Source organism: Aquarana catesbeiana, linkage group LG03 (assembly GCF_042186555.1).
Source record: "Aquarana catesbeiana isolate 2022-GZ linkage group LG03, ASM4218655v1, whole genome shotgun sequence".
In the NCBI taxonomy this organism is placed as follows: domain Eukaryota; kingdom Metazoa; phylum Chordata; class Amphibia; order Anura; family Ranidae; genus Aquarana; species Aquarana catesbeiana.
The window spans coordinates 648126088-648188947 of record NC_133326.1 but is presented as its reverse complement, the minus strand read 5'-3'; the positions used below and the strand labels follow the sequence as shown (position 1 = coordinate 648188947).

General features: G+C 43.9%; 1 protein-coding gene across 1 annotated transcript; it reads left to right on the top strand.

The window, feature by feature from the left end:
• Positions 1–4337: 4337 nt before the first annotated feature.
• On the top strand, positions 4338–31206 carry LOC141134049 (beta-1,3-galactosyltransferase 1-like). Its single transcript, XM_073623638.1, has 4 exons — positions 4338–4461; positions 16809–17021; positions 22460–22519; positions 29735–31206. The coding sequence occupies exons 1-4, from the start codon at positions 4338–4340 to the stop codon at positions 30772–30774; spliced, it is 1437 nt and encodes a 478-aa protein (XP_073479739.1). The 3' UTR covers positions 30775–31206.
• Positions 31207–62860: the final 31654 nt, after the last annotated feature.

The following is a 62860-nucleotide window of genomic DNA, read 5'->3' as shown; positions in this document are numbered from 1 at the left end:
AGAGAGGGGAGAGAGAGAGAGAGAGAGAGAGAGAGAGAGAGAGAGAGAGAGGGAGGGGGGAGAGAGAGGGGAGGAGAGAGAGAGAGATTTTTAATACCTTAGTTCTTGTGCTGCAGCAGCTGCACGGCCGGCCATTCACTTCTATTCTCTCCTCGTGCAGATAGTGGGCGGTGCTTGCTGGCGCCGCACGGGACGAGTCATGAAGGCAAAAATGAAGCAGCACGGCGTTCTCCTGCTCCTCCCCTCAGGCACACAGGCACACAGACAGAGGCATGATGAGTGTGGTGGGCGGCGCGCCGGTGCCCGAACGGAGGAGACACAGACAGCAGTGAGTGACCCAGTGACACAGCCATTGCATAGTGCAGCAGCGGCGGCCGCCGCTGCTGCTCTTTAGATTGCTGACAGTGACACAGGCAGTGAGCGGCCCCGGAGACACAGACAGTGAGTGACCCAGTGACACAGCCATTGCATAGTGCGGCAGCCGCTGCTGCTCTTTAGATTGCTGACACAGGCAGTGAGCGGCCCCAGCGGTACTTTGTGCAGCCAGCCTACCGGGATATTTCCCGGTATCCCGGTAGGCCAGTCCGGCCCTGCCCACACAGCACCCCCAAAAAAATTGTCTGGAGCCGCCCCTGTAGAGGACTCATACTGCAGCTTGCAGTACACTGCGCCCAAAGGCGATATCCTCATGATCTTTTACATCTACTTGACAGAATATGGTAAATGTATGGACTGAAGACCAAGTTGCGGCCTTGCAGATCTGAGCCATGGAGGCATGGTGATGCACTGCCCAAGAAGCACTAACAGCCCTGGAGAAGTGCGCTTTAATATTAACAATCACTTGACGAATCTATTTAGAAATAGTAGATTTCTACGCTGCCTGTCCTCTTTTAGGACCGTCTGGCAACCCAAACAAAATATCTGTTTTATGAATCTGAGCGGACACTTTCAATAGACTTTGACTGCTCTCACCACATCAAGAGAATGTAGTGATCTTTCTTCCACAGAACGAGTTTCTGGAAAAAAATTAAGGCAGAACAACATCCTGGTTTAAATAAAAAACTGATACTACCTTCGGTAGGAATTCAGGATGAGGCCGCAATACAACCTCATCCTTATGAAGAAACCAATATAGCTCTTTACAAGAAAGAGCAGCCAACTCTGATACTGCAGAAGATATGGCAACCAAGAAAATACGTTTTCCTCGTCAAGAGGACCAAGGGAATATCTCGTATTGGCTCAAAAGGCTGCTTCTGTAAAGCCGACAGGACTAAATTTAAGTTCCAAGGGTTCAGGGGTGACCTGATTAGAGGATTAATCCGCATTACCCCCTGAATAAAGTTATGAACCAGAGTGTGAAGCAAGTGGCCATTGAAAAAACACAGATAAAGCCAACATCTGGCCTTGAAATACTCAAGGCCAGCTTAATTTCTAATCCTATCCGTAGGAAGGATTCAAGGATCCTACTATGACATATTTCCTGGGGTTTCCAACCCTGGATTCACACCAGGAGACATATCCCTTCCAGACTCTATAGTATATGGCTCTGGAGGCCGGCTTTCTAGCATTAACCAACTAGAAACTACTGAAGCCAACAGCCCACGATCATTTAGAATGTGGGTCTCAATAGCCAAACCGCTAAATTTATCGCTTGTAAGGTAGGATGGAATACCAAACCTTGCGAGAGAAGGTCTGGCCACAGCAATAGGGTCCAAGGGTCCCTACCGCCATTTTTACGATCTCTGCAAACCAAGATCTCCTGGACCACGCTTGGGCCACAAGAATCCCCTCCTTCCCTTCTTGTTGATCCTGCGAGAAGGTATCTGTTCCCTATGCCATCGGATCCCTTGTCCTTGACACAAAGTTGTTGATCTTGTTGTTGAACCTGGATGCAAACAGATCCACGTCCGGAACTCCCCATTTTTGGCATATTGACAGAAAGATGTCGAGGTGAAGGGACCATTCTCCTGGGAACATTTGTTGGCGACTCAAGTAGTCCGCCTGCCAATTCTCTCTTCCTGGAATGAAAATTGCTGATAGGCAAGGAATGTTGTTTTCCCAAGATAGAATATGATCCACCTCTCTCTGGGCTGCACGACTTCTCGTGCCCCCTTGGTGATTGATATGGGCCACAGCTGTGGCATTGTCAGATTGGATCCTGACCGGACAGTTCCGTAGTCTGAGCGTCCAGGTCTCCAGGGCCAGGCGTACTGCCTGAATCTCTAGAATGTTGATGGGCAAGGTCATCTCTGACTTGGACCATTTCCCTTGGACAGACACTTCTTCCAGGACTGCTCCCTAGCCCAGAAGGCTGGCATCTGTTACTACCTGCCAGGTAACTGGTAAAAGGACTTTCCTTTTTGAAGATTCTTGGATATTAACCACCAATTGAGGCTCTGACGCACCTTGGGGGATAAACGCATTGGGAATTCCAGAGCTTGGACCTTCTTGTTCCAAGTTGACAGGAACTCTGAATGAATGAAACTGCGCATAAGGAACGGCCTTGAAAGAAGCCACCATCTTTCCCAACAATTTCATGCAAAGTCTAATAGGAGGATTCTTCTTTGTTTTGATCAACTGAATCAGTTCCCTTATGGAACTGATCCTTTCCTGGGGCTCTTCTGAGCTGTATCTATGATCAGCCCCAAGTACTGCAATCTCCTTGATGGTTTTAAGGTTGAGAATCCAACCTAGGTATTCCAGGTATCTGACTGTGGTGACCAAACTTTGGTTTTAAGCGGGCTACCGATTGATCTATCAAGAGTAGATTGTCTAAGTAGGCTAGTATCGTGAATCGTATACCTTGAACTCCTAACTGGTTAAAGGAGGAGCCAGGACCTTTGTAAACACTCAAGATGCAGTAGCTAGACTGAAGGCAGAGCTACAAACTAGAATGAAGATTTTCTACCTCGAAGCATAGAAATTTCTGGTGATCGGGGCAAAATGGCACATGGAGAAAAGCATCCTTGATGTCGATTGAGGCCAGAAGTTCTCCCCCTTGTAGGATGAAGACTACTGATCGGATTGACTCCATGCGAAAAGAATGGATATTCAAAAACTGGTTTAGATCTTTGAGATCAAACAGGGATGTCAGACCCATTTTAGGTTTTGGAACCGTGAAAAGGTTTGAATAAAAACCCTAATCCTTGCTCTTCCAAGGGGACCACCGATATCACTCTTTGAGACGAGATGATCCAACGCTAGAAAGAGAGACTTCTTTTTTCACTGGATCTCTGGGAATGAGAAAACGAGAAGACAGGAAACCTCAGAACTCTGGTTTGTAACCTAGAGAAATTGAGGAAGCCACCCATCTGTCTTGACATTGTTCCTGCCAGACCCTTAAACTATAGAAGCCTTCCCCCCACTCGAGCGAGCGAGGGTGCCCCTTCATAAAGAGGCTTTAGTATTTTGTTTTGTGGGTTTGCTCCCCCAGGTCCTCTTTTGGCCCTGGGACTGACCCTGAGGTTTACCTCATGAACCTGAAGATGGAAGCTATCATGACTGCCTGGAGGCTAATGCCCCTGGCTCTGGAGAAGAAGCACAATTTAAAAGAAAAAATGCTTAAACTTCTTTTTAACCGGTAAAAGGGAACTTTCCCATTAGAAATTCTTTGGATATACCTATCCAGATCGTCTCCAAATAACTGTTCACCATGAAATGGGAAACTGGCCAAGAGCTTTTGCATGGCGCTTTGGCTGACCAATTTTTTCAACCATAGGATTCTACGCACATGTACCAGCCCTAGCATGAGCCGTGAGGGGTGGAGAATAGATCTCTCATAGCGTCTACTGTAAAACACAACACTTCTGATATCCTGGCTAAATCTTAGGCCTGCTGATCAGGAATAATCTTGAGTACCTCCATAAACTGGTCCTTTATGGACTGAGATAACCTGATTGCTGCCAGCGCAGGCTGAACCTGCAAGTGAAATATAGCTTTTAAAAAGGAATTCCAATTTCTTATCTGTTGGTAGCATATGAGCATACAAAGGGTGTATAGCAGCGTTAACTGCTAGAAATCCCCATTTCTTATAGAAATCTTCCTCCATAGCATAAATCTTCTTGCAATGTTTATGTGCAAAATGACTCATTTTTTGTTCTTGTTTGACTCCACAGTTTCCTTCAACACCACAGCAATGGCAGACTGTGGCATCCCAGTTTGCCCAGCATTGGGACTTTCCTAACTGAGGAGAGGCAATCGATGGGAAGCACATCCACATCGTCCCACCACCCCATTCGGGGTCATACTATTATAATTACAAGGGCTTTAATAATATTGTGTTGAGGTCGGCAACATGATTTTTTTTTTGTTATGTGGTCGTGGGGAGGAATGGCCGGATGTCGGATGGTAGAGTCTTTGCCCTGGCTGAGTTCTACCGACATCTCAAGAGTGGTGGCTTGGAATTGCCACCTCCGAACATGGAAGGACTGCCATTTGTCTTCGTCGCAGATGAGGTATTCGGTCTGAGTGACCACGTGATGAGGCCATTCCCCCAGAGGACCCTCACCCCGGAGAAGAGGGTTTTTAATTACCGGCTGGCCAGAGCCAGAAGAGTCGTGGAGAATGCCTTTGGGATCCTGGCCAGCTGGTTTTGCCTATTTCAAACAGCCATAAATATGGTGGAATACAAACTAAACCATATCATTTTATGTTGCTGCATCCTGCACAATTTTTTAAAGGGAAATAATGCAAGTTATGTTGCCTCCGTTGGACCTGAGGCTGGACTTTCAGAAACTCCAATGACGACCCGGGAAGCTGGCCTTCCTGGCTTGCCCCCCCAAAGCGCCTGTGAAGTGCGAAAAAAATATGTTGGATATTTTACGGGTAGGGGGCCATTGGTGTGCCAACACATTTTGAATAAATTTTCTTTTATCAGATCAAATCTTGATTTTCATTTACTGCTTGGGTTTATTTTTGTTTCCTAGGTTCTCCTAGTGCACTTGGAGTGCCAAGTGTTTTTTCCATTATTAAATAACACCCATTGTCACTGTAAACACCAACTTAACACAAAAAATGGTATTGATCATTGAGAGAAGAAGCCACACATTGTCGAGTATAAAACTTTTTACTCCGTGCACATTCACATGTGCGTTTTATAAAACATTTACCTTGAAATTTCTGAAAAAATACAGAAACAGGCATGTTTACATAACATAACATACACAACTCGGGAACTTACAAAGTTCAACATTGCAAAAAAGAAGGCAATATCAGACATTTTATAGTGTGAAAAAGGTCTTGATCTTGCCTTCATCAGATGGGGTGAAGTCACTCCTGTAAAAGCCAAATTTAGAAGATGCACACAAATTGTGAGTCAAAATGGGGATTTCCTTTCTGATTCCATACCTAATGACAACATGTGCTATCTCCCATCATGGGGGATCAATGGACATGTTTTGGGGGTGCAATCACTTCCTCTCACCTACTAGAGTTTTGGGAGGAAGGGGTTGCACCCACAAAATGCATACATTGAAATCCCCTGATGGCAGATAGCACATGTTGACACACTGGGGGTCATTTACTATAACTCCAGGAAGTACTGGGCACTATGGCAAATAATAGAGCCCATTTTAGCCAAATGGAAACAAAACGGTGAATTTGCGCATGAAAATCAGCGATATAAGCGGAGAACAAACGTTTGTAAATTCTAAATTGCTGCTAATTAGCGCTTCCGCGTATATACAAATGCCAATTCTTATCAAGTTGTTATATAGCACTGTACTGTAGCCATGATCCATGTATGTGAAAGAAACATTTTTTATCAGAGATGTGCTCTAGCTCCCGTGCATCTATTGATTTATATTGCAATTAGTATTCCTAGTTTTTTTTTCCTTCTTTTGCTAAGAAATGCAGTTCTGAATAATTATTACATAGTAATGTCTGCTATTCTGTAAAGTTACATGTATTAATCATTTAGGTTACCTATTTGTTGTATGTTGTTTTTTTCATGTTTTTGATTTATTATTTATTAATTTAGTTGACTATAAAGCAGTAATTATTTATGTTCATTCTTTAATAATACTACACTATTATGCAGGTCTTGTACTTAGCACAATGGCTTAGTGGTCTGCTTGGATATCTCCACACCACTCATGGTATGAGTTCAAACAACAGCCAACCTACCATCCACCAGCTGTGTTTATTTTTTCAGTGCACAAGTGAATTAAAATAAACAAACAAAGAAATGTAAACCGCCCTTTAGCTAGTGTGTGGTGTTTGGAATGTCACATCATAATATAATTGAATACTTACATACCATTGCATGCATTTAAAGAGTTAATACAATAAAAACTTTCACATTAAACTGCATTGGCTACTTGGCAATCACCTATTTTCAGTAAATATTTATACACGTATATTTGTGTTACTTTGGCTAACTGGCATTCTCCTCCTTTTCCCACCAATGCAATCTTTTAGGATTTTTCTGTGGGATTTGAACCCATGAATCTTTCAATACCTGAATGTTTGAAGGTAGAGGTGCTAACTGCTAGCCTATTGGGCTGAGCACAATTATACATACAAAATACTTTTACTAGTGTTTGATGTGTTATATACTATACAATAAAGTTTATCAAATGTAAACTGCTTGTTAGCTAGTGTGTGGTGTTTGGAGATTCACACCATAATATTAGTGAATACTTACATACCATTGCAAGCATTTGAAGAGTTAATACAATAATATCAACCACATTAAAGTTTATTGGCTACTTGGCATTCACTGTATGCTGCTTTGGCTAATTGGCTAACTGGCTAACAGTAATTCTCCTTTTCTCCACCAATAGCAATCTTTTAGGATTCTTCTGTGGGATTTGAACCCATGAGTCACACCATAATATTAGTGAAGACTTATTTATTTTTATTTAAGGTACTTCTATAGTGCCGTCAATTTACGCAGTGCTTTACATATACATTATACACTAATATGGGCCCCTACCCTTAAGGAGCTTACAATCTAAGGTCCCTAACTCACATTCATATACTAGGGCCAATTCAGACAGAAGCCAATTAACCTACCAGCATGTCTTTGGAGTGTGGGAGGAAACCGGAGTACCCGGAGGAAACCCACGCAGGCACAGGGAGAACATGCAAACTCCAGGCAGGTAGTCTTGTGGTGTGGTTGGGAATACGAACCAGCGACCCTTTTTACTGCTAGGTAGGGATGAGCAGACCCCCCCCCTGTTCGGTTCGCACCAGAACATGTGAACAGGAAAAAAGTTTGTTCGAGCATGCGAACACCGTTAAAGTCTATGGGGGTCATTTACTATAGCGCCAGGAAGTACTGGGCACTATGGCAAATAATAGCTCCCATTTTAGCCAAATAAAATTTCAACAGGCGAATGTGCGAATGAAAAACTAGCGCTATTAGTGAGAAACACATGTTAGTAAATTCTAAGCTGGCGCTAATTAGCGCTTCCGCGTATATGCAAATGCCAATTCCTACCAAGTTGTTATATAGTACTGCACTGTAATCATGATCCATGTATGTGAAAGAAACATTTTTATGTGAGATGTGCTCTACCTCGTGTGCATCTATTGATGTATGTTGCAATTAGTATTCCTAGTTTTTTCCTTCTTTTGCTAACTAATGCAGTTATGAATGATTATTATATAGTAATGTCTGCTCTTCTGTAAAGTTACATGTATTAAACATTTAGGTTATCTATTTGTTGTATGTTGTTTTTTATTTTTTAATTTAGGTGACTATAAAGCGGTAATTATTTATATTCATTCTTTAATCATAGTACACTATTATGCAGGTCTCATACTTAGCACAATGGCTTAGTAGTCTGCTCAGATGTCTCCACAGCACTCGTGGTACAAGTTCAAATACCAGCCAACCTACCATCCCCCAGCTGTGTTTATTTTTTCAGTGCACAAGCGAATTAAAATGAACAAACAAAAAAATGTAATCTGCCCATTAGTTAGTGTGTGGTGTTTGGAATTTCACACCATAATAGTATTGAATACTTACATATCATTGCATGCATTTGAAGAGTTAATATAATAGAGTCAGCCATATTTAAAGTGCATTGGCTAATTGGCATTCACCTATTTTCAGCATATGCTGCTTTGGCTGATTGGCATTTGCTTTTTTTTCACCAATTCAATCTTTTAGTATTTCTCTGTGGGATTTGAACCCATGAGTTCTTCAAGGTAGAAGTGTTGACCGCTAGCCTATTGGGTGTAGCACAGTTATACATAGAAAACACATAGAAAATACATTCACTAGTGTTTGATGTTTCTTCTCCCCGAGCTGTCTCTCCTGCTGCCACCATCTTCTCCCGCTGATGTGTTCTTCAGCGCAGCCGGTTACCCACTAATAAAAAAAAAGCCGCTCTTCTTGTGGCGGTCTTCTGTGGCCATCCGATAATGTCACCCGGAGAGTCTGCTCCATGGCTATGTAAGAGACACTACACAGCGGGTGACAACACAGCGGAGGAAGACCACCATGGAAGAAGAGCAGCTTTTTTTTATTAGTGGGTAACTAGCGGTGCGGAAGAACACAGCAGATGGCGGCGGCAGGAGAGACGGCTCTGGGAGAATACAGCTCGGGGAGAAGATGGAGGAGGGAGAGACAGCGTCTGGGAAAGATGGCTCAGGGAAGAAGCCAGCTCGGAACTATTCTACAATAAAGGACTTGTCAAAAACCGGCTATTAATTTTTTTACATTTCACTGCTTTTTTTGGTGAATGGGTAGGGGTAAAATGTACCCCATACCTATTCACATAGGGGGCAGGATCTGGGAGCCCCCTTGTTAAAGGGGGCTTCCAGATTCTGATAAACCCCCTGCCTGCAGACCGACAACCACCGACCAGTGTTGTCGGGAAGAGGCCCTTGTCCCCATCAACATGGGGAAAAGGTGCTTTGGGGCATGTGGCCTGGTAAGATTCAGAAGGGGAGGGTGCTCACTCGTCCCCCCCTATCCTGACCTCCAGGCTGCATGCTCAGGTAAGGGTCTGGTATGGATTTTGGGGGCCCCACATCAAATTTATTTTACATTTTGGTGTGGGGTTCCCCTTAAAGTCCATACCGAAGGGCCTGGTATGTACTGGGAGGACCCTACGACATTTTTTTCCTTGAATTTTGGAATTCCATACCATATTATTGAATAAGTACATACCATTGCATGGATTTGAAGAGTTAAAATATGGAATAAAGCAAGCTGATGTGCTTTGCCTAATTATGCTTCTGAGTACAATGCACACTTCTGGGAGGTGATGCTGTCAATGGGATTTGAATTCATGGCTTGAACTTTTGGGGGCAGCAGGGTATACCGCTATGCTACAGAGCTGAGCACTTACCTACAGAGAAAATACATTTACTAATGTTTGATTCAATACAATAATGTTTTGCATTTCAGGCATTAATATTATAGTAATAACAACCATGCTCATGCCAATGTGGCATTGGCTAATAGGCATTTGCCTCTTTTCAGCATATGCTGCTGAGTACAATGCAAGCTTTCAGTAGGTGATACCATCTGTGTGATTTTCAGCCATTTGAGCACAATTATATTGAGAACATATGTTTACTAGTGTTTGATGGTGGGACTACTTTATATTCTAGGTATAAAATAGTACTCAGTACAGTGACTTAGGCACCTTTCACACTTGTGCGACCTGAAAGTTGCGAGATTTTAATGCGACTTTAAGCAATGCCTGTGTAATCTTGAGGTCTATGGACACAGGAGTCGCAGGGAAAGACACGCAACTTTCCCATGATTTTGCATCAGCAATTTTGCCGCAATTCCAGGGAATGCCTGTGTAAACTTGAGGTCTATGGACCTCAACTCGCATCAAAGTCAGACCAAAGTAGTACAGGGACTACGTTGAAGTCAGTGTTACTTGAAGTCGCACAGATATGAATGGTACACATTAAAAATCATGGGGTATGACTTGTCATACGACTCTGATGTCCAAAGTCGCACAAGTGTGACTCAGCCCGACTTTGTCAGCGATTTCAGAGACATCAGTGCACTTTCCTGCACAGATATCTAGTGAAATCACATAGGTCCCAACTGTTCTCCTTTAAGAAGGTGTCCTATGCCTACCTACTTTTGCTAATAGGTGTCCCTTATACCCATCTCAAAAAGTTGGGAGGTAAGAAATCGCCCCCTGAAGTCGCCCAAAGTAGTGCAGGAACTACTTTTGGGAATCGTTGTGGCGTCGCACCAATTCGGACAGTTCCATTGCCATCAATAGGCGCCGATTTGGCCTACAATTTGACATGTCAATTCAGACCTATGTGAACATGGGTGAAGTTGCATAGATATTAGAGCTGCACGGTTCTGGCCAAAATGAGAATCACAATTTTTTTGCTTAGAATAAAAAGATCACGATTCTCGCGCCGTAAAATCTTTCACATTATCCCACAAAAAATTGGGCTAACTTTTCTTTTTTTTTTTTTTTTTAATTCATTAAAGTACTTTTTTCAAAAAAAAATTGCATTTGAAAGGCGCAAATACAGTGTGACATAAAATATTGTAACAACCACCATTTTATTCTCTAGGGTCTCTACTAAAAAAATATATATATAATGTTGGGGGGGTTTAAGTAATTTTCTAGCAAAAAAAAAATGATTTTAACCTGAAACCAACAAATGTCAGAAAAATGTTTAGTGTTTAAGTAGTTAAACTTTCCTCACTTACACAGAATTCTATTTCATTGACAAATTGTTACAAGGTTTCTAGTTAAGTTCACTGATAAAGAATGTTCTAATTCTTGGCAGACTTCCTGGTTTTTGGCTGTGGCTTCAGAAGAGCAGAGAGAGTTCTTTGCATAGCAAGAATCATGAAACTCTTTTTTCAAGATCGTAAAGGGGAAAAAAATCACGATGACGACTAAACGTGCAGCTTTAATAAATATGCATGGAAATCAAGGGGGACAACTTTTCATGTGACTCTGAGGTCCAAAGCTCCATGAAAAGTCACCCAAGTGTGAAAGTAACCTAATGCGATTAATTGATAACACCTTTGAATAAGGCCCCATTTGCACTTGTGCGACCTTAAAATTGCACAGCTTTGTCATGACTTGAAGCAATGTTTGTGTAATCTTGTGGTGTATGGACCTCAAATTGCATCAAAGTCAAACCAAGGTAGTGCAGGGACGAATTTGCTACACCTTCAGGATGCACAAGTGACAATAGGGCCAAATTCAAAGGTGTTATCCTTGAATCTCATTCACACTGCTGCGACCTGAAAGTCACACTATTTTGCTGCCACTTTGCCGCTGCAACTTGGCCCCAACTTCTGGGAATGCCTGTGTAATATTGTACCCGATATATCTCAAGTCACACCAAAGTAGTACAGGGACTACTTCGAAGTTGGTGCGACTTAAAGTAGCACAGATATGAATGGTTGTCATTGAGAATCATGGGGTACAACTTGTCATGCAACTCAGAGGTCCAAATTTGCTGGAAAATTCGCCCAGCTGTGAAACAAGTCATATATATTTTAAGAAAAGGAGCTCTCATTTATACTTGCATAGTCCTTACTGATTTACATCAGCAGAACAAATGCAGGAAGTGATGTTTGCACATGGGACGGAAGCAAATGTGTGGTGATGCCAAACAAATCAATGAACCCCACCCACACCAAATCTAACTATGACATCCACCCCCGCATTGATTAAGTACAAGTACATATCCTACACTTACCCGGCCAATAAGCAGCACCTCCTCTCTGCTAAAGAGACCTCGCCATGTCCACCTAGATGGAGATCCTGACCAGCACAGGAACTTCTGGGTGCATACAATGACTAATTTCTGGGTCAGAAGGTGAAACCACGCTTTTGATTGCAGCTGCGAATATTTGATCTCAACCATGATTAGTATTTTTTTATTTTCAGATATGCAAATCTGTATTTCTACATATATTTGAAGGTAAACTTAAGGGAGTTTGCTAAGAAATGGTGTCCCTGGGTTAGAAGCAGGTGAATTACAAAGGCAAAAGGCCCAGTTTGAGCCCTGGTTCACACTGACAGCGGGAGGAAAGCGTTTAGCTGAACTCCCACAATTTCATTCCTGCATGTCAGTCCCGACTGTGGGGGCAACATCAGAGACATCGGTGCAGGTTTCTGCACCAATATCAATACAAATCGCACCAATTAGAACAGTGCAATTGCCACAGATTTGACATGTCAAATCACACCAATGTGAACCAGAGCTGACACATTCAAACACTGCCTATCCACCAGCTGAATTCATTACCTGCAATTCTCCACAGCTGTTAATGATAAAGGTGGAATCTTTATATATAACTTGCAGTTGTGCAGAAGCCTAATGCCCCGTACACACAATCCGAAAATCGTACGTAAAATGCCGCATTCGAAACGATCGTACGATAATCGGATCGTTAGTACAGAGCTTTCGAGAGCCGATCAGGACAGTTCATCCGATATTATTCTATCGGACATGCACGGAAATTTTTTCCGTACGATGCCAGATCGTACGATTTTCGTTTAATCGGTACAGCTATCGTTCGAAAATGCAATACAAATGCATTGCAACACATGACATCGCTTCCGAATTTTTATTCTGTCGTACGGGAATTTTCGGGACTTTAGTAAACTCATCAGATTCAATGTGAGATTAGCATGCAAACAAAAACGGACGATCATTCGTCCGATATTCGGATCGTGTGTATGGGGCTTAGGTTTACATTGGAGCGATTGGTCATGCAATTTGAGAGATCAAATCACATGACTATTGGCAATGGCACTGTTCCAATCGATGCAACATTTTTTTTGTGGCACCGCATCAATTTGCTAAATTAGTTCCTGCACTACTTTTGCCGATTTCAGGTGCGACTTCAATAGACATTTGTGTATGAAGCCACCTGAAATCACGCTGACCTTGCTACTTTGAAATCATGCTACTTCAAGTGAAGTAGCACAATTTCAAAGTAGCATGTGAACCAGGGCAAAGAGATTAGTTGTTTTTGGTGCACAAATACATATTGAAATAAAATATAAAAGATATTGCACTTTCCCAAAACCACCACCCACAAAAACTAAAAAGAAAGAAAAGTAGAAGGAAAAAAAAAAAAAAACCCACACCACAACAAAAGCTTAATGTACTTTTATTTTACCAGCAGCAAAAAAATAAATTTACATTTACTAGCTTCAAAAAAATTTGGACAGGATATATGGTACTACATTTAGCAACGGAATTTTAAGGGCCCTGCTCATAGGAGCTTACAATCTAAAATTAGACAAAACCTTGGAGTGGATACAGCTTTAATTTAAGTGTATAACGGGCAACACATCACATTATTATCTGAAAGATTATAGAAACATACTTAACAGTCATCCTTACAAAGCATTCCAACATAATATTGCAAAAGACTTATTCAAAACACCCACCACCAGCCCACAATCCACACATACATACATTGGTGACCATGTTCTGCTGGAAGCTGCATTTTGGTGTACACGATTAAAAGAGATCAAAAAGAGTAGGTCAGCAGATGCTTCCAAACGATGTTTGCATGATCAGACAGGAACAATACACACACAACATTGACAGCATGGCCACATAAACCCACTTTTGATTGAAAAAATGCACAAGAATTTCATCAAATCTCCCAATATCATTCCTTTTCCATCACAACAAAAAACCTGACCTTCTCAGGCCAAACAAACCCCCCTACTGCAGGCCTTTATATAAGAGAGGTTGTATTGTTAGAACACTGACACACCCAATAGAAGTACACGCCCACCAGTATCTTTCAATCTGTCTCTTCATGTATGTCTAAAGTGATTGCACCTGATGAGCAGGAACACATAATACTATTCGCAACTGTGTTAGCCCTTGGCTATGTGCATCAAATCTCCAACTACAGGACAAAGATCAAAGTCCATTTGCATCCACATAAACAAAGCAACAGTTTTCTAAGCATATGTACCTGTGCAGTGTAAACCCTAAAATTTGAAATGTCCAAGTCCCTGGGCATGATTAGTGCTAATAAACATTAACATCAGTCCCTGGCTGCAATGAGCTTCCAATATAAAGTCCAAAATTAACTTTCTTACATTAGAACCTATTTCGACAGGAGACAAATAAAATGCCAGCATGTCTTTAGATTGTGGCGAGAAACCCACACAGGGAGAACATATAAACTTCAACACAAGCATTAGCATGTTGGGGAATTGAACCAACATCCCAGGTGCTGCTAGACAGAACTGCTACCCACTAAGCCACCAGGCAGCCCCACACATGTTCTCTGCATCTCTGTGTGTGAACCAGCCCTAAGTCCATAGCCATGCTCAGTGTCACAAGCAATATACAGTATATTGGCGTAAGTATTGGGATGCCTGCCTTTAAACACTCATGAACTGTAATGGCATCCCAGTATTAGTATTGGGTTCAAAACTCATTTGGCCCACCCTTTGCAGCTATAACAGCTTCAACTCTTCTTGTCCACAAGGTTTAGGAGTGTCTATGGGAATGTTTGACCATTCTTCCAAGTGCATTTGTGAGATCAGGCACTGATGGACAAGAAGGCCTGACCTACAGTCTCCTCTCTAATTTATCCCCAAGGTGTTCTGTTGTGTTGAGGTCAGGACTCTGTGCAGGCCAGTCAAGTTCCTCCACCCCAAAATCACTCATCCATGTCTTTATGGACCTTGCTTTGTGCACTGGTCCAAATGATTTGGTGGAGGGGGATTATGGTGCGGGGTTGTTTTTCAGGGGTTGGGCTTGGCCTCTTAGTTTCAGATAAGGGAACTCTTAAGGCGTCAGCATACCAAGACATTTTGGACAATTTCATGCTCCCAACTTTGTGGGGACAGTTTGGGGATGGCCCCTTCCTGTTCCAACATGACTGCACACCAGTACACAAAGCAAGGTCCATAAAGACATGGATGAGCAAGTTTGGGGTGGAGAAACTTGACTGGCCTGCACAGAGTCCTGGCCTCAACCCGATAGAACACCCTTTGGCTGAATTAGAGTAGAGACTGCAAGCCAGGCCTTCTCATCCAACATCAGTGCCTGGCCTCACAAATGCACTTCTGGAAGAATGATCAAACATTCCCATAGGCACACTAAACCTTGTGGACAGCCTTCCCAGAAGCTGTTCTAGCTGCAAAGGGTGGGCCAAATCAAATTTTAACCCTACGGACTAAGACTGGGCTGCCATTAAAGTTCATGTGTGTGTAAAGGCAGGCGTCCCAATACTTTTGGCTATATAGTGTATCTGGAAAAGACTTACAATGGTGGTGGAACCCTCCTATACATAACTACTACAATTAGACATAGTTATAGGACCTGGGAGATGAGACAACTTCTCTACATGAAGTAACATGGTTGGGATTTGAACCCAGACCCTCAGAGATACTAAGCAGAAGTTCTAACCTCTAAGCCACAGAGCTGCCATGTGTGAGACCCTCCTACACATAACTACACATAAATACTGCATTTCTATGGACATACAGGTGATGGAATTACATTACTCAAGAGTTATTCTTCTTGATTTATTCTGTGATATTTGGTGTTTTTTGTGGGTGAGAGTAGAATATTACCCTTAAATTTTTGGGAATTACATTTTGATTTCTGATGTTGGTACACATATCACATTTTTTGGGCTCAAATTATGAATATTTGGAAATAATAAAAAGCACAAAAAATTGTGATTCATTTTAAATTTTCATCAGCAATGGTATTGTGTGTGGATTGTAAAGACTCCTGTGTGAGTTTGGGGTGAAGATTGTTGTGAGATGAAGAGTAACAAGTGAAAGTGACAGAGAAAAATATATTTTACCAAAACATCAAAACAATCCACATTGTAACATTCTTAAAATCAAAATATTTTAAGTAGAAGCAACAATGTTGCAAAGGAAAATTTATTTCACAGAAAGATACATTTCATCTCAACATTAAAAGGTTTTTTTGTGAAAGTTAGAATTGTTCCATTAGAATCAATGACTGAAACTTCATTTGGACTAAATTAGAGCAGATTTTAACTCCCAAAAAATGCTCTCTAATTAGCTCTCATTTTGGTATTTACTATAGCTCCAGGTAAAAAAGACACTTGAGTTAAAATGAGAGTTATTTTCAGGTCTGAGCATGCTCAGTTGTGTTGGCACCTAGTTGTCCAAAACGGGGAATTTTTCACTTTTCAGACTTTTAAAGATATTTCAGTGTAGAAATCACTTTTTCACACAGTTTAAAAGCAGATAATCTTTAAATAATATACTGCATATTTCAGTACCATTTAGGCAATTATATCATGCTCTAAACATTATTTCCATGTGCAATTCTCTAGGTTTTAGCAGAGTAAGGGTTTGTGCTCTATTTAGTTTCAGGGAGCTATAGTAAATTCGATTTTGGGAGTATTTTCTCACCAGCGCTATAGTGAATACCGTTTTAGCAATTTGCGCGAATTAGCGCCATAGCGCTATAGTAAATGACCCCCACTGTGTGCATCTTCCAAATTTGGCTTTTAAACTGAATTAAAACTTTTAGATAAAATTTATTGTAAAAAAAAAAAAAATTCCAGGAATCTTTTTAGGATTTAAATTCTCCCTAGTACATCAATTATGTTCTTCAGTCTTTGTTCAATCTCCTTGGTTTTTTCTTTGATAATGTCCAAATCACGACTACAAAACATGATTTCCTGGATCATCCGTTGTGCACTGGTGAAATCACTGGATTTTGGTACCACAACCTGAACATCAACTAAAATAAAAATACACACCATGTATTATAAATATGCAGGCATGGCAGGGGCGTGGCTTGGCGCGTGGCTTGGATGGCTGCACATTAGAGGAGCTCTGTTAGAAACACAGCCTTACAGCCTGACACCCTTACAGAGAACTTTCAATGTCGGGCAGAAAGCTTCACAGCACCCCAGACTCGTTCCCGCAGAGGACTGACGCCATCTGCCGCCAGGAATATAGTGGATTTGTTAAGACAAAAGCCAGCAGCAGACAGCAACAAGGCCGAACTCAAGATGGTGCCGACACAACAGGCCGAGCTCCACGAGGAGGATCTCAGTGGCGATTCTGAATCTGCTGAGGACACAGGTAAGGGGAAATCCAGGCTAAATAAACCCCTGACCTACGCAGATATTTCCGGTTTCACAGCGGACATCAAATCTGCATTCTCGGCTGCAATTACCGATCTGAAAACGAACCTTGTTGTTCTCACTGAGAAATTGGCAGCAATGGAGCATGCAGGGAGGCAGAGGGACAAAGCACTTAACAGGCTGGACAAGGTCACAGTCTCTCACGTGCAGCATTTCATAGACATAAATAGGCACTTGGAGGACCTCGACAACAGGGGCAGGAGGAATAATATTGGGGTGTGAGGGATCCCTGAAACCGTGGAGGCAGACCAAATAGCCCCAGCACTCCAGAGAGTCTTCAACGGCCTTTTGGACAGGCAAGAAGAGACCAAAATTGAATTCATGCGAGCCCACAGGGCACTCAGGCCTAGAGGTCCTGACACTGCACCACCGCGTGACATAATCTGTTGCCTCCAGAGCTTTCAATTGAAGGAGGACATAATGTGTAGAGCAAGAAGAAATGACAGGATCATCTTTAATGGGGAAACCATAATGTTTCAAGACTTATCCCAGATCACTCTTAAAAACCGTAGAGCTTTGCACCCCTTACTGGACAAGCTCAGAGAAAAAGATCTCAGGTACACTTGGCGCTTCCCCTTTGCACTTATAGTGTCGGCAAATGGTCATCAACATGTACTGCGCACCCCACTGGACCTTCCGGATTTTTGAGCAGGACTCGGCCTGGACTTGGTGGACCTCCCTGAGTGGTACGCTGACTTTACACTACCACCACACGACAGGAGCCCAATTCGATCACCATTCTCTATGCCAGAAAAAAGACTCCCTAAGAAGATGAGACACGGCAAAACGGGAGGTTCCAAATCAGGCACTCCGAATCCGAGACCTATGTGGGACCAAGACCACGCAGAGGACTAAGGAGAGAGAGAGAGAGTGACTACCCGGCATTTGGCTTTGAGGACTAATGAAACAATGCCTTATGGGGAGAGGGAACTCTAGTGGCCACGACACTTTAGAGGTGGTGACAATGCGGAGTGACTAGACAGTTAATATGCAATTTCACTGAGATAGCTGGCAGTCGGGGATTCTTGGCCCCATAGTTAGAGGGTTTGGAAGATCCCTTGACCGTTAGGGTGGATTAATCATATTTCAGATAACAATTTTTCTTTTAGGCTGTGTTATCTGGAGGCACGGTTTGCCAGTTATATTTTCAAGTTTAAATTTTAAACTCAGTATACTGCATTTACTTGTTCACGTACCAGGCAGCCGCCTCCACCTACCCCACAAAGTGATCTGGTACTGCACATAGCACACCAGACTCACTATAGTTCTCTAGATAGGGCCCTATCTAGAGGTTGATCTTAATTCTCTCACTCTTCCTTCTTTCTTCTTTCTAGACCTTTGACCATTCATGTTGTCCGCCTATAAGAATACTCTGTGTTTTAGTATCTATTTCAAGTCTCCAGAGTACTACACCACTTCTGAGTCTGCACCGTGGCCTATTCCTTCCTAGGACGCAACCCCACGGTAATTTCGCACAACGTGCAGGGGTTAAATATTCCTGAAAAGCGAACTACACTGCTCAGAGAAATCATAAAAGGTAAGCTGCATTTTATAATGCTGCAGGAGACTCATTTTAAGACTAGACATGTGCCTAGGCTCACCAACTCAACTTTTACTAGGCCGTACCACGCTACCAATGACCATGCTAAAACTAAAGGGGTTTCAATTCTTGTTCTTAAGAACGCGCCCTTTGACTTGACAGAACAAATGACAGACACTGAGGGCAGATACATTTTCCTAAAGGGGAATTATGGGGGAGTACCCATCACCATAGCAAATGTATACTTCCTGAATAAGGCCCACTTAATATTCTGCAAACAGCTGATCCATAAATTACAGGAGTTCTCCACGGGGTGTTTGATATTAGGAGGGGATTTCAACATTCCTTTGAATCCCCTGACAGATACGTCGAATGGAAACACCAGTTTCAGATACAGGACACTGAAAGGCATTAAAAACCTTCTCCATTCTCTCAGGCTAATAGATTCATGGAGATTTCTCAATCCGAAGGGCCGTGATTACACGTTTTACTCAGCCCCTCACGGGAAATACGCGCGGATTGATTATCTCTTTATATCCCAAAATGATCTCCTTGTCCTAGCAGAAGCCTGCATAGGCTCACAATCTATCTCGGACCACGCACCAATAGCGTTAACGGTAGACTTGACGAAATTGCCACCAAAAACCCAGACATGGAGACTTAACTCATCAATCTCAGATCCTATCCATTTACCTAAACTCAGGGAGTCCCTGAAAGATTTCTTTGACCACAACAACACCCCAGGGATGGATCCACTGACGATATGGGAGGCCCATAAGTGCACATTGAGGGGGGAACTGATTTCGATAGGTGCCCGACGGAAAAAGGAAAGGGAGATGGAGATTAAAAATCTGATCACATTCACAAGCTAGAATCTCTACACAAACAGTCCCTCTTGGTCGATACTGCCACGGAATTGTTAGATACCAGAAAGCATCTACAGAAACTTTTTGACGCAAAGGCCAAACGTTTCTTGTTTTTCAAGAAAAAGATCTACTATGAGGAGGGTAACAAACCTGGTAAGACATTGGCTAGGGCAGTACAGGTACACACTCATAGTAATAATATTCTGGGCATTAGATGGAAAAATGGCACGCTAGATGTTTTCACAGAGGCGATTGCATAACATTTCCACACATTCTACACTGATCTCTACAATTTACCGCAACAGCACAAACAGCCGGGAATGACAGGGGACAGATCCCAGGTTATACGAGACTACTTAGATAAGAGTGGTCTCCCTTCCCTTGATACTATAGAAGCCAATACTCTCAAATGCCCAATAGACACGACTGAAATTAGACTTGCTATCAAAAATCTGAAATTGGGTAAGAGTCCTGGACCAGACGGGTACACAGCTATTTATTATAAAACATTCGTGGACTTATTAGCTGACCCCCTGGCAGCGGCCTTGAACTCCATGTCTGATTCCAGCTATATGACACTAGACTTACACTCAGCTTTCATAACGGTCATATCAAAAGCGGGTAAGGACCCTTATGACCGTGCCAGCTATCGTCCTATATCCTTTCTGAATTTGGATGTAAAAATTTTGCCAACAGACTGAGACCCTTCTTGCAAAAAGTAATTGGTCCGGAGCAAGTAGGCTTTTTGCCTGATCGCAAGGCCAAAGACAATGTCATCAAATCCCTGTTACTAATTCACAACACTAGATCCAGCGACGCAGAGGGCCTTCTCCTGTCCACAGATACGGAGAAGGCCTTCAACCGAGTGGCATGGGATTACATGCTGGCCACTTGCAGACATGTTGGACTGGGCTCAAGGATGTTGGCATGGATTAGGACAGCAAGATTAAAAATTAACGGTACTCTGTCCGAACGGGTACATATTTCGAACGGCACAAGGCAGGGATGTCCTTTGTCGCCTCTCTTATTCATATTATCCCTGGAGCCATTTATCAGACAGATCAATGCAAACCCCTCGGTAAGAGGACTGCAGGTGGGGGATCGGGAGTTCAAGGTTGCCGCCTATGCTGACGACTTGCTATTCTTCATATCTGGGCCACATATCACTCTCCCCAACCTAATGAGAGCTTTCGAACATTATGGTTATGTTTCCAATTTAAAGATAAATTACTCTAAATCAGAAGCCATGAATTTATCTCTTTCAAACCACTCGCTTACCTCAGTGATGGAGAATTCACCTTTCAAATGGGATCATAACAGACTGAAATACTTAGGAGTGAATTTAACTCCACAGATCTCTTCAATTTACGAACAAAATTTTTCCCCACTACTAAAAAACATAGACAGTGACCTACGCAAATGGCACACTGGAACCTTTTTGTGGTCCGGCAAAGCGGCCATTATCAAAATGGCCGTCCTGCCCAGGCTTCTATATTTAATGCGTACACTGCCGATCAAATTACCAGCCAACATGTTTAGGACTCTTAGAGCAATGTCTCTGAAATTCATTTGGGCACATAAAAAACCAAGAATCAAATACGAAACCCTACTGAGAGTGAAAGTGTCTGGGGGGTTAGGAGTACCAAACTTAAGGGACTACTATAGAGCCTCACACTTATCGAGGGTCATAGACTGGCACTGCCATCGAGACATTAAAGACTGGGTGAAGCTAGAAATGGAACTTAACTCCATCCCACTGACTTTTGCCCCCTGGCGGCAATGGACTTTCTACCCTGACAACCTAAAACACCCTTTAACAGGAACCACTTTAAAACTGATTCATGAACTACCTAAAGGCACAGGGATCACATCCGCACTAGGCCCATTAACCCCGTTGAGGGACAATCCGGAGTTCATTCCGGGGGTAGGTAATCCTCATCTCAAGTCGCCTCTCAATGATAGGCCTCTTTTGGCAGGTGATTGTTGTCAACAGGCCAAAATAAAAGATTTTCAGGCTCTAAAACAGAATGACAACGTGACTAACTTACCTTTCTGGACTTACCTACAAGTTAGAAGCTATATTAGCAGCAACCACAAGGTAGGTGACTTCTCCGGATTTTGAGTCTGTGTGCCACCGGTCAGTAGAACAACTTCAATTATTTATGCATGGCTACAGGATACAAAGGCTCCCTTGGATGACAGACTCAGAAGGCGGTGGTCTGATGCCTTACAGGTAAACATAACTCCTAAACAATGGAAGAACGCTTGCATTTTATCGCACAAGTGCTCCATCAGCTCCAAAGTGCAAGAGACAGCTTATTAACTGCTGACTCAATGGTATCTAATACCAGTGAAATTAAATAAGTGGTATCCCCAGGCATCAGACCGCTGCTGGAGATGCTTGGGAGATAGTGGTTCTCTGTTACATGTCTGGTGGCAATGCCCCTTGATTGCCTGTTACTGGGACACAGTTCGAGAACTTATCAAATCAATTACAGAGACGACTCTAATCCTTGATGCAGCATACTGTTGACCAAGCTGGTCTTTAAAAAAAATACAAGCCTTCTCTCACGAGACACCTGCTGAATGCTGCCAAATCCCTCATTCCAATTCATTGGAAATCGCGTCGGGTACCAACAGTAGCTGATTGGCTTCATAGGGTCGCAGAATTCTATGAAATGGAAGACACCCTGGCCCAAGCGAATGAACAGGTTGAAAGTTTTCATGAAACTTGGTGTCCCTAGAATGTTTTTAAATATTCCAAAGCTTTCACTGACATTATCAATGCACAGACTCCGGTACTAGATTAGTGCTAGACCCTGTGTAAATGCAACAACAGAGTTGCACTGGAACAGATTGGCTGGACAACGTGGATGGTCTCCTACTGAAATAGTTTAGATTACAAATTTGTCATAAATTCTACCTCTTCCTCTTCCCTACTGTTTTCCTCTCTTTCTCTCTTTGATTTAGCTAACAAATCAGAAGGTCAAATTTACCAACTCACATATGAGATGAATAGGATTAGACAAGGTGAGCTGTGACAGCAAAGGTTCATTAATATTGGGAAAGCATTATATTGATGGTCACAACTGACTATACAGAATTACCTTGATGTTTTGTTCTACACAATATATCTATAGATAAGATGTAACCGCAGGTCAATTTATTGCTACTTTGTATGGCTACATGTTTTCACTTTGATATATCTGATTTGTACTGACTTTACAATTTCTAAATAAACTTTTTTGATGGAAAAAAAATATGCAGGCATACATCTATTACCTGAATCTGTGGTGTCTGACACTGACCTGTTGTGGTGACAATCTCCACCACCTCTCCTTCCTCCATATCCTGAGGTTGTGACCTTTGTTCCCCTTCTTCGGGGGGTGGGGTCCCTGGTGTCCTCATATTTTCCGAATCTTTGCTCCCCTATGAGAATGAAACAAAAGGTATACTTGGCACACAGATATTTGAGTCCAGAAATAGGAATATGAAACATTGCTTGGAAGTGGGGGTACAATTGTCTGTTTTGGCAGAGTTCCAAGCTGAAGACATTTTTTTTCCCTTACCAAAGCTGGAATACTTACCTTTTTTGGACAAGTTTCACACATGTAGACACTCCAGGTAGCCACTGGAGTACCTGTGTGGGACACCCTAAAAAGTTTGTTCTTGTGTCCCACACTAGTGCTCCAGAGTCCAGATATGTAAACAGCTGCTGAGTGTCCTCTCCTTACATTACACTGAATCAAGTTTGTAATTCATTCTAGTTTGAAACACATCTAGACAACAATGTCCTAAACTTCTTTGAATACAAATTATCATGACCAAATGTAGTTAACCCTTTATCTGGCAAAAACAATGTATTTTTTTGCAAACAAACGATGTTTACTACGACCAATTACTGTGCCCACAAACATGAAAGTAGCCATTTTAAACTGTCCAACAGTAAAGAAAAGCACATGGCGCAGCATGCAAGTAATAATAATAATCGTAACAAACGACAACTACTTACTTTTTAGAAGCACTTTCTTGATCCTTCTGTACTGATCGTGCTCCCTTAATTTGAGGTCAAACCAGTATTTCCTTAATTGCTCTTTGGATCGTTGTACCCTAAAATTCCGCCGCAGACTCTTCACAACTTTAGTCATGATCTTGGCCTTTCTCTCATTAGGGTTGGTGTACGGTCCATACTTCCCATCATTGTCGGCCCTCTTCAATATGTCTACCATCTCTACAAAGGACATATTGGAGGCCTTAAATCTCCTCCGGGATCATGACGTTTCAGGCTCCGGGTTTTCCTCCTCGTTACTGCTATTATGCACCTGCTGTGTCTCCGCCATTTTCCTCTCCCTCTGCGATGAAAGAGAAGGGGTGGGGAATATTCTAGAAAGAATGTCAGGGGTGGGTAATGCGGGTGGAGTTTCACGCATGCGCAGTGTATATAAAGCTAACACGCGTGTGTCGTACCTACGTTCTGTGTGCGGAGGAAGGAGGAACGGAAGCGACAAACGTAATAACGAAGGTAACATTTTAACTTGGGACATGAGTGGCCTATACTGATTCTAGATTGAGGCCTATATTGGGATAAGATTAGGAGAGTTTAGCCTGATATTAGTGTTTTTGTCTTTTGTTTGGTCTTGCAGCAAAAATGAAACAATTTAAAGACCCAGACTTCCTCGTCGAATTCATAGACAGATACAGGGATATGCGCAATTTGTGGGAGGTGAAAAACTCGCAACAAACCAGAAAGGAAGGCATTGATGGAGAAACTGCTGGAATTTGTGAAGACTTGGGTCCCCAACGCAGACCTCGAGTTTGTGGATAAGAAAATTGGTAGCTTGAGAAGCACGCATAGGAAAGAGCTTCAGAAGGTCCATAAGTCCATGAGGTCAGGAGCAGCAGCAGAAGAAGATGTGTATGTACCCAGTCTGTGGTACTACAGCAGGATGTGTTTTCTAGAAGGCCAGATTGAAGCCAGGGAATCACTTTCGACTCTTCCGGACCCCCTTCCATCCACCCTTCCCTCAACCCCAGCTGAGGCTTCTGAGGACACTCTGGGCCTTCCATCTTGGAAGAAATTGAGGAGCCCAGATGGAGCCAGGTACAGTATTTTGAAACATGTTTTTTGTGGGAAAATGATTGTTGTTAACTAGATGTTATTGTTGATAACGAATGATTTTACAAAAAGTGTTTTACATATCAATAGACAGTAGCGGCCAAAAATGATTGGGACGAGAATGAAAAATGCTGGGGTCAGCATTAGTCGTTTCTAGTTATTAACATTCAATTTGCAACAGTCATGAGCTGAAAATTGTGTGTGATTGATGAACCTAAAACTATGTCCCTTTTTCATACACAGGACGACCTCAGCCAGGACGAGGCTCTGGAATGCGGCACACAGGAGGAGGCGGGGGGGGGAAGTATCAGCCAGGAGGTGGGGGTTAGTGTCAGCCAGGTGGTGGCGGGGCCCTGCCTCACCCAATCCCAGGTGCCTCCTCTCCGCCTTCCAACCAAAAGGCTCAGGAAGGGGAGGAACGTGGAGGAGGCAGCACTTGTCCTCATTAAGGAGGCTAATGATGCCCTGAAAGCCCCCCTCGATGCTGGAGAGGCCTATGGCTACTATCTCGCCTCAAATATGCAGAAAATGGAGGAGTGCCAACGCCTCAACTGTGGAAAGATTTTTTTTTTTTTTTTGAGGCCATTCACAAGGGGTTGAGGGGGCAAATGACTCTTCCTTCTACCTTCTTCCTCTTCTTTTTTTTTTTTTTTTTTTTATCCCCAGAGATGATGTCTGCCCTGGGGGCCAAAGGCTTCGCAAATTCCAGCTGTTTCTCCAGCATTGCCTTCCCTCTTTATTTTGTTATTATGAGCCAGAATAAATGGAGATTTTTTTTTTATATGAAAATGCTTGCCGATGTGTTTTTCTTCAAATAGGACAGTTCTTTGGTGAGTAGGCAGGTACGTTTCAAAAATACAATGTCAAATTAACAAGGGACAACAACCAACCTACTTGAGGTTTACAAATACAAGATAATAGTGGTGGAAACGTGACATACAAAAAAAATAAAAATATGGAGATGACTATAAAATAGTAAAAAAAAAAAAAATCTCATCGGTCTTTTGCTGGCTGAATTTCCCATTGTGTGTATGTGGCATAAGACATAAATACAGGGGCTGCAATGCTAAAAGGAGCTGCAACACTTGCCCCTCCTGATGGCTCATTCTGACCAGCCATATTACTCTCAGGGGAGGATGCCATCTTTTCTGAGATGGGTCTAGGCTCCCTAGTGACTATAGTCTTTCTAGAGCCCCTTTTTGAGGTGATTTTAACCTCCCTTCCGACCATAGCCCGATGCACAAAGCAGAGGTACTACCAGAAGGAATGCATGCATTGCTTGAGCACTAGTCCAGCTCTGCTGCTGCTATTAATTCTCAGCCTGATGAAGTAGTAAATGTGTCAAAGGAATGCCTATGTCACCAAACCTCATATACCTTCGCTCTTGTGACCCTCCGCAGCTTGCAACAGCAACAATGGTGCCTTTAAAACACACATTCCCCGCGCTGGGCATTGGAGAACGCCAACGCCGCGCTAAGCCCCATCCCCCTGTCGCTCTCCTTTCAAAAGAAGGCTTTTCCAGAGGGAGCGCGGGCTCTGATCCTATGGGATCAACAGAAATGGTGGATGGGGGGCCTGGAAGCCACTGGTTTTCTGTTCGCGCTTCTTCTTTTTTTATTTTTTGAAGTGCTCCTTCCCTGAAGAAAAAACAGCACAGGGGGGCGTCTGGTGGGGAGGCAAAACCCCCCCCAGACTCACCGGAGGTCTGCTGCCGGCCTGAGGAAGAGAAAACTGCTGTTTCCTGGACACATCGTGGGCTCTCTGAGAAGCATGAGACGTAAGAGCTCTATACAGTCCCCAGTGGTGAAACATAGGCATGACAGCATTTACTAATTAAAGGGGTTGTAAAGGTAAAAGTTTTTCGCCTTAATGCATTCTTTGCATTAAGGTGAAAAAACATCTGACAATACCGCTTCCCCGTTTTACTTACTTGACCCCTCGAAAATCCTGCGCTCGCCTCCGACATCCTCTTTGCCTCTCAGCCTGGTTGTTGATTGGCTAGAGTGGATGGATTGAAAGCAACGCAGACAATGGCTCGCGCTGCTGTCAATAACATCCAATAACGCGGCGCTGGGGGCGGGGCCGAGTGATACAGTGAGTGGCTATGTATCACGGGAACGCGCCCGCAAGCACTCAACACCATGTGAGGGAGCTTGCATGAAGGTGTTGAGTCCTTGTGGGGGGGAGCTGAGACAGCCGTCGAGGGACCCCAGAAGACCAGGTTCGGGGCCACTCTGTGCAAAACGAGTTGCACAGTGGAGGTAAGTATAACATGTTTGTTATTTAAAAAAAAAAAAAAACTTTATTGATCCTTTAAAGGAGACATTCATAAGAAAATCTTGAAAATTTATTAGAAAAACTCCACTTACCTTTCCCGCCGCAGGGTTTTCTGTGGTAAACCAACGGACCCAATCTTCACCCTGCATGGTGGGTTCCATTAAACCATCAGGAGCTTGGGATCCTCGAGGAAACCCACAATCCTGGACCCGTAATCGCACCACCACCAGTAAAACCTTATTGCCTTAATACCAAAAAGTACTGGATCCCGGGGTCCAGCTCTCTAAAAAGAGAAGCATTACAGGCAAGACCTCCTTTCTTCGGCTACGAGGCCCGGGTACCATTCAATTCGGCAAAAAAGACTTTTTGAATGGAACCGGCTGCATGGCTAGCCCCAGCAAGGATTGCTGCACAGCACATTTTTACTCGTGACCAACTCCTTAGACACTGGTGAAAAAACTGAGGTACTCACACCAGTGGGAGGGGTTATATAGGGAGTGCACTTTTTAATATAGGGTGTGCCAGTGTCCATCACCTGAAGGTGGAGTATTACCCATATAGTAACTACTATGGCTCTGTGTCCCATGATGTACGATAAGAAATATGCACTGTCACTGTACTATTGATACTGGCAGGGGTTAACATCAGGGGAGATGAAAGGGTTACCTGTGTGCCTAGCTGTTGTTCCACTGTAGAGTGGGAGGTGCTTTTACTAGTGGAAGGCATAGATCCATGTCCCTGCTTTGCAGGAACACAGGATCCATGCCTCCCTTATTGACAGAATGGCGATCTGCCTTGTTTACATAGGCAGATCGCTGTTTTGTCTGTGTTCTGAATGATCAGCGGGTGCCGTTGGACATCAAGTCCACGGGACCCGATGTGTAGAATCACAGCTGGAATGAGTCTCTGGCTGCGCGCACTCTTGCCTGATACCCAGAAATGCAGGCTCACATAAAATATATATATATACGTGATCCCGCACAGTGTGGCCGCCCTGTAGCAGTAAATGTGCTATAGGGTGGTCGCCAACTGGTTAATGCTTCTTACCTGCCTGTCCACACTGTACCCTGAGTTCAGTATGCAATTTCAGCAATGCCTCGAAGAATAGCCTCCAGTTCATGCACTGAACTGACGCCATCTTGGCCCGACCAATGAAAGTGGCTGAAGATCAGCGCCTGGAAGAAGACCATCCGAAGATAGCAGTGATGGGTAAGGTAGCTCTAGGACATGCAGCACTGGAGTGCAGCTGGTTAAAGTTACACATTAAGCTAAAAGTCTGAAGGTTGGCTTCACACCGCTGTGCGGTATAGTAACATCTAATCTGTGTGTGCTGCATTGGTGTACATTGTAATAAATGATGCAGGTACATATTTTATTGTAACACGACACGCTTAACATGCAGTAATCCATCACAACTAAATGAAAGTCATTTTAAAAAAGGTTTGTAAAAAAAAAATCAAAGACTACGATGCGTTATAACAACACACTGCAGTGCACAATACACACCAGTGCGCAAATTCTGTTTTTTTTTGTCAAATGTGTCTTAAGCTGGGCTGTATTTCATAAAATGAGTCCCCTTCCATGAATGCCTAGTGCAGACATGGGATCCACCTTTATAAAGAATTGCAAAAATAATCAGCCCAGAGGTGGTAAAAATAAAAATTACAGCTTTTGAGGATAACGTTAACCTCCCATCCCACAACGTCCTTCACAGATTCACCTTTGTGCAATTCAGTGGCGGTCCTATTCCAGGGTTAAATGACAGGTAGCATTATCCAACCCTGGGGGAGGGGGGCTGAGCCATCATGTCAACCTTTTCTCACAGTAGTCCTTGACAGAACGGCAGGCATACAATAATGGATGCATCAGTGGCAGCCTGTCCAGTAGGGGCACACGGGCACCGCCCCTCCATCCAATGCGTTCGGCTCCCTGATCTCCATGCAGGGCGCTAGATGCATGGATTCCAATGGGGGATTTTTTTTTCTAAGCAGGTGATTAGAGCCTGAGGCTCTAATAGGCTTCAAGAAAGGGTGGGCTTGGGGCGCAGAGCATTGCACCCGGAGCCCACCCAGTTGTGTGACAATGGCGGATGAATATTCGCTATTGTCACACTGATTCTCCCCCCAGCCAATCAGGAAGTGGGTTGTGAGACTGGCCGAAAGGAGAAGCGATCCTATTGACCTAGGAGGAGGAGGGAGGAGACACATGGCAGAAAAAGACGCACAGGAAGCTCAACCGACCCACCAGCTACCACTGTGACTTCAGGGATGGCTCACCCGCAGCGGCTCAGCCATCCAGCATCCAACACCCCCCAGCTTGGACAGGGGTGAGAGAAGGAAGGGAGATCGGAGTCATCCTGGGCAGGTAAGGAGGCCGTCTGTCCCCAGCGGGGGGGGGGCATTGGCTTGCAGCCCCCCCCCCAAAATTATTGAGCACCAGTCGCCACTTGTATGCACCCCAATGTCTGGGAGTAAGAACCCGGGACATTATTTTTGTACTCTTCAGACTGTTCATGTAAAGTATGTATAAAGGGACTTTAAAAAAAAAGAACATTCTTAAAAATCCCAACTTAAATAACAATTATACAAAGGTTACATTAATAATAAATAGATAAAAAAAAACACCTCTCACAAATTAAACCGTAAAAAGGTTTCAACCATGTGACCCAAATGCCAACAATTTAAAAAGACCCTGTCACCATAACAGGCAAAGTCTTAAATTCATACTGTATAAAAATACATTAGAACTGCCTAGGATGCCCTTTACAGCAATACATGGTATAATAAGTATAAAGAAAGCCCTGTTTTTTGCGCTAACAAAGTACTTACAGATATTCTCTTATCTTTGTGCAGAGGTTTCGGTGGCATACAGCTCAATGGGACTAAGCTGTGTGATGAGGAGATGCTGCCTTGTGCTCACAATTATGTTTGCATCTGGATACCTGTACCTAAAAAATGAAGAATGGCTCGTTAATAGGTTGATGGTGTTTCGGGGACTTTTAAGCGACCAGGAAATCCCTCCTCCTGTAAACAATCTGACCTATCCAGGCTTCCAACACCCTCTGGCCCCCCCTTACCCTTACCCATACAAGTTCCTCATCAACCAGGCGAAGAAGTGCAAAGACCGGAACCCCTTTCTAGTCATAATGGTAACTGGTAGGTCTGATGATATTGATTCTAGGCATGCCATTCGAGAAACCTGGGGCAATGAGAGTAATTACGATGTTGATGTGGTAAGGATCTTTTTGGTTGGTCTTCCGAAAATCTTTGTGAACAGAACCCAGAGGATGCTGGAGGAGGAAAGTGAAACCTTTGGGGATATTGTCCAACAAGACTTCATGGACACTTACTATAACCTCACTTTAAAAACCTTAATGGGCATGGAATGGGTTGCTAAATTCTGCCCCACAACCAGCTATGTGTTGAAAATCGATGATGACGTATTCCTCAATCCAGACTACCTTGTCCACCAGCTTCTTTGCCCAGAGCTTCCAGTCCGTACCAACTATTTCACAGGGCAGATAGTGAAAAATGCAGGACCACTAAGGGGTAAACAAAACAAATGGTATGTCCCTAAGGAAGTCTACCCCAATGAAACCTACCCACCCTACTGCTTAGGAGCTGGCTATGTCTTTTCTGCAGACATGGTAAAAAAAATCTATGATATATCACAAGTGATTCGCGTCATCCCCATGGAAGACTCTTTTATGGGAATTTGCCTTTATGAACTCCATATTTCACCCACTGCACCCCCTCCAGGTATATTCAATGTTCACTGGATAGAGTATAATCGCTGTCGATTTAATAAGCTCATTTTGGTTCACAATTATAAGGCTACTGAGCTGAGGAAAGTATGGGCAGATTTTTGGACTAACAAAACTTCAGGGTGCTGATAACAGGCATAAATATTTTACAACGCAGGCACATGAGAGTGCTGGACTTTATGGGAACAATGCACTGGGTAGCACCCAGCTGTTAGGATTTCCTCTCTAGAAGTACTTAAAATATTTAAAGAGACCCTGCCTGTAAAAAAAGATGTATACTTACCTGTCTAGAGGGTAGAATTCAATACTTTTAGGTGTATCAGTGAGCATGTCCCCTGTTGGGTCATTGGCCACTACATCACTGCTGTGTCCACAGTGATAGAGCCACAGTAGGGAACCATGCATCAAACCCATTCCTCAGTGTCAGGTCACCCAGAAGTTCCTCAAGAGGACAAAGATTTATTTCACCGTCTAACAAAAAGGGAAGTATAAACCTTCTTCTTTAACAAGCTGGGTTTCTTTAACCAATTTAATACTGGACACTTTTACCCCCTTCCTGCCCCGGCCAATTTTCAGCTTTCAGAGCTGTCACACTTTGAATAAGAATTGCGTGGTTGTGCAACACTGAACCCAAATGAAATTTTTATCATTTTTTTGCTTTTGCGACAAATTCACTCTTTATAAATTCAGACCAAAATATATACTGTTACATTTCTTTAGTAAAAATAACCCAAATCAGTGTATATTATTTGGTCTGTAGGAAAGTTATAGAGTCCACAAAGTATGGTATCTGTCTGAAAATCGATCAATACTGATGGCATATCTTATTTCCTGAGGCCAGAAAATTCCAGGACAGTACAAATATTCCCCAAATAACCCCTTTTTTGGAAAGTAGACAGTCCAAGGTATTTAGTAAGAGGCATGGCGAGTTTTTTGAAGTTGTAATTTTTCAGAAAATAAGGAATTTTTACATACTGTCACCAGTGCAGTACAGCATTATTATATAACTGGTGCGGAGATGATCAGGGGCACTGACTGGTGACAGTAATATAGTAAGACAGTATAGACAGTAAAACAGTAAAAAAAAAGTTTTAAATTTATTTTCAATTTTTTTAATTTTTTTTTTTTTCTTACATTTTGTTTTTCTTTGTAAAAAAAAAAAAGTAAGATAAAGAAAAAAAATATTAAAAAAAAGCTGAAAATAAATTTATTTAAAACATGTTTTTTTTTTCATACAGTGACCAGAGTATTACAGTGTTACCATACAGCATTGTACAACTCTGGGAAGGTGATCAGGATTTTTTATTTTTTTACATATTATGATTGCTTATAACTGTGAATATTACTGTTATAAGCAACCATTTTTTCTGAATGAAAAACTATTCATTCACTGTTTACTAGGTAAGGTAGCTGTGATTGGTTCTGGCTGTACCATGTGATCACTGTGACCAATCACAGAGCTCATCATAGTAGTACACAATGAGAAGCATGAATCAAAGACTTTCATTGTGTAAAATTGTCATGTAGATCTGCTGTGATTGGCCACAGCAATCACATGGTACCAGCAGCAGGCTCGTACAGTGATCTGTCATCGGCTGTGACCAATGGACACAGCGAGTGACAGATCGTGCCAGAGCATGGTGCAATCCTGAGAGGATGTTATATGATGGTCTCCCAGGATAATAGGGCTCTTGCCCGGCAGTCATATATTACAATAGGCGGGAAGGGGTTAAAAGGGTTAATGCACACTGGGTTTAAAAAACCGCTGCTTCTACAGGAGTTTTGTGTTTTGCCTGTAGAAGCAGCTCAATGTTATCTTTTATGTCCATGCAAATTAGGACGTTTAGACCTGGTTCACACCTATGCGTTTTTTAGTGCTTTTTACTTTTTTGCAGATACGCGTTACAATCCATTTAACATGATTTTTCTCATGGGGCACATTCATATCTATGCTTTTTTTCAGTCGCTGCGTTTTTGGAAGTGGTCGGAGACTTTTTCAAACGCAAAATGGTACATTTTTGGTTGAATAGACTTCAATAGAGACGCTGCAGAAAACCATGTAGAGTGTTTTTGATGTGTTTTTTAATCTGCCCAACAACAAATTGGCCAAAAAATGCAAAAAAATAAGTAAAACGCATCACAAAATGCCTGAAAAACGTGTGTGCTAAAACTCAAAATGCACCTCAAAAAGCACCGCAGAAAGGGATCAAAAGCAAACTGCATAGGTGTGTAGAGGCATATTTTAAGCTCAGTGTTTTTAGTGGCAGAAAAAAAACCTTCTGGTTTGCATTTTTGAGAGGAGTTTCCTGACAGAAGAAAATGCTAAACGTTGCTAAATGCTCCGAACTTGTATGAAAATGCTCTATATGAGTTTTTTTTTTCTGCCAAAAGAACTGCCTTTTTAAGCACAGTGTGCATGGACCCTTAAAAGGATAGTTCGCCTTTATAAAAAATGTGCCTAAGGGACGTTTGTAGATTAAAAATACTGTGCAGCTCTGACTAAAGATGAATAATACTCTTTCTATAGGTGTAGGCCGTTTATATGCCTGACTGGAATACTCTAAGGATGTTGCTAAGTGAGGCCTAGTCATTACTGCTCACCTCCACCATCACAGGAGTGAGCTCTTTCTCTGATTCAAACCCCCTCACATACTCTATCTCCCCTGATGCAGTAGCTCTGAGATCACTCTTGTGATGGTGGAGGTGAGCAGTGATAACTAGGCCTCACTTAGCAACATCCTAGAGTACTCCAGTCAGGCTTCATAAGGTATGTAAAAGGCCTACACCTATAGCAAGGGCTTTATTAAACTTTAGTCAGAGCTGCCCAGTTTGTTTTTATCTACAGAAGCCCCTTATCTGCATAAGCAGTTTTGTTGTAAAGGTGAACAATCCCTTTAAGGGACGAATACTGGCTGACATTTGACCCGTGTGCACAGCAGCTGGTTCGGCCGGTTTCTGTCACTGACTGAAAAAGGCATAGTTGCCAACAGTCCCGATTTTCCCGGGACAATCACGATTTTGGGACCCTCGTCCCGGATGGAGGCTGTCCCGAATCGGGATTTTCCATAAGGAAAATCGGGAATGTTTTTTTTTGTTTTTGGAGCAGCTGGCTCCAGCAAAATGGTGGCCGGCTCCACCGCTCGATCTTCCCCCTAGTGACAGTATGTTGTGTAGTGGAGAGAGGAAGGGGGCTCGATCCGTGCAGCCAATGAAGCGGCTTCTTTAGCTGCACGGCCCCTCTCCACTGAAGCAGAAGACAACGACGACGGTGCCGTGTCTTGCTGAAAGTTCCCCAGCCCCGTACTGGGCAAGCGCTGCGCCTGCGCAGTACAGGGGGTCCATACTTGCCGAGGGGAACTTTCTCGGCAGGCACAACACCGGCCGGCCGCACCTGCACTGAGCGGGGGGGGGGGGTGAGCGGAGGGTGAGGGGGGTCTGCACTAATAGAGGGGGGCTGCACTAATTGAGGGGGGGGCTGCACCTAGGGGGGGTCTGCACTAATAGAGGGGGGCTGCATTGAGGGAGGGTCTGCACTAATAGAGGGGGGCTGCACTGAGAGGGCTGCACTAATTGAGGGGGGGCTGCACCTAGGGGGGTCTGCACTTATAGAGGGGGGGCTACACTGAGTGGGGGGCTGCACTAATAGAGGGGGGGCTGCACTAATAGAGGGAGGGTCTGTACTGATGTAGGGGGTTTGCACTGATGGAGGGGGTCTGCACTGATGGAGGGGATCTGCACTGATGGAGGGGGTCTGCACTGTTGGAGGGGGTCTGCACTGATGGAGGGGGTCTGCACTGATGGAGGGGGTCTATACAGACTCTGCCGGGGGCACCTGATGCAAGGACAGACTCTGCCGGGGGCACCTGATGCAAGGACAGACTCTGCCGGGGGCACCTGATGCAAGGACAGACTCTGCTGGTGGCAGGCGACGTGGCTAGTGACACGCTCAGGGATCCCACTGATTCGACATTATGGTGAGTTGAATGATTTAATTTTATATTACAATGTAATAATAGAAATAATGCGCTTCAATCATCCTGACACCATAACAACTGTGGTGCCGGGATGATTGAAGCGCTAACACCTGGTGTTTGGAGTATCTTTATCTGCTGATTGTTAAACTTTCTAGAATACACATATTTCTATTGTGTAGGATCTGGACCTGCTGTCCCGTCATTCCCCTCTCCCCCTTTCCTTCTCCCCCTTTCCCTCTCCATCCCTCATTCATCTCAGACTCTAACCACACCCTCTTGGGCCATACCCATTTAAGCCACGCCCAATTTTCACGTAAGCCACGCCCATTTTTCACAGCGGCGCACTTGTAATTTTTTTGCAAGGGCACGCCTACAAATGAATGCCCCACCCCCTAATTACAGCTCCGCCTAAAGCCAAAAAAGTGTCCCACAGATTTTTTTTGCAATGTTGGCAACTATGAAAAGGTCTGCCGATTGGCACCAATGGCTGAGAACGCTGACTGGTGTGTTCTGACAAGGGGGGCGTCCCCCTGTCAGAACACAATAGCACAGCATGGGAGATTGCTGTACTAACTTCAAATAGTTAGTACAGTGCTATTCAGTTTTTTTTTTCAGCCTGCTATTAGTGTACCAGGCTTTAAAGTTATTTTTCCACATAATTGCATGGCATTAAACCCAGATATTACCTTCTCCAAACCTGGATTAGAATATTGTGATAATGTAAAAAACAAAACAAAAAAAAAACCTTATTTAAAATATTTATTACTATGCGAAAAATCCACCTTTTTGGCTGTATCATTCTTAGGCATGTGCCATCTGTGCCTGGATATAAGCTATGATATAAAGTATCTGAGTCATACCACAAACATGGGATTCAGACCTCTGCTGAAGGAAAATTTTCCTGACTGGACCTCCAGGAATTTTAATTCAATACCCCTGCTCTATATGAACTAGAGGGTTCAGGGCTCTAAAGATGTAGGGTTTCTAATTTTAATTAGTTTAACCACTTGACAACTGGGCACTTAAAGCGGAGTTCCACACAAACACGGAACTTCCGCTTTTCGGAACCCTCCCCCCCTCCGGTGTCACATTTGGCACCTTTCAGGGGGGAGGGGGGTGCAGATACCTGTCTAAGACAGGTATTTGCACCCACTTCCGGCATAGACTCCCATGGGAGTCTACGCCTCTTCCCGTCCCCACCGCGCTGTCTCCTGGGAACACACAGCTCCCAGGAGAGAGCGGGGACCACTTGGGACGCACAGCGCAACTTGCGCATGCGCAGTAGGGAACCGGGAAGTGAAGCCGCAACGCTTCACTTGCTGATTCCCTCACCTAGGATGGCGGCGGCAGCTGCCGAGAACCAAGCGGGTTCTCGGCGTCCCCTGCCGACATCGCTGGACCCTGGGACAGGTAAGTGGCCATGTATTAAATGTCAGCAGCTGCAGTATTTGTAGCTGCTGGCTTTTAATATTTTTTTTTTTTTGGCGGTGTGGGTGAACCCCCGCTTTAAACCCCCCTCGTGACCAGACCAATTTTCAGCTTTCAGCACTCTCACACTTTGAATGACAATTACTCAGTCATGTAATACTGTACCCAAATTAATTTTGTGTCCTTTTTTTCATACAAATAGAGCTTTCTTTTGGTGGTATTTGATCACCTCTGGGCTTTTTTTTTTTGCGCTATAAATGAAAAAAGACCGAAAATTTAGAAAAAAAACGCATTTTTCTTCGTTTCTGTGATAAAATTTTGCAAATTATTAATTTTTCTTCATAAATTTTGGCCACAATTTATACTGCTACATATCTTTGGTAAAAATAACCAAAATTAGTGTATATTATTTGGTCTTTGTGAAAGGGAGAGAATCTACAAACTATGGTGCAAATCATAAAAAATAAATTGATCACACCTGATGTACTGGTGGCCTATGTCATTTCTTGAGACCCTAACATGTCAGGACAGTACAAATACCCCCCAAATTACCCCTTTTTTGAAAGTAGACAGTCCAAGGTATTTAGTAAGATGCATGGTGAGGTTTTTGATGTTGTCATTGTAATAAGTTATTTCTCTCACATGGCATGTGTATACCACAAATAACACCCCAAAATACATTCTGCTACTCTTCCTGAGTATTACGATACCACATGTGTGGCACTTTTTCACAGCCTGGCCACATAGAGAGGCCCAACATGCAGGGAGCGCCATCGGGTGTACTAGGAGCATAAATTACACATCTAACTTGTTGATTACCTATTACACTTTTGAAGGCCCTGGAGCACCAGGACAATGACATGTGACACTGACTTGGCACTGATGACACATGGCAGTGATACGTGGCACTGATGTGGCACTGATGGCAGATGGCACTGATACGTGGCACTGACACTGATGTGGCACTGATGACAGATGGCACTAATACATGGCACTGATGACAGATGGCACTAATACGTGGCACCTCCCGGCAATTAGCATCCGCGCTGTAGCCGTCTTTCGGCTATAGCACGGACGCCTAGTGGTTAAACTCACTAAATGTGTGTCTTTTCTCAACCTTACAACTACATTGCCAACATTGTAAAAAAAATTTTAGGGACACTTTTTTGGCTGTAGGAGTCTTGTTATAATCAGGGGGTGGGGCATGCGTTTGTGGGTGTGGCATAGGGGAAAAGTAAAAATGCGGCGCGCGAAGTGTGTCGCTGCAAAAATGGGTGTGGTTTACGCAAAATAGTGGGTGTGTCTTAAATGGGCATGGCTCAAAGAGGGTGTGGTTAGAGTCTGAGATGAATGAGGGATGGAGAGGGAGAGGGATGGAGGGACAGCAGGCCCAGATCCTACACAAAAATGGAAATATGTGTATTCTAGAAAGTTTAACAATCAGCAGATAAAGATACTCCAAACACCTGGTGTTAGCACTTCAATCATCCCAGCACCATGGTTGTTATGGTGTCAGGATGATTGAAGTGCATTATTTCTATTATTACATTGTAACATAAAATGAAATCATTCAACTCACCATAATGCTGAATCAGTGGGATCCCTGAGCGTGTCACCTGCCACGTCGCCTGCCACCAGCCGTCCGTCCTTGCATCAGGTGTCCCAGCAGAGTCCGTCCTTGCATCAGGTGTCCCAGCAGAGTCCGTCCTTGCATCAGGTGCCCCCAGCAGAGTCCGTCCTTGCATTAGGTGCCCCCAGCGGAGCCCCCCCTCACATCAGGAGTCCCTAGCGGAACCCCCCTCACATCAGGAGTCCCCAGCGGAGCCCCCCTCACATCTGAGTCCCCATCAGCAGAGTCCTCTTTACATCTGTGTCTCCATCAGTCATCTTTACATCTGGTGCCCCCCTGTGACATCCAGACTATACGCCCCCCTGTGACATCCAGACTATATGGTCCCTCTCCCCGTGACACCCTGACTATACGGCCCCCCCGTGACATCCAGACCGCCCCCCTGTGACATCCAGACCGGCCCCCCCGTGACATCCAGACCGGCCTCCCCTGTGACATCCAGACTTGCCCCCCCTGTGACATCCAGACTTGCCCCCCTGTGACATCCAGACCAGCCCCCCCGTGACATCCAGACCAGCCCCCCTGTGACATCCAGACCGCCCCCCCCCGTGAAATCCAGACCGCCCCCCCGTGACATCCAGACCGGCCCCCCATGAAATCCAGACCGGCCCCCCCTGTGAAATCCAGACTGGCCCCCCCGTGACATCCATCAAGCGGAGCCGCAGTCTATGGGGAGAAGCCAGCACATACCTGGTCCTGCTGGCCAGTTCAATCCGCAGGCTGTAACTACTGCCTTCTACCGCTCCCTGCAAATCCTTCCCCCACGGCGTCCCCAACATGCAGGCAGCATGGCATAGGGCGAGATCAGAGCAGCAGTGATGCTTACGGCCCCGCCCACTCATTCCTTGCTGGAGAAACATAACGGCTCGCTGCCTGTCTCCCTACAGCGTGCATGTGCCGAGATGATCCGCCGATATGCATAGCGTCATGACACACTGTGTGTGTCATGACGGGGGGGGGGGGTGACAGAACGGATTTTTGGGATTGTCCCGGCAAATTCGTGACTATTGGCAAGTATGCAAGTATATACTATATACACACACACACAGTATATGGCCAGGTTAAGTTAATGCCAAATACAATATATATTACCAAAAGTTTAGGGACACCTGCCTTTACATGCACATTAACTTTAATGGCATCCCTGTCTTAGTCTGTAGGGTTTAGTATCGAGTTGGCCCACCCTTTGCAGCTATAACAGCTTCAACTCTTTTGGGAAAGCTGTCCACAAGGTTTAGGAGTGTGTCTATGGGAATGTTTGCTTGACCATTCTTCCAGAAGCGCATTTGTGAGGTCAGGCACTGATCTGGATTAGAAGGCCTGGCTCGCAGTCTCCGTTCTAAGTCATCCCAAAGGTGTTCTATCAGGTTGAGGTCAGGACTCTGAGCAGGCGAGTCAAGTTCCTCCACCCCAAACTCGCTCATCCTTGTCTTTATGGACCTTGCTTTGTGCACTGGTCCAATTTATTTGGTGGGGGGGGGGGGATTATGGTGTGGGGTTGTTTTTCAAGGCTTGAGCTTGTCCCCTTAGTTTCAGTGAAGGGAACTCTTAAGGCGTCAGCATACCAAGAAATTTTGAACAATTTTATGCTCCCAACTTTGTGGGAACAGTTTGGGGATGGCCCCTTCCTGTTCCAACATGACTGTGCATCGGTGCACAAAGCAAGGTCCATAAAGACATGGATGAGCGCGTTTGGGTGGAGGAAAATGGCCTGGCCTGCACAGAGTGCTGACCTTGACCCGATAGAACACCTTTGGAATGAATTTGAGCGGAGACTGGCCTTCTCGTCCACATCAGTGCCTGACCTAAAAAATGTGCTTCTGGAAGAATAGTCAAACATTCCCCATAGACTTACTCCTAAATCTTGTGGACGGCCTACCCAGAAGAGTTGGAGTTTTTATAGCAAAGGGTGGGTTGAACCCTACGGACTAATAGGGCGTACACACGGTCGGAATTAACGCGATCGGATTTTGTTGTCGGAAAATTTTATCTCCTGCTGTCCAACTTTGTGTGTCGGAAAATCCGATGGAGCCCACACACGGTCGGAATTTCCAACAACACGCTCCGATCGGACATTTTCCATCGGAAAATCCGACCCTGTGTACGGGGCATAAGACTGGGATGCCATTAAAGTTCATGTGCGTCTAAAGGCAGGCGTCCCAATACTTTTGGTAATATAGGGTATATCAGGCTTTAAAATCCCATGTTTGCAAAACAGTCAAAAACTATGATTGTCATATTTGCCAATCGGTAACACATTAATTACCTTTACAGCTCATCAGATTATGCAGCAACTTAACGATGGTCCAAAAATGATGCTAATATATGTTGCACAATAGGCTTTTTTGTATGTTCATCATAGCTGTATTCATTTTTTTTTTCCACTTGACAAGTGGTAGTTTCCCTTTATGTAGACATTAGGGGATGTTCCTGGTCTACTGATTAACTAGCCACTGACAACTCAATCAGCCTAGAGCTTATTCACAGATCTCTCACCACTTTCCACCCCAAACCTCCCTGAAATATTAAAACAAGTTCACATCTGCCATTACTATTATTTTAACCATTTAGCCTCCCTGACAGTCTGATTATGTCTGATCTTTGAATGTCAAATCGGTACATTGTTTTGCATGGAAATTTGGCGTTTTATATTGTAGGCCTGTAATTCTTAGGAATAAAGATAAAATTAATAAAAATTGCACAAGTCCAACTCAGGTGCCTATGATTATTATAGCAGCGCTACTATCATAGAATTTTATGATCAGCTTTCATGTGTATATGGCACACACAAGGAATAAGCAGGTGACAGATGATGTGAAAAAAGTCCCAGAAACCGCAGATGGTGATCTTGCTATGTTACGAAATGAAACACCCCACACCGAAGTCTATTCTCAGCATCAAGGAAGGTGTCACAGCATATCATAAAATCTCCACTGGTTCTTGGACAAAGAAAAGGCTCCAATAGTGTTATTCCGTTTTCTCTCTTAGCTTATTAAATAAAAGATTTTCCATACAGGGTCATCGGTCAAAACAGCTTAAAACTATTTAGGCAAATGGACGAGCGTTCCTCATAACACAGGAAAGGTGCGGCTAACGTTCTGTGGGAAGCAGCGTGCGCCGCTTGCTTCCTGGTTCGTCTCTTCCTGGTCGTGGAACGCACTCGTCACGTCCGGTCGTCGTAAGGTAATGTTACAAAGTGATGACATTTATTGTTGTAATTTTGGGAGCTCGATATATTTTATGAAACCTGATTTATCTTTAGCGCTGAAATAGTGGAAGGAGGCCTAGCATTCACTGTAGATTTTGATTCTTAGGAATAACTCACTTAAATCTGTCCAAACAAGAGTCTAGTAGACATACCGTGTATGATAAAGTTTGAAACACCAAATCATAAATTATAATATAATTAACTATAAATAATTATAAAAAATAATAATACATTGTATTCAATAATGTAATCAAATCAAAAACACTGAAATTTGTCCATGTAATACGAGACACTGCATAGTGGTTTAGTAAACATCCCAGGGATGAAAAATTTTGAAACATGGGACTGCACAAAGTCCAATGTCACAATCGGGACAATGGAAAGTGTCCCTCTACGTCAAAAGCGGTTTTAGAGCAGCTAGAAAACAGCGATAGTGAATTAGAATCACTTGTAGAATTGAGCGATAGTAATTCTTAGGGAAATTCGTCATCCGACACCGAAAGTGACGACAGTGACAATTCTGCGACTGAGCTCAGTGCTGCGTGATCCGTACCACAGTCAATAGAGCACCAAGTTTGCACATCACTGAGCTCAGTCGCAGAATTGTCGCTGTCACTTTCAGTGTCTGATGACTAATTTCTAGCTAGTCTAAAACCGCTTTTGAAGTAAAGGGATGCTTTTTGGATGCCATGGACGTTCTCGAGTTTCCAGGCAGAAAGAACAGTATATATAATATAAAAGTGCAGGCAGGGCACTGGACAAAGCACTAGGGACAAAACTGAGGTGAGATGATTTAGTAATGTAATCTACAGAATACAATGTATTGTGTGTGTTGTTTTTTTTTTTTTTGGTACTTTTTTGAATTTGCCACCAGGCTTTGCTTCCATCCGTCGCTGCGTCGCAGGGAACGGAGCCCGGAACATTGATGCATCGGGCGGAGGGTCCACTGGAGGACATAGCAGGAGGACATCGCAGGATCCTAGGAACAAGGTAAATAACTGTACCTGGATACTGCGATGCAATCCCGAGTGTGACTCGGGGTTACCACTATTGGTACTGAAAATTAACCCCAAGCCACTCGGAATTACCATTAGGGAGGTTAAATTCCATGACACAAACTATAAATCCTCAATTAGAGGATTAACCAAGCTGGATATTCTTTCTTCATTGTCAATAAAGAGCCAATCCACTAGCCCAGGCTTAAAAAGGGCAGTCTACTTTTCAGCTGATTAATCTGCCAATACTTTGTAGAACCACCTTTTGCTGCAATTACAGCTGCAAGTCTTTTTGGGGATGTCTCTACCAGCTTTGCACATCTAGAGAGTGAAATTTTTGCCCATTCTTCTGCAAAAATAGCTCAAGCTCTGTCAGATTGGACGGAGAGCGTCTGTGAAGAGCAATTTTCAAGTCTTGCCACAGATTCTCAATTGGATTTAGGTCTAGACTTTGACTGCGCCAATCTAACACATGAATATGCTTTGATGTAAACTATTCCATTGTAGCTCTGGTTGTATCTTTAGCGTCGTTGTCCTGCTGGAAGGTGAACCTCCACCCCAGTCTCAAGTCTTTTGCAGACGCTAACAGGTTATTTTCCTAAGATTGCCCTGTATTTGGCTCCATCCATCTTCCCATCAACTCTGACTAGCTTCCCTGTCCCTGCTGAAGGTGAAAAACCTTGAGTGTTTACAACCCCTTTAAACAATGTTACAGCAGAGATAAGGAGTGATAATAAACCTCAGTCCACCACTGTCCATCCATGTGCCTCCCCCACCCCCAATAGGGGATCTACGGTTGAAAGGGATCCTGGCTACATTATTTCTCTGAGAAGAGCCCAAGAAAAGAAAATTGAGGCCAGATAATTAAATTTTAGTCTCATCTGACCATACCACATCTGACCATACCACCTTTTTTTCCATGTGGCCTCAGAGTCTTCAACCAGTTGTGTGACAATAGCGAATGAATATTCCGGCCAATCAGGAAGCAGGTCTTGCGACCCGTCACCTGATTGGCTAAAAGGACAGGCGATCCTATTGGATAATGGGAAGGGAATACCGCGCCAATCAAAGAAATATAAACAGCAGCCAACACTACAAATTGACCAAATTGTGCAAAGTACTTGAATGTAAGAAGTGTAGCACTAAAGTGCAAAACGTCTATGTGAAAAAAGTTATAAAGTAATAAAAAATTCCAACACTTAAGTGAAAAAAAACTGTATCAAGTTGCCAAACTATACCAGTATGCAGGGTTAGTTTTAAATATATAGTCTAATAGCATAGACAAACGCTCATTCATGGGTAGTGAAGGAGACGTGAGGCATTAAAAAAACGATAATAGGTGAACGTGAATGATTGTTAAGAAATAAAATGAAGTGAGACAAAAGGAAAGTATGAGGGACAAAATGAGTAGTTGTAATCCGCTGAGTGATAGTTTTAAATTAACCGCCTTATAAATGAAAAAATGCAGTAAGTATACAAGGCAATAATAATAATAAAGTGTCCACAATTCTAATAAACGGTGTAGCCATCCAAAAGAAGCATTGAAACTTGTCTAATCCTATTGGATGCCTATGAGGAGGAGGGAGGAGGCACATGGTGGTGCCGCTGTCCGCCACCCGTGGCCCATAGGAGTGCTGTCTGCCCGCAACCTAAATGTGGTAAGTGCCGGACTGGATGAGTGACCAACCGACCAGGAGGGGGGTTGCAGGTGACCCGACCTAGAAAAAAAAAAACACCAGCCACCACTTTTATAGTATAAAGCATATAATTTTATTTATACATCCAAAAAAAAAAAATGGTATAGTACATCATTATTGTGAATAATAAAAACATCAACAGTTAAACTAGTAGTAAAAATAGTAAGAGTATATATAAACACAAAATAAATCACACTCTCCTCTCAAATACCCAACGCGTTTCAGGAAGAGTTCAATTCCTTCTTCAGGGGTGTTTAGGAGAAGGTCACTAACATTGAATTCTATAACAGAGCTTAGCAGTTAGGGGCAAGGAGATAACATAGATACATAATAATAGCCAAGGTGGTTGTGATAACATACCATCACTGTAAAAACAACATATGTAGATCAACACAGAAAGCATCTCACTGTTCCACAGCTTGAGGTGTTTCAAATGTCCCTAAGGGGGTGGCCGGGGCCCCACATGTTCCACACAAGGATCCCTCTTGAAGACCATGAAAGCTTAAAAAGGCCTTTATGTGAGTGATACAAACAAAATATAGGTGTCTTGCGAGCCACAGATGGACTAATGCCTCTAAGGAGTAAACTATTTAAGCTGCAAGCACTGAACCACGTTTCATTGCGTGTAGATAGATAAAAAATATATAATAAATGTGCCCGCGCTAGTATAGTGTCACATATAAAATATATAAAAAATATTTTCACATATAAAACACATGTAATGTGATAAATAAAACCATACAGGTAAAATATAATGCAAATAACTATAAATGATAAACCACCAAGTGCATATAAAGGTGCAATCGTGGTAGTAACTAATAAAAGTGCAACGTGCTAAAATATAAATATCAAAACACTTTCCAGTGACAAATGAGTGTATATCCCAATTAATAAATACAAATCACAAAAAACGTGAATAAATAGTGTCCATAAAATGAATAAACATCATGCTTCTTCTGATGGGTGTATAAATCACAACACGTGAAAACTGTGCTCTCCCGTGACACCCCACATGTGCTTGCGCTCACCTTCAGTCCTGTGACACAGTAATTAAACGGTGTCAAAATAAGCATTGGGGCCACTCCTAGGCTCACTCAGGATACAATGATGCAAAGACACTCCTCCCAGGTGAAACTGCTAGGCTCACTCAGGTTACAATGGTGCAAAAACACTCCTCTCAGGTAAAACCAAGATCCAAAATCATAGAAAAAACAAACAGAGGGACTCCATAGTGCAATATAGCCAGGACATTTATTAAAGAATAAGCCCTCCAAGAGGGTACTCACATTGGATGGGTGCTAGAGTGCACCAGACTGTACAGGTAAAATAATAAGCAGCTGATCGTATGGCGTGCGGTATGGCATGTGCAATCCTCCTCCTCTGCTGACAGCTCCGTCCTACCCCTCCCCGACGCGTATTCGGCACAGGGGTTTCGTGCCTTCCTCTGGGGGATAACATTGGACGGATGCACAGTGTGAGATATATATGCTGTCGGCGGCCATTTTGCCGAGGACCACCGACCACCGTATTAAGAGACGAATCACTAAAGCGGACATTTTGCCTGTGCCCACCAGTCTATAATGTGACTTCAATACTGTGTAATGATTGGAAAGTGAAACCTAATCACATATCATCCAATCGGATTGTGTCGGCGGCCATTTTGCCTAGGCCCGAGGACAGCTCTAGTGATGGGCTACACCTATAATGTGACCTAATCACATATCATCCAATCGGATTGTGTCGGCGGCCATTTTGCCTAGGCCCGAGGACAGCTCTAGTGATGGGCTACACCTATAATGTGACTCCAATACTGTGTAATGATTGGAAAGTGAAACCTAATCACATATCGCCTATCATCCAATCGGATTGTGTCGGCGGCCATTTTGTCTAGGCCCGAGGACAGCTCTAGTGATGGGCTACACCTTTAGGTAAACAACAATAGTTATCATCAAGTGACAGCAATTACCAGCTACCTGAAAATTTATAAAATTAATAATAATAAATAGAGTGGTCTTCATTAATTGTAGTGTAGTGACATAATGTGTATAGATAAATCAGGATAGAGCTGTACATATAGGAGCCATGCCACACCGCACCTCATCTAACTTTAAACATTATAGATAAAAACAACCCCAATATGTTATCTTTATTAAAACGAATAATAAATTACATCAAATTCTCCCCCTCAGAACCTCCTGATGTGGATGTGGTAGATGCTACAGCTGTGTGAGAGTTCCAGGGAATGATAGAAGGTTAAAGGAATTCCATGATCCCAGAACCCATCAATCCTATACTATCAGGGAATTCATATCGTGTGACACTATTGGGGTCGTATACGCTTTAAAGTGCCCATGTGATTTTATCTATGTGGGGCGTACCACCAGAGCCCTAAAAGACAGATTAGAGGAACACGTACGCAACATCCATAAAGGGTCAGACAAACATCATTTATATATCCATTTTGAGAAAATGCATAATAAGAGTACGGTGGGGATGAAATTTTGGGGGATAGAGGCCCCTAAACGACATTGGAGAGGTTCCAATTTCACGAGAGATATCAGTAAACGGGAATCTTGGTGGATACACCAATTGGGTTCACTTTTCCCTGGGGGGCTCAATAGGGACTTTGACTTAACATGTTTCCTCAGTAATTTCTAATGATAAAAGAGTTAGCCTTAGATTATTGTACCTTTCAGATGGTTTTTATACAAATCGAGTTTTACGTGGGTTTTTACACATTATTTTAATAGTACCGTTATGGATAATGTTTTATTAATTTATTCGGGCGTTTTTATTAATAAAATATATATTTTTATATAATATAATACACAACTGATTTGACAGGAAGATTGGGATTAATTATATATTTATATTTATATTTTAACCGATTCTAATTAATTACACTCCAATATGGGGATCTGATACGTAGATGTCTTTTATGATCTATTGATTTTCAGGAGGTTCTGAGGGGGAGAATTTGATGTAATTTATTATTCGTTTTAATAAAGATAACATATTGGGGTTGTTTTTATCTATAATGTTTAAAGTTAGATGAGGTGCGGTGTGGCATGGCTCCTATATGTACAGCTCTATCCTGATTTATCTATACACATTATGTCACTACACTACAATTAATGAAGACCACTCTATTTATTATTATTAATTTTATAAATTTTCAGGTAGCTGGTAATTGCTGTCACTTGATGATAACTATTGTTGTTTACCTAAAGGTGTAGCCCATCACTAGAGCTGTCCTCGGGCCTAGACAAAATGGCCGCGGACACAATCCGATTGGATGATAGGCGATATGTGATTAGGTTTCACTTTCCAATCATTACACAGTATTGGAGTCACATTATAGGTGTAGCCCATCACTAGAGCTGTCCTCGGGCCTAGGCAAAATGGCCGCCGACACAATCCGATTGGATGATATGTGATTAGGTCACATTATAGGTGTAGCCCATCACTAGAGTTGTCCTCGGGCCTAGGCAAAATGGCCGCCGACACAATCCGATTGGATGATATGTGATTAGGTTTCACTTTCCAATCATTACACAGTATTGAAGTCACATTATAGACTGGTGGGCACAGGCAAAATGTCCGCTTTAGTGATTCGTCTCTTAATACGGTGGTCGGCGGTCCTCGGCAAAATGGCCGCCGACAGCATATATATCTCACACTGTGCATCCGTCCAATGTTATCCCCCAGAGGAAGGCACGAAACCCCTGTGCCGAATACGCGTCGGGGAGGGGTAGGACGGAGCTGTCAGCAGAGGAGGAGGATTGCACATGCCATACCGCACGCCATACGATCAGCTGCTTATTATTTTACCTGTACAGTCTGGTGCACTCTAGCACCCATCCAATGTGAGTACCCTCTTGGAGGGCTTATTCTTTAATAAATGTCCTGGCTATATTGCACTATGGAGTCCCTCTGTTTGTTTTTTCTATGATTTTGGATCTTGGTTTTACCTGAGAGGAGTGTTTTTGCACCATTGTAACCTGAGTGAGCCTAGCAGTTTCACCTGGGAGGAGTGTCTTTGCATCATTGTATCCTGAGTGAGCCTAGGAGTGGCCCCAATGCTTATTTTAACACCGTTTAATTACTGTGTCACAGGACTGAAGGTGAGCGCAAGCACATGTGGGGTGTCACGGGAGAGCACAGTTTTCACGTGTTGTGATTTATACACCTATCAGAAGAAGCATGATGTTTATTCATTTTATGGACACTATTTATTCACGTTTTTTGTGATTTGTATTTATTAATTGGGATATACACTCATTTGTCACTGGAAAGTGTTTTGATATTTATATTTTAGCACGTTGCACTTTTATTAGTTACTACCACGATTGCACCTTTATATGCACTTGGTGGTTTATCATTTATAGTTATTTGCATTATATTTTACCTGTATGGTTTTATTTATCACATTACATGTGTTTTATATGTGAAAATATTTTTTATATATTTTATATGTGACACTATACTAGCGCGGGCACATTTATTATATATTCTTTATGTGAGTGGCCAACCAAACAAGACATACTCTTGTTTGGTAACAAAAACCACTCCCAAACCCCACACTACACGCATCATTACGATATTTAACAAACAACACAGACCAATTAAAGAAACTATTGAAAAATACTGGCACTTATTGCAAATAGATCCTACCCTCAGCCCTCACATACCGGCCCTTTAAGCTATCACTTATCGCAGAGCCAGAGCCCTACAAGATCAGTTAGTCAATATTGAATTTGTAGGGACATTTAGGAGGGACCCCTGCAAACGGAGGGGAACTTGCAGGGATGCTCCTACTGCCAATATATGAATATACAACAGAACATAACCCTTCCTAACGGTCGTCCATACAAGCCTAAACACTATGCAAATTGCAAAACAGCTAGGGTGGTGTACCTACTTACCTGCCAGTGTAACAGCTTCTATGTGGGAAAAACCAAGCTGGAGTTTTACAAAAGGACATACAGGCATGTACTGGCCATCGGGACTACCGGGAGATTCCCGGTGGGCCGATGGCTCAGTGGGCCAGTCAGGTGCTGTCAGGGGATGTTATACACAACATCCAATGCAGGTGATCAGATCGCTGGGCTGCACCAAGGAATCAGGGACAAACGAGTAAATGAAAAAGAAGGTATGTTTATTGTTAATGATAAAGACACACGTGAAATCAAGACAGCAAACCAAAAACAAGTAAATGGTGAAAACACAGCAAACCCCCAAACCCACCTAACTATCTATCTAACTAATATAATACACCAGCAAGGAAACCAATATGAAATAAGAGATAAGGCATGAGCCAAAGCGACAAGGGAACAGGAAACAGGGTTCAAGGTCAGGATACACAAACGGGGTTCAGGAACAAACAGGAACAGGCTGGAACAAGAGCAGGTACTGGCAGGGACAAGGGCTTAGCAGAGGAATTCTGAAGCACTGAGCCTAGTTCAGGGCGGGTTTATATAGTCCAGCAAAACCATGACAGGTGTGCTTGATGACAAGTCTGCAGTCCAGGCAGGGAGACCCCCGCTGGTGGCCACTGGAATTACACCCTATTGGTGCTGAATGTAATAGTGCCACCAGCAGGAGAAACCGGAGATGACACCGTTCCTGACAGTTCCCCCTCCTAAAGGAGTGGCCTCCGGACACTCCATTCAGCCCTGGGTACGACAGTCCGAGTGGGTGCAGAAACACCTTAAAATGTTTCCCTACTGAGTCTGCGGACTTCTTCGCACTTTCAAGGCCAGAGTCTTTTAGTTCACTGGGGGACGTGCCATCAGAGTCTGAAAATAGGACCCGTACCCCACCACCCGGGTCAGGAAGTTTGGATCTGGAGATGAAAATTAGCAGGGTAACGGGAAAGAAACCATCGGAGGCAGACCACACAGGAGCATTACATTCAAGCCAGGCAACAGACAGGATTGACCCAGCGGCAAGATGGCCATCAGTCAGGAACAGTTTTAGCAGGCACCATGTCATCAGGCTGAGCAGAAAGCAGAGGTACATCACGCTGGGCAGTGGCACATCCGCATCGAGCTGGACAGCAGGCAAAAGCATATCAAGCTGGGCAGCAGGCAAAAGCACATCGAACTGGGCAGCAGGCAAAAGCACATCGAGCTGGGCAGCAGGCAAAAGCACATCGAGCTGGGCAGCAGGCAAAAGCACATCGAACTGGGCAGCAGGCAAAAGCACATCGAACTGGGCAGCAGGCAAAAGCACATCGAGCTGGGCAGCAGGCAAAAGCACATCGAGCTGGGCAGCAGGCAAAAGCACATCGAGCTGGGCAGCAGGCAAAAGCACATCGAGCTGGGCAGCAGGCAAAAGCACATCGAGCTGGGCAGCAGGCAAAAGCACATCGAGCTGGGCAGCAGGCAAAAGCACATCGAGCTGGGCAGCAGGCAAAAGCACATCGAGCTGGGCAGCAGGCAAAAGCACATCGAGCTGGGCAGCAGGCAAAAGCACATTGAGCTGGGCAGCAAGCACAGACACTGGCACATTAGGCAGAACAGTAAGTGCTGGAACAACAGGCAGGACAGCAGGTGCATCGGACTGGATAGTCGGTACTGGAACTTCAGACTGGGCCGTGGGCACAGGCGCTGGCACATCAGGCAGAATAGCAGGTACTGGCACAACAGGCAGAACAGCAGGTACATCGGACTGGATAGCAGGTACTGGAACTTCAAACCGGGCAGCTGGTACTGGAACTTCAGACTGGACAGTGGGCACAGGTGCTGGCACATCAGGCAGAACAGCAGGTACTGGCACAACAGGCTGAACAGCAGGTACATCGGACTGGATAGCAGGTACTGGAACTTCAACCTGGGCAGCTGGTACTGGAACTTCAGACTGGACAGTGGGCACAGGTGCTGGCACATCAGGCAGAACAGCAGGTACTGGCACAACAGGCAGAACAGCAGGTGCATCGGACTGGATAGCAGGTACTGGAACTTCAAACCGGGCAGCTGGTACTGGAACTTCAGACTGGACAGTGGGCACAGGTACTGGCACAACAGGCTGAACAGCAGGTACATCGGACTGGATAGCAGGTACTGGAACTCCAAACCGGGCAGCTGGTACTGGAACTTCAGACTGGACAGTGGGCACAGGTGCTGGCACATCAGGCTGGAACAGATCAGCTGGTGGGGAGGCAGGATTGGATACTGGCATGATGGTATGGGTTGGAAAAAACCTCCGCTTCTTTTTGCTTTTAGCCACTGAGGATCTATAAGTGGGTACAGGGCTGTAGGTAGTGAATGCAGCTGGTAGAAGCGAAGAGTGAAAGGATGGCAAGACAGAGGGAGTAGGTTTTGAAGGGAGATTTAGTGGAGCTGATGGAGGCAGTTGAGAAGCAGCAGGGGAGTTAAAGGCAGGGTAGGTGCAGCAGGAGGAAACAGGGTACTGGTATTTCATTGGTAGAGAGGTATATTCGGAGCTAACAGAAGCTGAATGCGACAGACTTGACCAGGCCTGTATTAATGATTGCACTGAATCAGGTTTGCACTTGGCTTGTCTGACCAGAGACTGCACTGATTCAATGCATTTTGCAAGCACCTGCTGAGGACAAGCTGAATATTGTTCAAAAAAGAATGCTGAGTCATCCTCCAACAGCCAAACTAAAGATTCTACCTGAGCTGCACTAAAAGGGGGTGTATAGTCATCACCTCCCTCAGCGACATCAGACAGGGCCAACCCAGTACAAATCCAAATTAATGGTTGCACATCTTCCAACAAAAAACTGCCTTGCTCAATAAAAACATGAGCTAGGCGGATGCATTCTAACAACTGTTCCCTAGTGTATTCAGCCAATGTCTGATAACAAAAGTCTCTGTCATCAGTTGCCAGGAGCGATAAATACAAAATACTTTCAAAATCCATCTTTCAACAATAGCTGGGACTCAGGCCCCAATTCCCAGGTGCAACCGATCTGATTGTATGGCTTCAGAATTCTGTCAGGGGATGTTATACACAACATCCAATGCAGGTGATCAGATCGCTGGGCTGCACCAAGGAATCAGGGACAAATGAGTAAATGAAAAAGAAGGTATGTTTATTGTTAATGATAAAGACACACGTGAAATCAAGACAGCAAACCAAAAACAAGTAAATGGTGAAAACACAGCAAACCCCCAAACCCACCTAACTATATAACTAATATAATACACCAGCAAGGAAACCAATATGAAATAAAAGATAAGGCATGAGCCAAAGCGACAAGGGAACAGGAAACAGGGTTCAAGGTCAGGATACACAAACGGGGTTCAGGAACAAACAGGAACAGGCTGGAACAAGAGCAGGTACTGGCAGGGACAAGGGCTTAGCAGAGGAATTCTGAAGCACTGAGCCTAGTTCAGGGCGGGTTTATATAGTCCAGCAAAACCATGACAGGTGTGCTTGATGACAAGTCTGCAGTCCAGGCAGGGAGACCCCCGCTGGTGGCCACTGGAATTACACCCTTTTGGTGCCGAATGTAATAGTGCCACCAGCAGGAGAAACCGGAGATGACACCGTTCCTGACAGGTGCGGTCCTGGAGCTGCTCCTCTCTGACAGTGAGTGATTGCAATTTCGCTCCTGTCAGGAGGAGCAGCTTCCGTCATATGCTGGAGAGAGCATTAGGCGTTATGCTCCCTCCAGCCTGCAGGGGGAGATAGACCAACGGCAGACTTTCCTTCCTCTCTCCCCTATCACTTGTTATCACATGCTCAGTCTGAGGCTGTGGAACTTTGTGTAAGTGGAACTGGTATAAGTGGGAGTTAAAAACCAGAGGAAGAGTGAACAAGTCTTGCTTTTTGTTTGCTGGGCTGCATTTTTGGGGCTTTTCCTTTTAATTTTTCAATCACCTTTTTCTGTCACTTTTTAAATAGCTTTTTTTTTTTTCTCTGGTTCCTTCAGGCTATCAATTAAGGGGGGTGGTTAATTGCTCACAGGTGCCTATATAACTCTGTGTAGGACTCATTCTGAGCGTGCTCAGTCTGAGGCTGTGGAACTTTGTGAAGGTGAAACTGGTATAAGTGGGAGTTAAAAACCAGAGGGAGAGTGAACAAGTCTTGCTTTTTGTTTGCTGGGCTGCATTTTTGGGGCTTTTCCTTTTAGTTTTTCAATCACCTTTTTCTGTCACTTTTTAAATAGCTTTTTTTTTTCTCTGGTTCCTTCAGGCTATCAATTAAGGGGGGTGGTTAATTGCTCACAGGTGCCTATATAACTCTGTGTAGGACTCATTCTGAGCGTGCTCAGTAGGGCTGAAACAACTAATCGATTAATCGACAACTAATCGATTATGAAATTAATCGATTACTATTTTCATAATCGATTAATCGGCCAGTAAAATAGTGGGGTTAAAAAAATAAAATGAGCCCTTTATAGTACAAAAAGAGCAAATCGCTACTGTAAATATTACTTTCACCGTTCTATAGTAAAAAAAATGAACCCCTTACAGTTGCGATTTATTTGCTTTTTTTGTACTATAAAGGGCTCATTTTAGTTTCTTTTAACCCCATTATGTTACTAAACGTCTTAGACCTGGTTCACATCTATGTGTTTTTTGGTGCTTTTTGCAGAAACACACTACAGTTAATTTAACATGGTTTCCTATGGGACACGTTCACATCTATGCTTTTTTTCAGCCGCTGCGTATTTGGAAAGGGTCAAGGACTTTTTTTTTCTTAATGCAAAATGGTGCTTTTTAGGTTCAATATACTTCAATGGAGAAGCTGCAGAAAAGCATGTAATGCGTTTTTGCAGCAATTTGTATTTTTTAATCTGCCCAACAACAAATTGGCCAAAAAACAGTATTTCTCTTCTAATAGTGTATACAGTATATCTCCTCTAATAGTGAATATACAGTATATCTCTTCTGTCTGTTATTCTCAGAGTGGATTCAATATTTTGCTCCCTAACCATATAGTTGGTTGTTTATATTTACCACTGCATAGAGATATTTAAGAATGAATTGCCTTTTTTTTTAAACTTTACATATTAACTAAATTATACACCACACTTTTTTTTTTAAGGTTATTAACCGATTAATCGATTAATCGAAACAATAATCGGCCAACTAATCGATTATGAAAATAATCGTTAGTTGCAGCCCTAGTGCTCAGTCTGAGGCTGTGGAACTTTGTGTAAGTGGAACTGGTATAAGTGGGAGTTAAAAACCAGAGGGAGAGTGAACAAGTCTTGCTTTTTGTTTGCTGGGCTGCATTTTTGGGGCTTTTCCTTTTAGTTTTTCAATCACCTTTTTCCCCCCTCACCTTCCAGGACAGCTACTTGAGAGATGATCTGCTCCGCCCTCTACAGGAAACACAAATCAGATTTCTCTTTCCTTTCAGATCTCCCTTTCCTCTGACCCTCAGTTGTTTTGTGTTTCCAGTCTCTCCAGGAGCACCGACACGTTTTTTGTTTTCCTATGGTCTGGTAAGTGTGGTTGGTGGACCCCCCTTCTCTGGTTTCATCCAGTACTGGTTGTGGCTAAGTCCTGGATGATGGTCTGTACCAGAAGGGTTCCCTATTTCTAAGGGTTACTTGCCTTTGAAAATGCTGGCAACTCCCTTCCTTTCCCCAGTGCTGCTGTGTGGAACTGTGTCCTCCCAAATGCTTCATTCTGGTGTACCAAGATGGCGTCAGGAGGACTTCCTGTGATGCAACAGGAAACGGAAGTCACATGACGCCGAGTTCTCATAAGGAGCATGGTGTGGAGACACTGAGGACATGCTGCAGGGGAATGGCCTGCTAAAAATGCCATTCTAGGTGCAGTTTTTGCGGTACAGCAGCAGTCTTCTCGGCAACCGTTCTCCGCTTGCTTCATGGAGCTTGAGGACAGGTCTGAGGATGGAACATCCACTCGTATTGAACCAGGGGCAGCATCCGGGTCCCATACTGCCCCCAAGGTAAGCCCTGGTCTGTGGATAGCTGCAGCAAGGGACTTCTTTTGTATGGATCCTTTTTTCATGGCCCTTGTTTCTGCTCTCTTCTAGGCCAAACCGGTGAAGAAGAAATGTGGGAACTGTAGAGCCAGGCTCTCTGATAGTTACAAAAAGCTATTTTGTGAGGATTGTATCCCACCCAGAGCTAGTTCAGAGTCTTCCTCCTTTAGGGAGTTAATGACTTCTATGAAGGAGGTAGTGGATTCTTTTCGGTCACTGAATGACAGGGTTGCTAGTATAGGCCCTTCCCCCTCTAGACCCATAGCTCAAGATCCTTCAACATCTGCCAGGTCCCTTCCCTTATTAGTATCTGAGACTATTAGTTCACGCAATGCCTCTGATCTGGAGGAAGGTGAGAGTTCAGTCTCTTCATCTGATGAAAAGTCTGCATCAGAGGAGGATACAGGTAGCTCATCCAAGTATCTTTTTCCAGTGGAGGATATTGATGAACTATTAAAAGCAATTTATACCTCAGAGCAGATTGAGATACCACAGCATGCTCAATCTGTGCAGGATAAAATGTATAGGGGCCTTCAAGGACGGAAATCTAGAACCTTTCCGGTGCATCAGTCTCTTAGAGACATGATTCTATCTGAATGGAAAGAACCTGAAAAAAGGTTGTTCCAATCCAGAGGACACAAAAGAAGATTTCCCTTTCAGCCTGACTTTGAGGAGGTTTTCTTTAAGTGTCCTAGATTAGATGCCCCTATGTCACAGGTGTCCAAAAGAACAGATCTTTCTTTTGAGGATTCTGGGGTCCTTAAGGATCAAATGGATAGGAAGGCCGACTCATTGCTACATAAGGCCTGGCATGCTTCAGCTTTTTCTTTAGGCCCAGCGGTTGCATCTACGTGTGTGGCCAGGAATTTAGATGTATGGGTACAGCGTCTAGATGAGCTTCTGGCATCTGACACCCCCAAGGAAGAGATTAGAGAATCTCTCCCACTCATTGCCAAGTCAGTCGCCTTCCTAGCTGATGCAGCATCAGATTCAGTGAAATCCGCAGCTAGGGCTTCTGCTCTCATTAATTCAGCTAAGCGAGCTATCTGGCTTAAATCTTGGGAGGGTGACCTTACCTCCAAGAATAAGCTCTGTGGCATTCCTTTCGAAGGTAAACTGTTGTTTGGTTCTTCCTTAGAAGAAGTCTTATCTCGTTCCTTTGAGAAAGGTAAACGATTCCCTTCTTCCCAAAGGAATAAGCCCCAGAATAAGAGCCCTTTTTGTGGCTTCCAAAACAAGGCTAATTTTAAAGCCAATAGGCAACAGGCTAAAAAGAAATGGTCCTTTAACAAAGACAAACTCAAAGGGGGAACTCCCTTTGCTCCTTCAGCCTCTTCCAAGAGTACCCAGTGACGCCAGGTTAGGGGTAGGGGGAAGATTGTGCCATTTCATTAAGGAATGGGCAGAGATTTCCACCAATTCCTTCATCCTTCAAACTCTGTTAAAGGGTTACAGATTGGAGTTCAAAAATCTCACCCCCCAGAGGTTTTTTCTTACCCACCTACTGAGAGATCAAGAGAGACGGCAAGCCATGTTGAATTTGATCTCTCTGTGGGAAACAGAGGGGGTTATTTCTCTTGTCCCAGAAGATCAGAAATTCCGGGGATTTTATTCTCACAGTCTTTCTGGTCAAGAAAGCTTCCGGCGCCTTTCGTATGGTCATAAATTTAGGCGTCCTGAACAAATACATAGTTTACAGACGTTTCCGCATGGAGAACATTAATTCAGTAAGAAATCTGTTGTTACCAGAGGTCTTCATGGTGACCCTGGACCTTCAGGACACTTATCTTCATGTACCAATCTGCCAGAGCCACGGAAGGTTCCTCAGGTTTGCAGTGCTCGTGGGAAACAAGCCGTCTCATTGGCAGTTCAATGCCCTTCCTTTTGGTCTCTCGGCAGCACCAAGGATTTACCCAAAAATCATGGCCGAAGTCATGGCCTTTTTTCGGATTCAAGGTGTATCAATCGTCCCATATCTAGATGATTTTTTGATTTTTTTCTCAGGGCAAGGAGTCCCTTATTCAGGACCTACAGTTGGTTTTGCGGACCTTTCAAAAATTATAGTGGAAGGTCAACCAACAGAAATCTTGCTTAGTACCCTCACAGAGCATTCTTTTCCTGGGTTATCTAATAGACTCTGTTGCCCTAAAGATTTTTCTCCCCGAAGAGAAAATTGTGAAAATTCTTCTCTCTGTGCAGACCTTCAAACTGCTCCCTCAGACCTCCCTTCGGCGAATCATGCAATTGCTGGGACTTATGACTGCAGCCATTCCAGGGGTGCATTAGGCTCAATTGCACTCCAGGCCCCTTCAGGCTTTCCTTTTGCTCCATTGGGATCGCAGGAAAAATTCTCTGGATCAGCTGGTAAAACTTCCAGAAGGGAATTTTCTAGATCTCGCCTGGTGGGAGCAGCGACAACATCTGCAGACGGGGAAGGATTGGACACAGCATTGCCCGGTCAAAATTACCACAGACGCCAGTCTGTGGGGTTGGGGTGCTCACTCACAGGGCTGGCAGGCTCAAGGAGCCTGGTTGCCAGAGGAAGCAGGTCGCTCCTCGAATTTCAGAGAACTTCTGGCTGTGAGGAAAGCACTTATGTCTCTGGGAGAGAGGGTCTATTCAAAGGACCTTTTAATATTTTCAGACAATGCCACAACAGTGGCGTACTTGAACAAACAAGGGGGCACTCGCTCGGAATCACTTCTGTCATTAACGCAGCAGATTCTGTCCTGGGCAGAGATCTCTTCAGTAAGGGCAGTTCACATCAAGGGGTCAGAAAATGTGCTGGCGGACTTTCTGAGCAGGGTGAGCATCAGTTCCAGCGGTTGGGAGCTACATCAAGGCACGTTCCAGGAGGCGGTGCTAAGATGGGGTCTCCCCACAGTGGATCTTTTTGCCTCCAGTCTCAACAAGAAACTACCAGCGTTCTTCTCTCTGGAGAGAGAAACAGGGTCCTTGGGGACGGATGCACTGTCCTTCTCTTGGGACTTCAGCCTGGCCTATGCCTTCCCTCCTTTTCCCCTTTTGCCCCTAGTGGTTCAGAAGATTATTCAGGACAGAGCAGAAGTCATTCTGATTGCCCCCTGCTGGCCCAGAAGGAGTTGGTTCTCCTCTCTGAAGGCCCTATCTGTGTATCCTCCCTGGCCCCTTCCAGTTTGGAAGGATCTACTCCATTAGGGACCAGTATTGCATCCAAACCCTCAGACCTTCCATTTGATGGCCTGGAGGCTGAGCGGCGCATCCTACAGTTAAGTGGATGTTCAGAGAGGGTTATTCATACTGTCCTGGACAGCCGTAAACTAGTCACAAGAAGAATCTATGGGAAAGTTTGGAAAACTTTTATTTCCTGGCAAAGGAAATTTGGTTTAGATTCTTTTTCCACTCCCTGCATTTTAGATTTTCTGCAGGAGGGAGTGGAAAAGGGGCTCTCTGTCAACACCCTTAGGGTTCAAGTTGCTGCCCTATCTTTATTTTCAGAGAGAAGACTAGCGGTGGATCCCTTAATCAGGAGGTTCCTTTTAGCCAGATCTAGACACACTCCCAAGATCCTCAAACATGTCCCCCCCTGGGATCTGTCGTTGGTATTAAATGCACTAACAAGGGCTCCTTTTGAGCCTTTGCATGAGGCTTCCCTGAAAATTATTTCTTTGAAGTTGTCCTTCCTTTTGGCTATTACGTCAGGACGAAGGATTTCTGATCTAGAGTCCCTTTCCTGTAAAGATCCCTTCCTGAGAATTTTAGAGGATAGGGTGGTGATTAAACCCGATCCACTCTATCTACCCAAAGTTTCATCCAACTTTCATAGGTCCCAGGAAGTAGTCCTCCCTAGTTTTTGCACCTCTCCCAAAAATGCGGAAGAGGAAAGGTTTGGTCTTTTAGACGTAAAGAGATGTCTTCTACTTTATCTAGAAAATACCAGTGGATTTAGGAGTTCCTCCCAACTGTTAGTTTTGTTCAGTGGCCCCAAGAAGGGGTCCGAAGCATCTAAAAGTTCTATTGCTAGGTGGATTAGGGGAGCCATGTGTGAGGCATATAAAGCGTCAGGTCGCACCCCTCCTTCTATAATTAGGGCCCATTCAATTTTTTTTTCTCTGGTTCCTTCAGGCTATCAATTAAGGGGGGTGGGTAATTGCTCACAAGTGCCTGTATAACTCTGTGTAGGACTCATTCTGAGCGTGCTCAGTCTGAGGCTGTGGAACTTTGTGTAAGTGGAACTGGTATAAGTGGGAGTTAAAAACCAGAGGCAGAGTGAACAAGTCTTGCTTTTTGTTTGCTGGGCTGCATTCTCAGTCGGTAACCGGTACTATAGAAGGGACGGACTGCACCTAAATGAGGAGGGTGCAGATCTGCTGGGAATGAAGATGGCCAAAAAGTTAGAGGGGTTTTTAAACTAGGCAATGGGGGGAGGGTCCAGAGACAGAGATAGCCAGTGCGGAAGATATTCCAGAGGGTAGTATTGGGGGCATTAGTGGTAGGTTAACCAAAGCACAAAAACACAAGGTGAGCATAGTAGCAAGTCCTAGTTGCAATCTTGAAACACCCAATACGAGGACAATATGCGACCGGTATAAACTATGTGGCATGTTCACCAATGCCAGGAGCATGGCGGACAAGATGGGTGAACTAGAGATACTGTTGTACAAGGAGGATTTGGATTTTGTGGGAATTTCAGAGACCTGGTTCAACAGCTCTCATGATTGGCTGGCAAACATTCAAGGGTATACCCTATACCGCAAGAATAGAGAGGGGAAAAAAGGGGGAGGGGTATGCCTATATATCAAGAATAATGTACAAGCGAATGTGAGAGATGACATCACTGAGGGAGCTAGAGAGGAGGTGGAATCCTTATGGGTAGAGCTCCAAAGGGATGAAGCTAAGGGGAAAATAATACTGGGAGTATGCTATAGGCCCCCTAACCTGAGGGAGGAAGTGGAGATGGATCTCCTATCACAAATTGGATTAGCAGCAAAGATGGGAAGTGTTATCATAATGGGGGATTTTAATTATCCAGACATTGACTGGGCGGAGGGAACCGCGCATTCATTTAAGGCTCGCCAGTTCCTTAATGTCTTGCAGGACAATTTTATGGGTCAGATGGTAGACGCACCAACTAGAAATAAAGCATTACTGGATCTACTGATTACCAACAATACAGACCTGATCACGGATGTGGAAATAAGGGGCAATTTAGGTAACAGCGATCACAGGTCAATTAGTTTCAGTATGAATCACACAAATAGGAAACATAAAGGGAACACAAAGACACTGAATTTCAAAAGAGCCAACTTCCCTAAACTACAAACCTTGCTAAAAGGCATGAATTGGGATAAAATATTAGGAACAAAGAATACGGAGGAGAGATGGGTTTGCTTTAAGAGCATATTAAATAAGGGCATTAGCCAATGTATCCCATTGGGTAATAAATTTAAAAGAGCGAACAAAAATCCTGGATGGCTTAACTCCAATGTAAAAATGCATATAAAAGCAAAGGAAGAGGCCTTCAAAAAATACAAGGTTGAGGGATCATCCTCAGCATTCAGACTTTATAAAGAATGCAACAAGAAATGTAAGGGTGCAATTAGGACGGCTAAGATAGAACATGAAAGACACATAGCGGAGGAGAGCAAAAAAAATCCCAAGAAATTCTTTAAGTATGTAAACAGTAAAAAAGGGAGGACAGACCATATTGGCCCCATAAAGAATGAGGAAGGACATCTGGTTACAAAGGATGGGGAGATGGTGAAGGTATTGAATGTATTCTTCTCCTCAGTCTTCACAAGTGAATCGGGGGGCTTCAGTAACCAAAACTGCAGTGTTTATCCTCATGACACAACACAGGAAGCACCTCCATGGTTAACAGAAGACAGAATTAAAATTAGACTTGAGAAACTTAACATTAATAAATCACCGGGACCAGATGGCTTGCATCCGAGGGTACTTAGGGAACTCAGTCAAGTGATTGCCAGACCGTTGTTCCTAATTTTTACAGACAGTCTACTGACTGGAATGGTACCAGCTGATTGGAGAAAAGCCAATGTAGCACCAATATTTAAAAAGGGCCCAAAATACATCCCTGGGAATTACAGATCAGTTAGCCTAACATCAATAGTATGTAAACTCTTGGAGGGGATGATAAAGGACTATATACAAGATTTTAGTAATAAGAACGATATCATTAGCAGTAATCAGCATGGATTCATGAAGAATCGTTCTTGCCAAACCAATCTATTAACCTTCTATGAGGAGGTGAGTTGCCATCTAGATAAAGGAAGGCCCGTAGACATGGTGTATCTGGATTTTGCAAAAGCATTTGACACAGTTCCCCATAAACGTTTACTGTACAAAATAAGGTCCGTTGGCATGGACCATAGGGTGAGTACTTGGATTGAAAACTGGCTACAAGTGTGAGTTCAGAGGGTGGTGATAAATGGGGAGTACTCAGAATGATCAGGGGTGGGTAGTGGGGTTCCCCAGGGTTCTGTGCTGGGACCAATCCTATTTAATTTGTTTATAAACGACCTGGAGGATGGGATAAACAGTTCAATCTCTGTATTTGCAGACGATACTAAGCTAAGCAGGGCAATAACTTCTCCGCAGGATGTGGAAACCTTGCAAAAAGACCTGAACAAATTAATGGGGTGGGCGACTACATGGCAAATGAGGTTCAATGTAGAAAAATGTAAAATAATGCATTTGGGTGGCAAAAATATGAATGCAATCTATACACTGGGGGGGAGAACCTCTGGGGGAATCTAGGATGGAAAAGGACCTGGGGGTCCTAGTAGATGATAGGCTCAGCAATGGCATGCAATGCCAAGCTGCTGCTAATAAAGCAAACAGAATATTGGCATGCATTAAAAGGGGGATCAACGCAAGAGTTAAAACGATAATTCTCCCACTCTTCAAGGCTCTGGTCCGGCCACACCTGGAGTATGCTGTCCAGTTCTGGGCACCAGTCCTCAGGAAGGATGTACTGGAAATGGAGCGAGTACAAAGAAGGGCAACAAAGCTAATAAAGGGTCTGGAGGATCTTAGTTATGTGGAAAGGTTGCAAGCACTGAACTTATTCTCTCTGTAGAAGAGACGCTTGAGAGGGGATATGATTTCAATTTACAAATACTGTACTGGTGACCCCACAATAGGGATAAAACTTTTTCGCAGAAGAGAGTTTAATAAGACTCGTGGCCACTCATTACAATTAGAAGAAAAGAGGTTTAACCTTAAACTATGTAGAGGGTTCTTTACTGTAAGAGCGGCAAGGATGTGGAATTCCCTTCCACAAGCGGTGGTCTCAGCGGGGAGCATTGATAGCTTCAAGAAACTATTAGATAATCACCTGAATGACCGCAACATACAGGGATATACAATGTAATACTGACACATAATCACACACATAGGCTGGACTTGATGGACTTGTGTCTTTTTTCAACCTCACCTACTATATGTAACTATATGTAACATGACTGGAGGGAGGAACGAGAAGCTGCCTTCAAAACGGTGAGTACATGTGCGAGGGGAAGGAGAGGGAGGACACTGATGTGAAGGGCTGCTGATGGGGGCTCTCTGATGGGGACTGTGATGTGAAGTGGGCTGCTGGTGGGGACTGTGATGTGTAGTGGGCTGCTGGTGGGGACTGTGATGTGAACGGAGTTGCTGGTGGGGACTGTGATGTGAAGTGGGCTGCTGGTGGGGACTCTGATGTGAAGTGGGCTGCTGGTGGGGACTGTGATGTGAAGGGAGCTGCTGGTGGGGACTCTGATGTGAAGTGAGCTGCTGAATGGACACTCTGATGTAAGAGGGACGCTGTTGGGGACTCTCTGATGTAAGGGGGATGCTGTTGGGGACACTCTGATGTAAGGGGACGTTGTTGGGGACACTCTGATGTAAGGGGGATGCTGTTGGGGACACTCTGATGTAAGGGGGACGCTGTTGGGGACACTCTGATGTAAGGGGGATGCTGTTGGGGACACTCTGATGTAAGGGGGGCACTGTTGGGGACACTCAAAATTAAAGTGGGCCAGTCATGAGGAAGTCCAGGGCCAAATTTTTGTCCCAGTCCAGCCCTGCGGCACATTGCCAGTATGAAAACTGCCACATGCCCCTTGGCAGGCGTGTGAGGAACCGCCATTGGGGAAGGTTTCCCCGTACACAATTTTTGATCTTGGATCATACTCACCCCAACCCCGGGGGGGGGGGAGATTGGAACAAGCTCCTGCTGCAACGTGAGGCGCGCAGGATTGTGGAGCTTGGGGTGACCTCGCCCGGGCTCAAGACCAGCTTAGCTTCCGTCCATTCCTGGAGGGTTTCTCCTCAGAGGGATGTGAGGAGGAAGTTATCTGGCCCACCTA

Coding starts and splice junctions, on each gene's coding strand:
- LOC141134049 (XM_073623638.1), top strand. CDS start 4,338: ATGTCGGATGGTAGAGTCTTTGCCCTGGCTGAGTTCTACCGACATCTC. Junction 17,022..22,459: donor TGAATCTGCTGAGGACACAG/GTAAGGGGAAAT, acceptor TCTTTGATTTAG/CTAACAAATCAGAAGGTCAA. Junction 22,520..29,734: donor GATGAATAGGATTAGACAAG/GTGAGCTGTGAC, acceptor ATCTTTGTGCAG/AGGTTTCGGTGGCATACAGC.